This window comes from Homo sapiens, chromosome Y (genome assembly GCF_000001405.40).
Source record: "Homo sapiens chromosome Y, GRCh38.p14 Primary Assembly".
In the NCBI taxonomy this organism is placed as follows: domain Eukaryota; kingdom Metazoa; phylum Chordata; class Mammalia; order Primates; family Hominidae; genus Homo; species Homo sapiens.
Window position 1 is genome coordinate 16,635,720 of NC_000024.10, and position 72,089 is coordinate 16,707,808.

Below are 72,089 nucleotides of genomic sequence, written 5' to 3' on the forward strand. Positions count from 1 at the left end.
TGACTCACAAATTAATTGAACTCCAGATAAAGTTAAAACCTTGATGTGAAAAGAAAATCCTTCAAACATTCAAATAAAACACTGCATAATATCCTTATGATATTGATGTAGAAAAAATGTGTTACAGTTACACTAAATACTAGAGCATTTTCTATGAATGAATACATTGGAAATATGACTATAGAAAAGACAAAGCACTGTGATTACTTGGAAAAACATACAAACTCTGGAATTAAGGCATTGGGCTTTTCTCAGCCTTTGGTTGCTGAGCATTTTACAACCATTTTCACTTGCCCTGGAAAAAATTGATAATTTCTTAGGGTGAGTTATTGTAGCAGGATGAGCCTTGGACAAAACCTCACAGACACCAAGGGAGTGAAGGAAGTAGCTTTAATCAGCTGGAAGCATTGGCAGACTAAGGTCTCAAAATCTGAGCTTCTCGAGTGCACAATTTCTGTCCCTTTAAGGGCCCACAGCACTAAATATTTTACATGGAAAGGCCATGATTGATTGAGCAATCTACGGAGTATGTGACAGGGGCTTCATGCCCCAATATTCAGAGTGAAACAGAACAGAATGGGAAGTTTTACAATATCCTTCCATACAATGTCTGGAATCTATGCATAACATTAGTTGCTAGGTCATGGGTTGAATTTTAACTATCAGGCCAAGGTCAGGCGGCCCAGGCCTCGTTTTGGGTCTGGTTTTCGGTCTGATGCCTGGAGCCACGCTGCCTGCCTTTAGTTTCACTTCCTTGTTCCTTCTTAAAACTGGTACTGAGTATAACACAATATAGAAAAATATGGGGGGGTCTCTTTCTCTCTTCTCTCATTTCCTCCCTTTGAAACACTCACTCATTTTATAAGAAATCCCACTTTCATTTTCACTACTTACATCTTCCTGTGCAAAAGATTTATAGTGATTCATATAATATATTTGTGCTGAAGCATTCTGGTGAACTCAGGTAGTGATGAAGCTTTTTACATTTGAAGAATTACAACTAGCAAACAAGGGAGCAGTAAGCAGGTTCCTATTACTATTATTATTCCTATTATAAGAGTTTTAAATCCTCCTGTTGCTGGGAACCAATTTCCAAACATGGCCTCAGGATTAAATCCATGCCACACTTGCATGGGTACATGCGCCAGTTTTGTTATATCTTTAACTATGTCTTCAACTACTTGCCCCGATCATCTATGTGTAGACAGTAATTAGTACGATTAAATTTTCCACAAACTCCTCCTTCAGCTGCTAGCAAGTAGTCAAGAACTAGTCTATTTTGATAGATAGCATTTCTCATCTGAGTCTATTGCCATACAAGAACAGTCAAGGCTGGACCGGTTTTATCAGTAATAATTTCTAAAACAGCTTGCCACCATATGATTCAGTGGAGCTTGTAGATGGGGGTCCGATATCCCCAAAATCCATCTTGTGTCCAAGTGGCAGGCCCATAGTATTGTATAATTCTTTCAGGGGGCCATTCATCATCTTTCCAGTTATGTATGGCTATGCTTCATTTTTTGCGGGAAGCATAGACGGGAAAGCCTAGGAGTCCACCTGTTTTTATGGGCAGTAAGAAGAAAGATGGTTTAATAGTGCCAATTACACAGCTACCTGTCCACTGATCAGGTAGCTTAGCATAGACTCTATGTCCACATATCCAGTATAACCCGGTGGGGGCAGTCTAGTCCTGGTGGAATTCTGGGGTGGGCCCAAACAGTCTGCAATTTTGGAAATTTACTGAATGGATTTTTTTTCTGTGTAATTGGAACTGCACCATGTAACTGGTTTTGTGGTACCATTATAGTTTTTGTCCAAGACAACTAAGCCATCCTACAGGAGGCGTGAATTCTTTTCCTTCTCTAGTTATGCAATGTTGTCCAATAATTGAGGCTTTTAGAACCCAGAAATTGTCAGGTGGTTCTTTTGGGCTGGGAATTCATCAGGAACTGGGTCTGTAGGAACTAATCATTAGGCTTCCCATGGTCATCGATCTCCTGTTACAGTTCCTCCACAAACATAACATGAAGTTACTTTTAGAGACTGGGCTACATGCTTGGCTAATTGCAAAAACAAATTTCTAGTTTTTCCTGGAATTTCAGGCACTGGTACATTTAGTTCATCATAGAAAGTCTGAAATACTGGCTCTGGAGAGCGTTTTTGAGTCTCTTCTTTTATTAAAATGTTTACCTTAGGGTCTAGTCCTTTTCCATCAATGCCTAGAGATACGTTTTCTCCTTTTTTCCATTTTGGGTCTGAGGGGTTTGTGATTACTAATTCTAAAGGATTGCTGCTTCCAATCATGCAGGAGGGGCTTCCTTTCCCTTTTTGGAGCCAAACAGGATCTGTTTCATCTTTTTTTCCAAGTAGCCCAAATGACACAAGAGCAGTACCCACATTCTTTTCCACACAATACTAATTCATGACAAATGTATTTATTTTCAGTCATGTAGCTATTTTTCCTAATTAAAAGAGCAATATCCTGCTCCTAACTTGTTGCTATTAATGACAGCACAAGGATCAAATTTTAAGATTATGCATTTGGCACCCCTTTTTATTCTGTTTTGGCTAATACTTTACTTGTATCATTTATGAGTCCCCACCAGTCTTCAGTCCTTAATCTTATTTCAAAAACTGTGGAAATGGAACGTTCAGAGGGGTGATAGCACACATCAGGCTCATCACTTCCTGGATTACAGACTTTGTACTGAGTGTTACTATACAAACACATTCCTTTTGGAATTTCTAGGCATTCATAATAACTATAGAACAAAAAGATTGTCTTAACTTACTGTCCTACCTCAGTGACCTGATGTATGCACTGAAAGCATTCCTCTGTGTGGGAAGAAGCAGTGGAAGCTTTTACCACACAAATCCATGTTAAAAGGAAAATAAGTCCCATGACAATTTTCCTCATGCTTTGGCCATGCGTAGACCAGTCCGGTTCTGGGTGTGACTGGAGCAGGGCTTGTCGTCCCCCTCAGGGTTGCTTTGCAGGGGTTGTCTAGGCTTGGTTTGGCCTCCCAGGTTCCAGTGGCTGTGGGCTTTATGCAGCTATGGTGAATCTAGTCTGGAATTCCTTCTATCTTCACAGCTGTGGGAGTGGTCTGGATAATGGTATGGGGTCCCTTCCACCATGGCCACAAAGGAGCTATATTCCAGTCCTTGATCCACACATGGTCACCTGGAGAAAAAGGGTGAACTGGGGAGAATAAGCTGACTGGGCACTTCTCATTTATCCATGTTAAGATTGACAGGGTAATTTTCCCTGAGACCTGTAGCTGTTGCTGCAATTCAATTTCACCCAACTCTTGCAGAGTACCTGGAAGTCCTCACAGTATAGGAGAAGGCCTGTGATATAATATTTCATAAGGGGAGTATCCTATTTTCATAGAGGAGATGCAACTAATTTTAAACAATACTATAGGAAGGGACTGCATCCATTTTAATCCTGTCTCTTGACATACTTTCCCTAACCTATTTTTAATAGTCTGATTAATTCACTCCACCTTTCCGGAACTCTGAGGTCAGTAGGCAGCATGTAACTTCCAAGTGATTCCCAATATCTTTGCCGTCTCTGTACTACATCAGCCTCAAATGCCGGCCTATTATCTGAGCCGATCCGTAGAGGCAGTCCAAACCTAGGGATGAGGTCTCAAAGAAGCACACGGGTTACTACACAAGCTTTTTCAGTTCATGTTGGATAAGCCTCTACCCACCCAGAATAAGTACACATTAGAACCAGTAAATACTTGTTACCTCCACATTTGGGCATCTTTGTGAAGTCCACTTGAAGATCTTCAAAAGGAGCTGCTCTATAGGCTTGTATGCCAGGAGGAACAGAGGGGCCTTGCTTTGCATTATGCTGTCATCAGGTAACCCATCACTGTGCTACTGTCTTAGCAAGAGCTGGCAAGTGTGAGATATAGAAATACCAGCTTAACAGCTTTTCAAGTGAGTCTTGGCCTGAATGGGTAGTTTCATGTACAGCCAGCGTGACTGTGGCTCCTAGCAGCTGTGGTACAGCTATTCTCCCATCTAGTAACTTTATCCATCCTTTTTGTATTGCTTGTCCTCCCTCTGCCTGAAGAAAGTCTTTTTCCTCTTTAGAATAAGTAGACACCAGATCAGGTGTTTGAGGGAGCAGGAAGGCTGTGACTGATGCCCAGTAAGGAGTAGACGCTGCTTTTCGTGCCTCTGTGACTGCTCGGGAGTTTCCCTGGCTTACTGAGGTAGAAGCTTGCTGATGTCCCTTGCAGTGCATGACTGCCACCTTTTGGGCTTTCCCACTGCCTCTAATAATTGCATAATTTTTTGTTGATATTTTATGTCTTTTCCTCCAGAATTTAACAGGGCTTTTTCTTTATATAATGCTCCATGTACTTGAAGGGTTAGAAAGGCATATTGAGAGTCAGGATAAATGTTTACAGTCTTACCTTCACTGAGTTCTAGAGCCCAAGTTTAAGCAATGAGTTCTGCTTTCTAGGCTGAAGTGCCCTGAGCGATGGCTTGGCTTCAATAACATTATTCAAGGTTACCACCACATATCCGGCACATCTTTCTCCTCGTGGATTGATGAAGCTGCTCCCGTCCACGTATAACTCCCAGTCCACTGATGCCCATGGCTGGTATCAAAGATTGGATCTGCTAGAATGGACTCAGTCCAACACCTCCACACAGCTATGTTCAACAGGGCTATCCAATACTGGGAGAAAGGTGGCAGGATTTAGGGTGTTACAGACTTCAATGGTTACGTAGGGGTTTTCACATAGCAAGCTCTGGTACTTGATTAATCTAGCATTTATTAGCCAATGGTGTCCTTTGGTATTCATTAAAATTACCACCGCATGAGGGGCCTTTATACTTAAGTTTTGTCCAAGGATTAGCTTTTCTGCTTCTTGTGCTAACAGGGCTTTAGCTGCCAGGGCTCTCAGACATGGAGGCCTGCCTTTTGAAACTCCGTCTAGCTGTTTTGAGAGGTAGGCCACTGGTCTTGGCCAGGGCCCCAGAGTTTGGATTAAAACTCTAACTGCCATTTTTTCTCTTTCTGACACAGAGTATAAAGGGCTTTGTCAAATATTGTAGTCCTGGAGCTAGGACTGAGATAAGTTTTTCTTTTAACTTACAAAAGGCTTGCTGTTGTTGAGGCCCCCATTTAAAGGGCTCTCAGTCACCCCACTTTGTAATCCCATACAATGGTTGGCTAGCACTGCAAAGTTTGGAATCCATAATCTGCAAAACCCCACAGCTCCTAGAAATTCCCTTACTTGCCTTCTGGTTTCAGGTTCTGGTAAGCTGCAGATGACCTGCTTTCTTTCTGACCCCAGGCTGCACTCCCCTTTCTGAACAGTGAATCCCAGGTAGTGTACCTGCTGTCTGCAGGTCTGAGCTTTCTTCTTGGACACCTTATACCCACAGTCCTCCAGGTGCAGGGCATCCATCCCTTTTGCACAACCGACTGACATGGAGAGTCCTAGCAGAAGGTCATTCACGTACTGGAGCAAGACACAGCCTAGGTCTTTAGCAGGAAACTTCTGGGGGTCTTGAGCCACCACATCCCTGAAGATGGTGGGGGAATTTTTCAACCCCTGGGAAAGCCAAGTCCAAGTGTACTGAGTGGTGACACCTGACCCTGGATCTTCCCACTAAAAGGCAAACAGCTTTTGGCTCTCAGGAGCTAGTCTGATGCTAAAGAAGGCATCTTTCAAGTCCAGGCAAGGAAACCTGCTGTCCTCAGCCAGGAGCAATCCTAACAGTGCGTAAGGGTTAGGAACTGTTGGGTGCAGTCACTGTAGCTTGGTTGATCAACCCTGTACAAGTCGATAGTCCTTGGTCCCTGGCTTGGGGACAGGTAGGAGGGGGGTGTTCCATGGAGACTGGCAAGGAACTATAATCCCAAAAGCTTTTAGGGGTCTGAGATGAACCTGTATTCCTTCAAGAGCTTCCCTGGAAACTGGATACAGCTTTTGTCTGATTGGCTGGGCCCCAGGCTTAACTTCTATGAGTACGGGGGCTTGACTGATCACTAGCCCCAGAGGATTGTCCTCCGCCCATACTTGGGGCCATCAATTAGCTAGAGCCGGTTTTGTCTCCTCACCTGGCTCAGTTAGAAAAAGTCTCCATTCTTCTTCTCAGGGGACTGTAAGGGCCCTGAAAATGCCTGTTCCCAGTAACTTCAGCTGTAAAGAGCCCTGGTTTGTAAAGGAAGTGGTGGCTCTCATCTTGCTAAGCAAGTCTCTCCCTAACAAAGGCAAGGGGCAATCAGGTGTATACAGAAACTGATGAGTCACCTTATGTCTTGCCACCGAAGAGGTCCCTGGTAGGCAGAAAACCTGCCTGGTGGAGACTCCTGTTGCTCCGATTGTATCAATGGTTTTCTTAGATAAGGGGGTGACTGGGGAGGTCACTACTGAGTGTTCAGCCAAGTATTGATCAATCACTTAGTGTCCTTGCCCCCTATTGTCATCATGACCATGAGCTCCTTGGGGGCACTTGAGCCCAGTCCCCTTCAGTCTAGTAGCCCTTTGGCCAAATTGAACAGAGTCCCTTTGTCTTTATCTGTAGTTTTTTGCTCCCATCACCTTGCTTCTCTTTTAGTTGGGGACATTTATCTTTTCAATGTCCTATTCTTTACAGTAGGCACACTTGTTATGCTGCAGACATGAGTGATTGGACTGGCATTTCTCCTGGGACCTCACTTTCCCTGCCCTTTTTGGGGGATCCCTCTAACTGCCACAGCCAGCAAGTCAGCATTCTGCCTGGCCTGGCATTCGCCCTCCTTACGGCTTTCTTGGCAGATTGTTGCATCTCTATTTACAAATACCTGATTAGTTATCTCCAGTAACTTTGAAGTATGCAAAACTAGCCTGTTTTTGCAATTTCCTCTGGATATCTTCTGCGCTTTGACTAACTAAGGCCATTTTAATCATAAGCTGATTTTCAGGACTATCCGGATTGCAAGGAGTGTACATACGACAGGCCTCACACAGTCTTTCATAAAATTGGGCTTGGTGTTCCTCTTTTCCTTGGCTAACTTCAGAAACTTTATTTACACTGGTGGCCTTTTGAGCTTCTTTTTCAGCCCTTCAATTAATGCCTCCTGGTATCATCTTAGCCTCTGCATATCTGGTCTTTCATTCAGATCCCATTGAGGGTCCATTCCTGACAGCTGAATTCTTATGTATTCCTGGGGATTTTGGTAATTGGCTGAGACGTGCTCCTCTAGCCATTTAGTTGCCACCTGGAGCACCCTTCACCTTTCATCTGTGTTAAAGAGGTACATGAGTAGCTGGTGGCAATCAGCCCAAGTAGGATTATGAGTCTGTATAATCATTTGGAGCAAGTCAATTAACGCTTGAGGCTTTTCAGTGTTAAGATGGAGTATTATTTTTCCAATGAAGAGGTCAGCAGAGGTGAAAGGGTGATATACGAAGGCACACCTCTCCACCATGTATCCATCCTCATCTACCCCAGTGTATTGCTGTTCTCTCAGGGGCATTTAGATTCTATTCTTGGGCCATAAATGGGCAGGCAAAGGAGGAGTTTCTCCTGCAGCTTCACTTCCTTTCTTGTCTACTCTGAGTGGCCTAGGGGCTGTGGGCTGAGGAGTAGGGGTCTCTTTGCTGTAAGGCAGGGGGCACTGTTTGTGCCATCTCCTGCCACAAGTCTTCAGGCTCTGGGTCAGACAAAACTTTAGGGGATGGCTTTCCTCTTCAGGTGGAACGAGAACCTTCCTTAACTAACTGTCCCTCTGCTACTAGTACTGCTGCTGCCTGTCCCCTTAACCACTGCAGGGGATCTAAAACTAGCTGTAACCAGAAATCTATATATGGGAACTGATCTTGGTGTCCTGTCTTGCCAGTTACTTTTGCCATACCTTTGAAACAAGAGACCTGTCCAGGCTTCTTTCTGATGGCCAGCATACCTCTAATTCTGGCCAATCTATTTCACACAAAGTTCTAAGTTTTCCTGGAGTCATAGCGACTCCATAGTCTCCCTTGAATCCTTTCTTGAAATTCTTTAACATAGTTCCCAACAGGGTGGGCTTACTTTGCACCTGGCCCAGGTTTTCTCAAGACAAAATACCACGCCCACACCACACACTCACCACATAACAAAGAACAGGTAAAGAGGGCACGCACACACCTTTATCATTCATACCAAACCAAAATCAGAGTATTAGCCCAAGTCAAAACCAAAACCAAGTATCAAGCAATTCAGGTAAAGTCAAAACCAGAACAATAGTGTCAATACAGACACACTGTGGGTGATCAGGCCATGCTTCCACTCAAATAGAGTGGGCAAGTTTCAAAGACTAGTCTTACCAAGTTTCAGATGTCTGCACTCCAAGTGCCAGTTCCTCCCTTGTGTTCAGCCACTGCGTTGATCCTCCATGTGGGCCTGGCACATGCTGCTCTGGCAAGGCATTCCACCAGGGCAATTGCCTACCTGGGATCACTCTTTGGATCACGTCACTAAGGCAGGCCAGAGTCTCCCACAGGGATGCTCCATAGAGCAGGCCTAAGCTGCCTAAGGGGATGCCTCAGCCGTCCGTCAGTTACCTCGCTTCCTGATCAGGGAAACAAGAAATGTAGCAGGATGAGCTGCAGACAAAACCTCACAGACACTGAGGGAGTGGAGGAAGTGGCTTTAGTCAGCTGGAAGCATCAGCAGACTAACATCTCAAAATCCGAGCTTCTTGAGTGCACAAATTCTGTCCCTTTTAAGGGCTCACAATACTAAAGATTTTACATGAAAGTGTCATGATTGATTGAGCCATCTAGGGAGTATGTGACAGGGGTTTCATGCACCGGTTGTCAGAGTGAAACAGAACAGAAAGGGAAGTTTCACAATGTCCTTCCATACAATGTCTGGAATGTACGGATAACATCGGTTGCTAGGTCATGGGTTGAATTTTAACTATCAAGCTAATGTCAGGCAGGCTCAGGCCTGGTTTTGGGTCTGGTGCCTGGCACTGGGCTGCTTGCCTTTAGTTTCACTTCCTTGTTTCTTCTTAAAACAGGTACTGAGTATAAAACAATACATAACAATGTGGGAGGATCTCTTTCATTCTTCTCTCATTATCATGAAATATGCTGTGTGAGACTATTTTTAATGCATTGATTTATATGTTTCCCTCTTTTGCCTTTTTGTAACTGTTTACAAAATCATACCTGATTAAATTACATGTATTTGATGGTTTTTTTTTTTTTTTTTTTGAGACAGTCTCGCTCTGTCTCCAAAGTTGGAGTGTAGTGGCAGGATCTTGGCTCATTGCAAGCTCTCCCTCCAGGGTTCATGCCATTCTCCTGCCTCAGCCTCCCTAGTAGCTGGGACTATAGGTGCCTGCCACCACATCCAGCTAATTTTGCTAATTTTTTGTATTTTTAATAGAGATAGGGTTTAACCATGTTAGCCAGGATGGTCTCGATCTCCTGACCTCATGATCCACCTGCCTAGGCCTCCCAAAGTGCTGGGATTACAGGCATGAGCTGCTGTGCCCAGCTTTGACTGATTTTTTAAAATATACCAAGCAGTGGGTCATGACAGTAAAAAAGTCACCTGTTATGCTCAAATTAATCTGATTAAGGAAACATAGCATAATCTTTGTCAAGAATCATTTCATTTTTCCCTTTCAGTGATTCAGTATAAATACTTCAGATGAGAATCAATATTTATAATTTTCAGAGTACTGCCTATAAAATAGTGAAAAGCAATTTGTCAATGTGATTACATATTAGGTGGTAACATTTAGACCCTGTCAAGTCTGAACATTGAATAATTTGAAGGATTTCTACAAAAGGAAATATAATACTTTAGAAAGAGATTGGCTTTTGGCTCTATATCATAAATTGGTCCATTTTGTAGAATTACGTATTTATAATAACATCTAGTCAGAGCATGGAGGAAAGGAAGCATTCTTGATTACACTGTCACACATTTTTATGACTACTGCACTCAGATAGTAGCAGCAGAAAATGGATGTTTATCTCATTTATCTTTGCTTTCTCAATATGTCACCATTCCCAGTAAATCACTTTTGAATGAAATCTTGCAAAATTATGTTACATACTACTCTGGCTTAGTGAATAGAATCTAAAGCTTCGATATTTATTTCAGGTTCTGAATTGGTCAAATATTCTATGGGATGGAGTGAAATATGTCCAGGGCAGGATCACTTTGGATATTAACTTTCTACACTAAACTACTTTTTATTAAATGGTTGGTTTTAGAATGCTTAATTTATCAAAACATACCCATTTTAAATGTGTAACAAACAAAGCTTTCATGTGTAGTATTTTGACCTAGAAGAAAATTTTTTTCTAGTGCTTCTTTACTACTGATTTTATTTATTTTATTTTTTTGATACAGTGTTTTACTCTGCCACCCAGGCTGGGATATGACGGTGCAATCTTGGCACACTGCAGCCTTTGCCTCCCCAGCTCACGCAACCACAACCCTTCCACCTCAACCTCCTAAGTTGCTGGGACTACAGTCATGCACCACCACACTTGACTAGTTTTTGTGTTTTGTGTAGAGGTGAGATTTTGCCATGCTGCCCAGGCTGGTCTCGAACTCCTGGATTCAAGCAATCTCCCTCCTTGGCCTCCCAAAGTGTTAGTATTACAGCCATGAGCCACTGCAATGGACAACATAAATCCAGTTTTTACCATACGTTAGCTAATGCTAGAAGAGAATAAAACTTTTACATTGCATATTGAATAAGAATTGTGAAAAGAAGAATGCAGTTTTTAAAAATGATTTTCAAGGTAGTTTCCAGTGGAAGATTTAATATACTTAAATGATAACTAATCCATTTGAAGACAGCATTGGCTTGGGCAATTCAGGTTAAGAGAATGACAAGTCCTCTTTAGAAATGTCCAACCTGTCAACACATTAGTATGTGTTCCGGGGAAAGTATTTTCCATGAGAATCTCATTAAGCTTCAAGAAAACTTGTCATAAACAGTGAATAAAAGAACAGTTCAAACATAATCTGTCAAACAAGAATTCTTTGAGTCATCACAAATTATTTTTGGGTAAGAGATACAATGAATGCTTCAAAAAATCAAGGGATATTGAAATGTTTCATAGTGAAAAACCTCTCTCCTACTTGTGAATCCATATCCTGTATCCTATGCCTTGAACCAGCTGCACTGTCAGCTGGTGTCTGGAGATTTTTCTTTTACTTTTTCTTTTCTTTTCTTTTCTTTTTTCTTTTCTTTTCTTTTCTTTTCTGTTCTTTTCCCTCCCTCCCTCCTTCCCTCCCTCACTCCCTCCCTCCCTTCCTCTCTCTTCCTTTCTTTCTTTCTCTTTCTCTTTCTCTTTCTCTTTCTTTCTTTCTTTCTTCTCTTTTTTTTTTTTTGACAGAAACTTGTTCTGTCACTCAGGCTAAAGTACAGTGGCATGATCTCAGTTCATTGCAACCTCTGCCTCTCAGGATCAAGCAATTCTACTGCCTCAGCCTCCAAAGTAGTTGGGATTATAGGCACATGCCACCATGCCCAGCTAATTTTTGTATTTTTAGTAGAGACAGGGTTTCACCATGTTGGCCAGGCAGGTCTTGAACTCCTGACCTCAAGTGATCCTCCTGCTTCCCAAAGTTCTGAGATTATATACATGAGCCTCTGCACCCTGCCTCGTTTCTGGACATTGACTCTTTATCCTTTTCTGTCTGGATCCTGGCCCATCTTTGAGAAACTTCCCCAACCCTCTGTTTTCTGCTTAAGTTTGACCAGTAGATACCAGAAGATTGGGCAGAGTATGAAATTGAGTCATCCATTCCCGGAAGCTGTTTTCTGGGCTTTTATGCAAAGCTAAAATCCCTCTTTTCAAATTTTTTTGACAGCCACAGCCTATGTTCAGAATTTAATAACTGTTTCATGCATTGGCCCCATAGGGGTACCAGGTCTTCCTGCTGTAACTAATCCAGTTTCCCACTCCTCATTTCCTCACATGTATGCACCATGTCCTTTTATCAAGCCATCCTCAATTATCCTTACATGAGAGTGCCATCTGTTTCCCTTAAACCTCAACTCAGACAAGTAGAGCTAAATATATTAATGTCTTATGAATCCATCCCAAAAATTCTCGGTGAAATTTCAAGCAAATACAAATGCCCATGTTCATTTTCCACATTCCACACAAGACATGTCGTATACATTTATTCTGTCCTCTACTTACTAATCCTTTGTTATTTTACTTAGCAGTATATTCTGACCATCTTATCATGACGCTACATAGTAATTCCTAAATACCATATTTTTAGAGCAACAATTTCCTTCATACATATGGAAAATAATTTATGTGTGTATCCAATTATCTATTTAAAAATGCAACTACAAATAACTTTGTGCTTATGTTTCATAAAAGTGTGTATGTATCAGTAGGATAATTTTCTAGTGTAAGATTTCTGGGTCAAGTATAGGCACACTTGTAATATTCTTAGATATTTACCAATTGACCTTGTTAGGAATTGAATCGTAGCTAATTTTGTAGCTCATTATAATCACACACACTTCAGAGCTTACAACAGAGGGTTAAGTAAAAATTTAAGATTGCAAAACTGACAGTTAAAAAATGATCTTAGTGTGCTTTTAAATAATTTCTCTTTTAATTGATTATTAGTGTACTTTTAATTAATTTCTCTCTCTCTCTCTCTCTCTCTCTCTCTCTCTCTCTCTCTCTCTCTCTCTCTCTATTAGTCTTTTGGAGATTAGTCCTTTGCAAAGTGATTGGTAAACATTTTCCAAGATGATTGGTTTGGTTATGTGTCCTTTGCTATAAAAAGCATTACAAAAATGCTTAGTCAAATTTATTGAAACTTGTATAGCTATTAGATTTTGAGTTTTATTTAAAAGGATTTTCCACTCCAAAATTCAAAAGGATGAAAATCACCTGTTTTCTTCTCATGATCTGTGATGTTATTTTTATCACATTGCTTGTAAGCTAAATTCCCATGTATATTTGTCTCTTTATGGGGTTTCTTTTTTTTTCTACTGGTTGTCAGTCTTCTCAAATGATGCAATACCGTATGTTTTAATTTAGAGGCTTTATAAAAATAGTTTACTTTCTGCCATTTCTCATCTCTACTCATTACTCTTGTCTTCACAATTTTTGAACTGTTATTTTGGACAGATCATGTCACAAGAAACTAGTTTTGCAAATATGATGGTTTAATCAATATATTGTCTTATTTCCCATCTTTTCAATCTCTTTCTCAATAAAAATGCTTTCCCTTAATACCTAAGTGGTTGATTGTCACACACAAAAAAACAAGCAAACCAACAAAAACAAACAAGCAAAACCCATCATCCCTGTTCCATGTGTTTGCCATTGGGTTTCTTAAAGCACTTGGAAGAATTTCCCATTTTCTTCTCTCCTCTTGCTTATGTATTTTCTCCTAGCTTTCATCTCATCCACTCCAATGAAGTAGCTCCAACAGTAGTAACCAGCAATTGCTTTTCCTCTTAATCTATTGGACACATTTGCATACCTTACCCACATCTCCACATCATGTGAGGTTACTAAACACAAGTGCTTACTTGACATTGGCTTCTTTCTCGACCTCTGTTATAACACCTTCTCATGGTTCCTTGGCTTCTTATTTTTCCACATTCCCCCTCTACAGTCATTTCAAGGCATCTCTGTGCCTTTTGTTACTTTACTAATGAATATTCTATGCTGCTATTTCTGAAAGCTTGTTGTTGGGATAGATTCATGAAAGTCTCTTGGGGAGCTCAGTAAAAACACACTTCTGGGTGCCATTTTGGCAAAATCACCTGGGAATAAGAAGTGTTAACAAGCTCTGGGGGTGGTGGGATGTGAGATAGAATGTGAAAATCTAAAGCTTTGCTCTAGAGAAACATGATAAGCTGTGTATTTTAAATTTGTAGGTTCAGTTGATATCTTCTGTTCTTCATGGTGGGGGATACCAATGATTTAGATAAGTTCTTCTGCAGAATGTAAGCACTTTTATTTTAATGGGAATTCTGTTTAATAGGAAGAACAAATAGCTCTACCCAAGGGCAAACTTGAAATCCACCTTCAGTTAAAAAAATGCTGAACCTAATTTTGGAATGTTATTTTATCACAATATAATTTTAGCCTTAAATCTATATGATTGTGGTATACACAGATATACATTAGCTATAGATATAGAGATAGCTATACAAATATTGATATGCATATATGTGGTCCTATTTATTTGGTTTAGATAATCATTGATAATATATATAGCATATTTATGTAAATATTCTATAATATATTCCAGAATATTTATATAAATATTTTATTTATTTTCAAAATATATACAGTACATGGGTTGTTTTATATAGATAATCATTGAGAATATATGTTTGTATCATATAGATAAGCATTGAGAATTTCCTATTTAAAGAGATATAGATAATTTATACATGTGTGTGTGCGTGTATATACATATGTGTATATATGAGAAGGTATATATGTATTCTCAATGCTTATAGGTATAAAACAAACCCATATATTCTAATATATAATATATATATTATATATATATATTTCTCTTAATGATAAGAGAAATATTCTAAGACAGGGGTTAGGAAACTACAGACAAATTTATCCTGTCTTTGGTTTTGGTAAATAAAATTTTATGAAAACTCAGCCATGCCTATTTACTTACTTATTGTCTATCCTGACATTTTCAAAGTAGCAGCAGAATTACATACTGCAACTTCAAGAGAAATCATATCACCAACAAATCTAAAAAATATTTACTCTAAGTCTCTCTACAATAAAAAAAATTATTTGCTGACCATTTGCTATAAACTGCAAATTAAAGCTATCTAGAAAACATTTTTATAACCGATGATACTATATCACACCAAGCATGCTGAATTTCTTAGTAATATAATTATATTATAATTAATTAAAATTTTAAAAGTATGTAATTAATTTAACATGTTATACTTTTTACTCCATTGCTATGTTCTCATTAATAAACTTATTACTTTCATTGAAAACTCACATTAGAGGTATCTTTTGTAAAAATGTGCATTGGTCAATTGTTGGATGCATTTCTTTTAAAATAATTAAGATTTTTATTATAAAAGCCATGTTCATCATTAATTCATTCCTTTGTTTAATATTTGTTAAGGACTATATATCACATAAGGAAGTAGGAGTGAGGTTAGAAAATGTATCAGATGAATTCCTGATCACATGTTCTTTTATAATAGTAAAGGGTGTATACACAGAAAAAGTAATTAGTCAATAAAAATAAGTTGTGTCACTTTCGACAGTAATGACTGCCAGAGAGAAAATAAAATAGAGCCAGCCATGGGAGGACTGACAGGAGAAATGTTGTCTTGTGTGGTATAGTCAGGAGAGTAAGCTACAATCTGTCACCTGAAGGTAGAGAATATTCCATATATGTGAATTTTTTGGATGTGGGGTGAAACAGATTTCTTCTACAAGAAGGAAGAGCAAGTATAAAGTCTTCAAGGATAGGACAAGCTTTTTAAGATTCCAAGAAAAGCGAAAAGCTCTAAGACGGAGCTCACTGAACAAAGAAAGGAGTCGGAAGAGGATCAGAGAGCCAGTCATGTGTCTAGGTGTGGATCGCTTCCCACGACAGTGTAAAAAGTCTACGTTTCATTCTGAGTACAATGAACTCTGTTGAGTTGAAGCCAGAGTGTGGTCTGACTAGGATTACAGGCTCAACAGTCATTCTGGATGCTCTCTGGAGAATGTACTCAAGGAACCAAAAACAGAATGGAGTCATCCACAGGGAGGAAACAGGCAGGATTCAGGATATGTGTCGAGGAGGAGCTTAAGGAAGTGAGAGAATTTGGGAAACATTTTAAGAATTACTCATACTGGCATAATTCAAAACACTTCATTATTAACATTTTTTTGTAAATGTAGCTGGTATTATTTTTACATAGTTTTAATTTACTTTTATATGTGTGTGTGTGTGTATGTATGTATGTATGTATGTATTTTTGAGACAGAGTCTCACTTTGTTTCCCAGGCTGGAGTGCAGTGGTGCAATCTCAGCTCATGGCTACCTCCACCAGCTAGGTTCAAGTGATTCTTCAGCCTCAGCCTTGGGAATTACAGGTGTGCCACTCCATCCAGCTAATTTTTGTATTTTTAGTGGAGATGCCATTTTGCCATGTTGCCTAGGCTGGTCTCAAACTCCTGGCCTCAAGTGATCGGCCCACCTCAGCCTCCCATAGTGTTGTGAATACAGGCATGAGCCACTGGGCCCGGCCCATAGTTCTCTTTTTAAATATATGAGTCATGTTGTTTTATGTAAATGCACGTGTGTGTGTGCATGTGTACATGTGTGTATTCCTTTTATCCATATAACTACATACCCTGCTTTTAGCCACTTTATATTAACAAAATGTTTCTATGTTATTATATATCACCTTAATGGTTAAATATTCTTCCATGAGGTAATCATAGCAAAATTACATATAAAATCCCTTATAATTCAACATTCAAATCTTTTTTCTTTTTTTGGATCACTGACATCTACAACACCCACTAAAAGCATTAAACATCTTTTTAATTTTTTTTCAAAATCTATATCAGTTCTTTGATATATATCAAAAGAATTGAAATCATTTGCTGAGACACGTGAGCATTTAACAGGTTTTTGGTACATATTGCAATATTGTTCTTCATGGTAGTATTTGAGAATTCCCATTTCACCTTCCACAAAGGGAGAAAAACACATTTTGTTCAGGAAAATGCTGTAGAAAAATTAATAATTTCATTGACTTGGAAAAGAAAGTTTAACATATGTAGAGGAAAATTCTGTTGGTGAGTGAAATGCTTTTTTCTACTATGCTGAATTTTTCTATATTTATCTGGGTTCAGATAGGAAGACATTTAAGTAAAAATATATGTATAAATAAGCCTTTAAAGAAATGTATATCTTTAAGCAATAGAAGTTTTAAAATCTGTGAGTAAATCAGTTTTATAGTTATAATTCTTGTTTTTCAATAGTCTTACATAAATTTCTGAATAATATATTTCATTCAGTAGACCCTCTTTTAAATTTAATTTTATAAATAGTTTATCCTCAGTTTGTACATGTTCTATAAATAATTAGTGAGCCAAGTAGGCTTACATTTAGGAAAACTCAGGGCGATTTCTGAAAAGTTGGAAATTTTCTTACTTGCCCTTTCTGCCTTAAACAAACATCAATTCTTTTTTTTAATTGCATGTGTATGTGTGTATTTTTTTAAATAGGGTCTTTCTTTGTCTCCTAGGCCTGGGTAAAGTGAAATGATCACAGCTTACTGCAGCCTCAACATCTTAGACTTAAGCAGTCCTCCCACCTCAGCCTCCTAAGTAGCTAGAACCACAGCTGTGCACCACCACACAAGCCAAGTTTTTTTGTTTTTGAACAAAAACTTGTTTAAAACCAAGTGTTGCCCAGGCTGGTCTTAAACACCAGGACTCAAGAAGAACAACTGTGAAATTTATACATCACCTCTCAACAGAACAAGTGGAGCCAAGAAGAAATTGGAATGAAAGAAAGAAGAAAGTAATTTTCAACCTAGAATTCTGTACCCATTTTAAATACTCTTCAGAAAAAACAGTGAGAAAAGACATTTCTAAAGAAAAAACTCAAGGAACTTAATCAACTGTAGATTTTCACTGAAAGTAATAATTCAGGCAGAAAGAAAACTCTCTTAGAGAATAGTTTTTGAGAGGTGGAGGAAAATTATAGGATAAAAATAGTGGTGTGGTGTGTGCATGTGTGTGTGTGTAAAATTGATACATAATTGTTACATATCATAATATGTCATTGATATATAGCAAGCTAAAATGTATCATGGTATAACATTAGTATATGTATAAAATACACACATTTATATGTGTGTATTCATGAATATTTATGTAATAATACTATTGGCTTTTGGGTTTTAAAATGTAGATATAATTGACAAATAAACAAATTTTGTTGATGTGGTGTCAGATCTTTGCATTATGTGGGAAGAAGTAGTGTATTATTACACAAGTTCTTCTTCTCTATGCCAAACCCAAAATAGCCATTTAAGTTTTGTACAGCATAACTTTGAAGAAGATAGCATGAAAAAATAAATCAATAAAATGCAATTTTTCAAAAGCATCAAGAAATGAAGAAATAAAGGAGTTTGAATTGATGGAGGCTAGGGATAAATTAAATGATAATTAAAAACTAATATATCAATAATTAGTTTTAATATGCATAGATTTAATGCTCTAAATACAAGAAAGCAAATGTTAAACTGTGTGGCTAATTGTAGTTTCCATAGAGGTCCTTAACTACATCTTCCATTCCATATTGTCTCCTACAATATGAATTTCTTACATGTTGATCATGAGATGAAATCAGATTCCATTCCCATGAATCTTGGCGAGTTCTTCAGGTTGGAAGTGAGACTGTTATTTTTGAGTCTGAGTCATGTAGGGAAACTTCCCTACGGTCTGTGGGAATTTTGCACTTGAGACCCTGAACCTACTTATAGGAAGAATATCTATTAATGCTGTAGGGAAAACATGTCAAATGGAGAGGACACAGAAAACAGCTCAGGTTGGATGTTCTCATCTTTAACTCATCTCATGACCAAGCCTTCAGCCCAGCTATCACGTGACCCCTGACACCACACTTCCCAACTGAGGCTGCTATATGACAGTGCACACTGCTGTGCCTGAAGTCCTTATCCACAAATCCCATGAGAATTTGAGGTTATCTGCTACAGAGCCATAATATCTCTAACTGACTGTGGATTAAAGTCAACAAAAACTAACAGATGCTGCTTACCAGAGGCATTCCTAAAATACAAACTAATTCAGACTAAAATAATGAAAAGTAGAATGGATTTTCAGCTCTAAATAATATAACTGACTTTGTCACATTAATATCTGTCAAAGCAGACTGTTCTTCTCATTTATTATGCTTTAGGTTCTTGGGTATATGTGGAGAACTTGCACATTTGTTACATGAGTATACACGCTGCAACCAATGACTCGTCATCTACATTAGGTATTTCTCCTAATGCTATCCCTCCCATAGACCCCCAGCCCCTGACAGGACCTGGTGTGTGATGTTCACCTCCATGTGTCCATATGTTTTCATTGTTCAACTCCCACTTTTGACTGAGAACATGTGGTGTTTAGTTTTCTGTTCTTGTGTTAGTTTGATGAGAATGATGGTTTCCAGCTTCATCCATGTCCCTGCAAAGGACATGAAGTCATCTTTTTTATGGCTGCATAGTATTCCATGGAACATATTTGCCACATTTTCTTTATCCTATCTATCATTAATGGGCATTTGGGTTGGTTCCAAGTCTTTGCTATTGTGAATAGTGCCACAATAAACATATACGTGCATGTGTCTTTACAGTAGAATGATTTATAATCCTTTGGTTATATAAACAGTAATGGGATTGCTGGGACAAATGTTATTTCTAGTTCTAGATCCTTGAGGAATTGCCACTCGGTCTTCCATAATGGTTGAATTAATTGGCAATCCCACCAACAGTGTAAAAGTGTTCTTATTTCTCCACATTCTCTCCTACATCTGCTGTTCCCTTTTCTTTCTTTCTTTTTTTTTTTTTTTTGAGACAGAGTCTCACTCTGTTACCCAGGCTGGAGTGCAGTGGCACAATCTCAGCTCACTGTAAGCTCCGCCTCCCAGGTTCAGGCCATTCTTCTGCCTCAGCCTTCCGAGTAGCTGAGACTACAGGCGTCCACCACCATGCCTGGCTAATTTTTGTATTTTTAGTAGAGACGGGGTTTCACCATGTTAGCCAATATGGTCTTGATCTCCTGGCCTCGTGATCCACCCACCTCAGCCTCCCAAAGTGCTGAGATTGCAGGCATGAGTCACTGCGCCCGGCCTGTTATTTCCTAACTTTTTAATGATTATCATTATAACTGATGTGAGATGGTATCTCACTGGGGTTTTGATTTGCATTTCTTTAACAACCAGTGATAATGAGATTTTTAAAATATGTTTATTGGATGCATAAATGTCTTATTTTGAGAATTGTCTGTTGATATCCTTTGTCCACTTTTTTATGTGGTTGTTTTTTTTCTTGTAAATTTGTTAAAGTTCTTTGTAGATTTTGGATATTAGCCCTTTGCCAGATGGATAGATTGCAAAAAGTTTGTCCTATTCTGTAGGTTGCCTGTTGACTTTAATGATAGTTTATTTTGCTGTGCAGAAGCTCTTTAGTTTACTTAGATCCCATTTGTCAACTTTGGCATTGGTTGCATTGCTTTTGGTGTTTTAGTCATGAAGTCTTTGCTCATGCCTATGTCCTGAATGGTGTTGCCTAGGTTTTCTTCTAGGGTTCTTATAGTTTTAGGTATTATATTTAAGTCTTTAATCCATCTTGAGTTAATTTTTGTATAAGGTGTAAGGAAGATACCCAGTTTCAGCTTTCTGCGTATAGCTAACCAGTAAAGCAGACTTTAAGAGAAATATGAGCTGGGTGCGGTGGCTCATGCCTATAATCCCAGCACTTTGGAAGGCCGACGTGGTTGGATCCCCTGAGCCAGGAGTTTAAGACTAGCCCAGTCAATATGGCAAAACCCTGTCTATAGTAAAAAATACAAAAATTCACCTGGCATGGAGGTGCATGCCTGTAATTCCAGCTACTGGCAAGGCTGAGAGAGGAGAATTGCTTGGATCTGGGAGATGGAGGTTGTAGTGAGCAAGCATCATGCCACTCCACTCCAGCCTGGGCAACAGAGTGAAACTCTTTATCAAAAAATAAATAAATAAATAAAATGAAAGGATTACAGAAAGAGAACAAAATATTCACATATCAAAAAGTAGTAGCTGTTCACAAACATTAAGCACATAGATAGTAGACAGCTACTGACCATACAGGACAATATTGAAAATGGCTATGTGCTGTGGTGTACAGATGTTTATTTATGCCCTTGTTTTCAATTCTTTTGGGTGTATTCTGAAAAATGGAATTGCTGGATTATATCGTAATTATATTTTCTATTTATTGAAAAAGCATCTTACTGTTTTCCACAGTGACTGCACCATTTTTTAAATTCCTACTAGTAATATACAAGGTTCCAATTTCTCCACATCTTTACCAACACTTGTTATTTCCTAAGATTTTTATTTGTTGCTTTTGACAATATCCAATTTAATAGTTATCAAGTAATATCTCATGGTGTTTTCAATTTTTACTTCCCTAATGATTAGTGCTACTGAGCTTCTGTTTATGAGCTCTTTGGTTATTTCCATACCTCCTTGGAGAAATGTCTATGGAAGCTACCTAATTGTCTATCAGTGAATGAGTAGTGCTTGTGATCTATACATACAATAATACATTATTCAGCTTTAAAATGGAAGGGAATTCTGGCACATGCTATAACATGGATAAATCTTAAGGACACCATACAAGGTGAAATATGCCATACTAAAACAAACAAATGGACAAACAGAGAAATACCATAGGATTCTACTTATATGAGATACCCAGAGTAGTAAAATTCATAGAGAAATAAAATACAATGGTGGTACTCAGAGGCTGATGTTGGGAGGAGGATCTAAGGAGTTCTCGTTTAATAGATGCAGTGTTTCAGTTTTACAATATGAAAATTGTTCTGTGAATGGATTCTGTTGATGGTTGCCCAAAATTGTGAAGTTACCAAACATTGCTTAGCTATACATTTACAAATTGCTATAATTATAAATGTTATGCATTTTGTATTTTATCTTTTTTTTTGAGACAGAGTCTGGTCTTTTGCCCAAGCTGGGGCATAATGGCTTGCTGCAACCTCCGACCTTGGGGTTCAAGCAATTCTTCTGTCTTAGCTACCTGGGTAGCCGAGACTGCAGGCAAGTGCCACCATGCCCAGCTAATTTTTGTTATTTTTAGTAGAGATGGGATTTCACCATGGTGGCCAGGCTGGTCTTGCACTCCTGACATCAAATGATCTACCTGTCTTGGCCTCCCAAAGTGCTAGGATTACAGGCATAAGCCACTGTGCCTGGTCTATGTTATCTTAATTTTAAAAATAATTTTACAAAATAGCAACAGCTAATAAAAAGTGATTATAGCTATAAATAGGGAGAGCAGATCTGTAACACATGTAACACAGGACTGCTAGGCAATATATATATAAAGAACATCTACAAACAAATGAGAAGAAGACAGACAATTAATCAAGTACAAATATATACATTTTTTTTAATGAGAGGGTGAGAACCCAAACCTCTTCCAAAGAGAAGATAGAAATGGACAATAGAAGGCCCTCAGCTTGTTGAGTAAACATATATAATATATTAATAATAAATTAATAATAAATTAACAATAGAAAGTAATTAACTAAATACTACATAATTATACTCCACTATATTATATTATAATAATTATTATGTTACATAATTATATTGTAACATTAAATTGTAACATTAAATTCATTATAACAATAATTATATTGTTATAATGAATTTCATTATTATTTTAATCAAATAATTAGCAAAGTAAAAATACATTTATTGAATAATGCCCCAGTGGAATATCATTATAAACTCAACAATGCCACATTGAAAAATAAATAGACAATTCTGAGTATGGAGTCGAATGTGATACAATTCTTATGCATTGCTGTGGAAAATATAAATTTCTGTAAGTCAGGAAAACTGGCTTGGCAATAACTCCTAAACTGAACCTGCCCATTCATTGTGAACCATCAATTCCATGCCAAGATCTATCTATACATTACAGACCATCAAGAACATGTGTTCAAGGTGGCACAATATGTATGTATAGCATCATTATCTTAATAGCCAAATATAAGCAGCCTAAGTGTTAATGAGAATTTGATTCTTTCAATGCACTGGGTTACCATACAGAACTGAAGGAGTGAATCATATCTGCATCATACCAAATAGATGCATTTCATGAACACATTGGTGAGTGCCCTAAGACAAATGGTTAATAATATGTCCTCCAGATGTACTTATATAAATATGAAATACAGCTAAATAGATTCACAATAGTAGAATGAAGGCAGTCTACAGAGTAAGAAGCAGTCATTGTAAGGACACAATTTTTAATGTGCTTTAAATACTCTGTTTTTTAATTGGTGGTAGGAGGTATGTTCACTTTGTAATAATTCACTAACCTACACAGTTTGTATTTGTACATTTGGCTGCAGAAGTTTACTTTAATAAAAAAATGTCCAGGCTAGACACAGTGGCTCAGGCCTGTAATCCTAACACTTTGGGAGGCTGAGGCAGGAGGATTGCTTGAGCCTAGGAGTTGAAGACCAGCTTCAGCAACACAGAAGGATCTCATACCTACAATAAAAGAGAAAAATTTAGCCACATGTGGTGGCATGTGTCTGTAGACCCAGCTCCAGAGGCTGAGACAGAAGGATCACTTGAGCCCAGGAATTTGAGGCTGCATTCAGCTATGATCATGCCTCTGCACTCCAGCCTAGATGGTATAGGAAGACCTTGTGTCTAAAAAAAACAAATTCAAAAAGTAGTGTAGGTAATATTACCCTACACTTAATCCTGCATCACACACATATGCATGTGAATATCTACATATTCTTATGATTCTTATGTGTGTGTATGTATACACAGCATGTTAGCAAGAACAAACCAGCAATCCCAAGAGGACCCACAGACCATCTGAAGGAAGTAGACTGCTCCTGCAGGACCCGGAAGACCTCTCCAAAACTCTGAGTGTCGCAACTGCGGAAGTGAGAAAGGGATGTCGACATGGTTATACATTGAGAAAGAAACTTTTTATGTGTATACACATACACACACTCCTCCATATTTTTAAACATGTTACCATCTGTAGCAAGTATGTGTATATAAGTATGCCTAATCAAGTATGTGCATACAAATTGCCTGATTTATCCAGAAATGCATAGTATGTATTTAAATTACTATAAGCCATAAATATGTATTTATGAATCATAACATAAAATACTATTTGAGTCGGTTTTAATTTATTAATACAGATGTAACAAATTACCACATCTTTACTGTCTTAAATAACACAAATTCATTCTCTTACAGCCCTGGAGTCAGAAAGTATAAAATCAAGGTGTTAAAACGTCTGTGTTTCTTCTCGAGGCTCTAGGGAGACATCTGTTCTCATCTTTTTCAGCTGATAGAGTCTGTCCTTTTTTCTTGGCCCATAATGAATTCTTCGCATTCTTCCAAATCGTTTTTCTGTATTCAAATCATCCACTACAAAACTCTGATTCTCATACCTCCCTTTTATATATTAATACCTTCATGATTATATTGTGCCCACCAGGACAATCCAAGATCATCTTTCCATCTCACAATCCTTTACTTAATTATACCTGGAAATTCCTTTTTATCTTGCAAGCTCGTGAATTTACAGCTTCTGGAAATTTTTGTCAGGATGCAGCTTTGGAAAATCATCATTTAGTCTACTATGTGGCTTATGATTTAGGAGTGGCATTATTATGAAAAATTTTCTTTTTTAATCTCATGTTTACAACAGGGTTTCTATCACAATCATGAAAGACTTCTACAACAATTTATTTTGCTGTAGGAATATAACTGATTTTAGAATAACAGTTTCTTTCTCAACATATAACCATGTCAGCATGTCTTTCCCACCTCCACTTTTGGGGCTCACAATTTTGGCTGTGTCTCCTGGGTCCTGCAGGAGCAGTCTGCTTCCTTCAGAGGGTCTGTGGGTGTTATGGGGATTGCTGGTTTGTTCTTGCTGACATGTCATGTTTTAAATTTTGGAAATCTAGACTCCTTCACAATCATTTAATCTCAGTATATTCTAAAAATTATTATATTAAAACCATATAGTACTCATTTTTCTCTATTCATCCATTTTTCCTTTTTTCCTATACTTTTTATGTTTCCCATGTGATTAAAAAATACTTGGATTAAAATATAAGTTGCTTCTGTCTTTATTATTAAATGAAGTTTTGGTGAAAAGAATACCCTTATATTCTTTCTAATTGAAAATTTGAGATGCACATAGACATATGTGTAATTTGAACTAAACTCGTAATGTTTAATCATTTTTCTAATGTTCACCTTCTTTACCATCACATCTTGTTAACTCTCAGGTGTACCTGGCAGATGGTAAGTCCATATGCTATGGATTAAAAATGTGCTATCATAGCTATTCCTTTTAAACATCAGACATTTTCTGGTGTATTTTTAACTTTTGGGGATTCATGATCAAAGATATAACAAGCAATAGAGTCAACACTAAAAGATATGGCTTCTCCAGCCATGCTAAGATCTCATCTGAAGTTCTCAAGACCCATCTAGAAGTCTTCAGACATTATTTTTGCACTAAAGAGGATTTTACTTTAACGCTCTTAGGCACTTACTGTGAAGCACAGACGTTAGAATCTGAAGACATTGCTTGGGATGAATGAATTCCAGGTGGAGAGAACATCCCTCACTGACTGACACATATGGCTGAGAGGACTCTGAATATTGCTGGCCCTATTCTATTTTTCTTATTCAGAAGGACAGATTTGAATGTATTGATGATTTTGCCATGGAGCACTATTAATCCCAGGCATTAGGAAGGAAAGCCTTCTTTTAGCTTACATGTTTAGTTAACAACTAATTTTACATACCTACTCTCTCTGAGGACATAACCCTTGCCTTTAAGGACAAGTTTTATTTATTTGCTTTATTGCATTTCTCTGATACCTATTCATTCTACCACTGTAGATTGTGTACAAGTCCTCCTTGACTTTTACATTGTAAACCAAATAGAAATTTCCCCATCCTTCTTGGCCCTTTGATCAATGTTTCCACACTACTGTCCACTCCCAGTGATTGCAAATAATTTTTTCCCTTGCCTTCAAAGATCTAACTCTTTCCTGATTTTCCTGACTCTCTGATCTTGGCTTCCCTATCAATGTTGATGTCCACCTGTTCTACCTGTCTCTTAGATGCTGTCTGCCATATTGCAGAATCTTACAGTTACTTCTTTTGGCATTGACGTAGTCTTCTTTTTCTATCTTGGGTATTCACTGGCCATCCTTAAGTTCTTATGAAAACACCATGGTGCCTCCACCACTGATGGATGTCAGCCCCTCCCTAGAATTCTTTATCACATTGCTACTGATTTTACTGTGTTTATCTTTCAGGTCACAGATGACATGTATTACCAATATTTTCAGAAGAACATCTCCTGACTGTTTGTATGTGAACAACATTTTCATGTCACCATTCACACTCACAATATTTTATATTCCCTTCAGATTATTGGTAAAAGTTGCAAGGTTATTCTTTATTTGTGGACCAGTGTCTGCCACACTACTAGATTATAAGCTTCATGAAAGCAAAGGAATGTATATAGTACTCATCTTTTAACTCCTATGTCATTGCCTACCAATCCCATAGGCTGATGTGCTGATATATACTCTATTTCTCAGAGCCTCGCATGACTCTGGTCATGCAAGTTTTGCTTTTATTTGTAATTATGGGAAATATTAGAGTTCCCATAATTTCTTTTAGTCTGAATTATGATGGAGGAAAACCTCCAAACAGTGAATAAACCATCATGGTGTAGTGCACAATCGAGGCAGAGTTTATAAGTGTTTCACAAATGATGGTATAGTCAGTTCTACCAGTGACAAGAACGATCAGAAAAAGCCTAATTAATGAGACTTAACTAATAAGACTTGATTTAACTTAGCTGAGTTATAGTCCAAGAAAATGCAGTGCTATGGCAACACAGATGGGCACAGAAATCAACCAGAAGATAAGAAAATAGTTAACAAAAGATTCTTATGAGCAAGTCGGCAAGATTTCTGCCTGGGGATCCCAGATGTATGTGTACTAAGATTGCACCATAAGGTTTTGATGAAACATCTTCAGAAGACTGAGTGTCCTTAGATTGCTGACATTTAAAGAAGAAAGAAACGTACTGAAATATATCATTTAGGAAGACCATTCCATCCACCCTGCCAATGATTATTGGCAGAATTCTGCAATGAAATGCATGGTGTCAACTGTAGTTCAAGAGAATTAACATACAACAAAACTAGGGCTTGCATTTATTGTCTACAGCTTCTGTAAAAAATTGCCACAAACTCAGCATCTGAAACAATTCAAATGTTTTATCTTGCAGTTCTGCAGAAGGTTTGGTGATCAAAATTAAGGTGTCAGCAGGACTGCATTTCCTTCTGCAGCCTCTGGGGGAGAAACTGTTTCCTTGACAGTTCCCAAATTTTAGAGGTCATCCACATTCTTTTGGATATGGTTTTATCCATTTTCAATGCCAGTAGTACTACATGTCTTTTTTATAATTCTTCCACAGTTATTTCTCCCCGGTCACAGCTGGAAAATGATCTCTGATTTTACGGACTCATGGATAAAATTGGGCCCACTTAAATAATCCAGGATCATCTCATCATTACAAAACCTACACACTTGATTACATCTTCCAAACTTGTTTTTCCATGTAAGCTGACACATTCAGAGTTTGCAGAGGATGCAGGCATTTTTGGAGAGACATTATCCTGACTATCACAGGGTTTATATCTGATTATTTGGGTCATAACATGTAAGATAAGAAAGTTGTGTAAATTTTATCCAGGATTTTTGTGTGTGTCTTTTTGTTAAATCCATTTCAGATCATGCTTGCATAGTCTTACTAATTGTCTTGAGGAATACATTGTACCTTAATTGAGCAGCACAATGTGTATACATTCAGCTTGCAATGGGCATTCTGAGGACTGGCATATAAAATAAGATAATAAAGAAAAAACACTTTATGTGTAATTTGAGAAAATATGACTATTAATTGCAGGATATACATTTGCAGCGTTACTGGAATGTGTAGTCTCTGGCTTTACAAGTAAATATTAAGTGTAAATGTAAATCAGATCTGATGAAAGAAACAGAAAAATTCTAGCACACAAATTTTAAATGCAATCAACAATCTCAGTCATTTTTTTTTAAAGAATTGGGTTTATGAGTGAGAGAGAGAGAGACAGAGCCAGGGAAGGAAAAATAAATAGATTGAAATTAATACTGACAAACACTTGTAAAAATTATTATATAAAATTGATAATACTCATAGATTCCTTTGAAACAAAACACATTCTGTTAATAATTTAAAAATATGTGACTTAAAAACAAATTATCTTTCTTCAAATACATCTCCTTACATGAACTTGAAAGATGAAAAACATTAAAATACATAGACTAAGTGTTAGTCTCACTAGTGTGAGCTTCTCATGGTAAACTTTAGTTGCAGAAAGATACTCCAACTGTCTTCAATTATTTAAGAAATTTAAGCAATGTGTTTGATTTTTGCAAGAAGACAGGATATCCAGGAGCCCATTGTATTATATTATGTTTCTCTTGTTAAATAGAACAACAAAACCTGTCACTAAATAGTATTTGATAGGAAATGAATTTCAATAAAATGAGATTGTTTTTCCTTATGAGGAATGTTTAATTGAACTCAAATTGGAAAGTATGTTAATGCAGAAATTACACCTGCTACAATTTCAATAATATATATTAAGAGGAAGAGAGAGGAGCAGCTTCAGGTCAGTGGTATCAGTTCTTCCAGGAATCAAATGACTCAGCTCTGCTTTTCCAACATTGTCATCAAGAAGTGTTCCATCATTTAAAACATTGATGATAGCTGATATTTGTCTGATTCTTCTAAAGGAAATTTAATTTTTGTGTTTTTTTCCTGCTTTAAATTAACGATGACGAAGTTCTCACTGTGATCTATATATGTAATTGTCTTCTCCATAATTAATGTATCAGTATGTTAAGAAATCACTTCAGATTTATAGTCTTCTATTAAAGCCTGAGATATACTTGGCATAAAAGAGCTGTTTCTAGTGTTTTTCAACTTACATCATATTGGTACTAAAGATATTAAAAGGAATAGATTATCTCTTCCTAGAGGTGAGCCAGTAGTATAACCACACCTTAAAAAGGTTGCACTTTTGTACCAAAATAGATAGACATATTTTTCCTTTAATGACAGTAATAAACTACTCCTAATAGAAACTCATGAGATATAAAGCAGTATTCATTCTAAGAAACATACACCAAATTCTATACAGTTCTTTATTTTTTCTTTCTTACTTTGTTATGAAATGTGTTTGCCTGTGTGTGTGAGTGTGTGTGTGTCTGAGTGTGTGTCTGTTTGAAGGAGGGACTACTTTACTAACTGTAGCTTGTGCATTTTAGTCCAACATAAACTGTTGCTCAAACACAGAAAGTTTTCATAAGTAGAGCATTAAAATGTAATTACTACAGAGGCAATACCAAGAGACAATAGAACACATCCTTCTCTTCATATCCAGCGAAAGAAGACCTATGTTAAAGGAGGGGTGATTTTGTTTTACTATGGATTAGGTATAAGTTGCATTCACCTGCAGTCACCCTGAAAGGGGTAGGAAAGAATTGAAGAGAAGACAAGTAGATTTAAAGGAAACTGGGAAAGAAGAGATTCTATCAGGGACCAGTAAACTTTTCTTTATAGGAGTAGAATGTAGAATGTAGTTATTTTAGGCTTTCTAGTGTCTGTTGCAGCTACCTAAGTCTATAATTGTAGCACAAATGCAGCCAGAGACAATAGGTAAACCAATGGGTTTGATTGTGCATTTATGAAATTCCGTCTGCAAAAACAAGCATTCAGACAGACATAATCCACCAGCTGTGGTCTGGAGCCCCCTGGTTTATAGCTAAAGTACAAACATGATTCTGTTGCTTTGTTAGACATTCCAAATTCTCAACCTTGTAATTGATTTTTTTTTCTTGTGTTTTTGAGACAGTATCTCACTCCATTGCCCAGACTGGAGCGCACTGGCACAATCAAAGCTGACTGCAAATTCAAGTTCCCAGGCTCAAGAGATTCTCCTGCCTCAGCCTCCTGAGCACGCAGGACAGGCATGAACTACCAACCCAGCTAATGTGATTTTGTATTTTTTGTAGAAACAGAATCTTACTATCTTTCCCAGGCTGGTCTTAAGCTCCTGGGCTCAAGTAATCCACCCACTTTGGTTTCCAAAAATGCTGGTGTTACAGGCATGAGCCACTGCATCCAGCCTGATTATGCATTTTTTAGTAGACTTTATTTTGTCCATGCTTTAAGACAATGCCTATCCTTAGGTGGAGAAGTTTAGTAGTCATGTCTTTGGAGGCTTGCCCCTAGACCACAAGTCTCACAGCTGGTTACACTAGAAGGTTGCTTGTCTGCATAGATTTCCCATGATTTTATTCTTTCTACAGTTCTCAGATGACTGCAAAACTCAGTCAACGTGTCCCATCAAGGAAAGATCTCAGCCTTTACCCCTGATGCCCGATGTCCAGTCTCCCAAAACCAAGATCCTGATTCTCTGTTCCTTAGTTTAGTATTATTTCATTTGCATGCTAAATGACACCATCCATAGGCAGGCTGCATCAGGTGCCTTTCATAGTGATGTCAATTTGTTTTATAGCCAACAGTATTTGAATGTAATCTCACAATTTCCTCTTCATTTCATTGCAAAGTTATTTCATTGCTATCATTAGGCTCAGTTTCTGTAAAGCTAGGAACCTTCAAAGATACTTGCCCTTGCTCATTCTTATACCTTGGCTTGCTGCTTATTTGTCCTTAGACCCAAGCCATAGCCACTTCTCCAGCAAGAGATACTGGTCATTTCCACACTACTTAAACTCTGCTTTTCCATTAGAGAGCCATCACTTTGACCCACATCATCCTCCTAGACCCTGCTGATGCTATTGGAACATTAAAAAAAAAAAAGACTTCAAAATTTCATGATGTCCATGACTACCAACTATTCAGAAGCCTTTTGAAGATTCCTTCTTCCTCTCTTTATTATTATGCCCTCATTTCACACCCAGTGATTCTATTCACAGCCTTCTGTTCTTGCTTCTCATCTTGTGGTATTAACTGGGTTTTACTAGCCTTTGATGTCCAGCTCAAATTTTTTAAAACTTTAAAATTTTTTGTTTTATTTTAGATTTAGGTGGTACATGCATCGCAGTTTTGTTACGTGGTTATATCGTGTAATTATGGGATTTGGGCTTCCGTTAGTGAGCCCATCACCCAAATAGTGAACTCTGTAGCTAATAGGTACTTTTTTTTTCTTTTTTTGAGGCAAAATCTTCCTCTGTCACCCAGGCTGAAGGGCAGCAGTGAGATCTCAGCTCACTGCAACCTTTGCCTCCCAAACTCAAGCAATTCTCATGTTTCAACCACCTGAGTAGCTGCGGCTATAGGTGTGTACCAAACTACCAGCTAATTTTTGTATTTTCCTTTTAGTAGAAATGGGGTTCTGCCATGTTGACAAGGCTGGTCTTGAACTCCTGACCTCAAGTGATCCACCTGTCTTGGACTCCCAAAGTGCTGGGATGATAGGGCTGAGCCACCGCACACAGCCCCCAAGAGGTAATTTTTCAACCCTCACTATCCTCCCATCATGCCCTCTTTTGGAGTCTCCAGTGTTTATTATTCCTCACTGTATGTCCATGTGTACCCAATTTTTAGTTCCCACCTATCGGAGAGAACATGCAATATTTCACCTTCTGTTTCTGAGTCATTTCACTTAGGATAATGGCCTCCAGATCCAGCCATGTTGCAGCAAAACATTATTTAATACTTTTTTATGGCTTAGTAGTATTCCGTAGTGTATACATACCACATTTCCTTATCTGATCATCTGTTGATAGAAACTTAGGTTGAATCCCTATCTTTGCTATTGTGAATAAGGCTGTGATAAACATGAGTTCTGATGTCATTTTGACAAAACAATGTTTTTGAGACCGTCTTGCTCTGTTCCCCAGGCTGGAGTGCAGTGGCATAATATTGGCTTGCCAGGTCACTACAACCTCCACCTCCCAGATTCAGGCTATTCTTGTGCCTCAGCTTCCCAAGTAGCAGGGATTACAGGTGTGTGCCACCACATCTGGCTAATTTTTTGTATTTTTTGTAGACTCAGAGTTTCGCCCTGTTGGCTCAGCTGGTCTTGAACTCCTGACCTCAAGCAATCCGCCTGCCTTGGCCTCTCCGAGTGCTGGAATACAGTTCTGAGCCACCATGCTTGGCCTCAATTTCATTTTATTTGGTTAGAAACACTGTAGTGAGTTTGCTGGGTGGAATGACAGTTCTGCATTTAGCTCTTTGAGAAATCTCTGTACTGTTTTCCATAGGAGCTGAACTAATTTACATTTCCACCAATGTGTTTCCTTTTCTCTACAACCTGTATCCTTGCTAAATCAAATCAAATTTTTATGTAAAATTTTGATGAATATACTTATCTACTCACCAACCCAGCCCAGTCAATGATTTCATCATCAAACCAAACAATGTATTTTAAAATAACGACAGTTACTTCTCTACTTCTTCTTGCTCAAATCCAGCTGAATCTCCCATTTCAGTCCTTTTCACTTCAATGCTGTCCTCTTTTTTTCTCATGAGTAGAAGGTAATTGCAGTCTTTTTTTTTTTTTCTTTTGTTGAGACAGAGTTTTACTCTCGTTGCCCAGGCTGGAGTGCAGTGGTAATATCTTGGTTCACTGCAACCTCCACCTTCCAAATTCAAGTCATTCTCCTGCCTCAGACTCCTGAGTAGCTGGGATTACAGGAGCCTGCTACCACGCTCAGCTATTATTTGTATTTTTAGTAGAGATGGGGTTTCACCATGTTGGCCAGGCTGCTCTTAAACTTCTGAGCTCAGATGATCTGCCTGCCTTGGCCTCCCAAAGTGTTGGGATTATAAGAGTGAGCCACTGCAAACCAGACTTTTTGCTGTTTTTAAAGAGATGGGATCTCACTCTGTCACCCAGGCTGGAATGCAGAAGTGCAATCCAAGCTCACCGCATCCTCAACCTTCTGGGCTTAAAGCCATTCTTCCAGCTCAGTCTCCTGAGTAGCTGGGTCTACAGGCATGTGCCAGCATGCCTGGCTAACTTTTGTATTTTTTATAGAGATAAGGTCTTGTTATTTTGTGCAGGCTGGTCCCAGACTCCTGGCCTCAAGCTATCTTCCTGCCTCAGCCTCCTGAAATGCTGGAATTACAATTTTCTGACTTCTTGAGTATGTTCTTAAAATGAGCTTTAATTATATTTTGAATAATAATAATAATTAGCTGTAATACAAAATGAATTATGTTAATTGCTTCTTTTGTATTCAAAATAAGTATATCTTCTTACCTGGAGCATGAAAGCTGCTTTCAAACTGGTCTTTCTACTTCTCAACACTTAAGTCCGTACATAGCACCCAAGAGGTTCCTAAAAATATTTGACTTCATGTCACTCCTCTGCTGAAATTATCCAGTGTTTCTACCTTCTACTCAGAATTAAGGTCAAAATGCTGAAAATAACATAAGTTACCATGATCAGATAACCCAGTTGCTTATCTGATATCTGACCCTACCAATTTCCTGCTTATGTAATTCAGCTGCTATTATACTGATCTTATTGCTCTTCCAAAAAATTACCAAACATAGTTTTTCTTTTGCAATTTCATTTTCCTGGTACTCTGTTCTCCCAGATGGTTAGTTTATTCTAATTTTTGTGCTATTATCACATCAACAGTAATTCATTTGTCACCCATGATTTTTTTAATTATCTATCATTTATTTTTATTTATTTTTTATTATTATACTTTAACTTAGAGGGTACATATGCAGCCATAAAAAAGGATGAGTTCGTGTCCTATGTAGCGACATGGATGAAGCTGTCACCTACAATTTTTAAAAAGTGAATCCCACACACATTGTATGAAGTTCCGTCTCCTACCACATACTTTCCCATGAGAACTGCCCACATCTAATGAGCTACACACGTTACTCATTTATTTAATGTCCTGTCAGTTTTCCACAACATAATGTAATCTCTGTCAAGGCAGGAATGCTGACATTTTAATCAGTACTGTACCTCAAATAATCTAAAAACTGTCTAGCTTACTGTTAATAATAAAAAAATGCTAAATTAATGAAACAGTATTTTAAATGTTTATTTCAGAATGTTTTCCCTGTGTTCGCCTCCCCAAAACAAACAACGTATTCTTTAACTTTAGGCAATGTGTTGTATGTATTCTTGTTTGGCACAAAATATATTTTGGGTGATGTGGCAAACAGAGTAATACCACTGTACAAAAATAAGTAAGTAAGTAAATACATAAATAAATAAACCCTAGAAACTATGTCCACAACCCAATCCCTGGAACCTATGGATATGTGACTTTACATGGCAGAAGGTGTTTTGCAAATGGAATTTAAGGATTTTGAGGTGGATGGGTTATTATGGAATTACTGGGGTAAGCCCAGTTATTTTTTTATTTTGTTTATTTATTTTGAGAAGTAGTCTTGGTCTGTCATTCAGGCTGGAGTGCAGTGGCACAATCTCAGCTTACTGCAACCTCCAACTCTCAGGCTCAAGTGCTTCTCCTGCCTCAGCCTCTGAAGTAACTGGGATTACAGGCACATACCACCACACTTAGCTAATTTTTGTATTTTTAGTAGAGACAGAGTTTCATCACGTTGGCCAGGCTGGCATGAACTCCTGACCTCAAGTGATCCAAGGCATCAGCCTCCCAAAATGCTGGGATGGATTACAGGCTTAAGCCGCCACATCCAGAGGTTCCCAGTTTAATCATAAGAGTGCTTGAAAGTAGAAAAGTGAGGCAGAAAACAGTGTTCCGAGAGATGGCATTATAAGAAGAACTCCATGTCACTGTATTAGTCTGTTCTCACACTGATAATAAAGACATACCTGAGAATGGGTAATTTATAAATAAAAGAGGTTTAATTTACTCACAGTCCCTCATGGCTGGGGAGGCCTCAGGAAACTTAACCATCATTGTGGAAGGGGAAGCAAACATGTCCTTCTTCACATGGTGGCAGTGAGAAGTGTTGAGCAAAAGGGGGAAAAGCTCCTTATAAAACCATCAAATCTCATGAAAACTCAGTATCACAAGAACAGCAGCATGGGGGTAATCTTCCCTCTTATTCATTTATCTCCCACAAGGTTCCTCCCACAAAATGTGGGGGTTATGAGAACTATAATTCAAGATGAGATTTGGGTGGTTACATGATGAAATCGTATCAGTCCAAGTACTGATTGTGAGAATAGGAAGCTAGGGCCAAGGACCAGAGGGAATCTGGCCTTTGCAGAAGAAGCTAGGGAATCAACTGACTTACACAGACTCTGGAAGAAAACACAGCCCTACTGCATCTAGATTTTAGTCTAGGGAGACCCATGTGGGACTTGGAACCTCAAGAAATGGAAAATAATACATTTATGTCATCTTAAGCTACCCTATTTACAGTAACTTATTACAGCACTCACAGGAAACTAATAGAGATGGTATTTTTTTTAAAGACAGGGTCTTGTTCTGTTGCCCATGCTGGAGTGAAGTGGTGTAATCACATTTCACTGCAGCCTCAAACTCCTGAGCTCAAGTGATCCTCTTACCTCAGCATCCCAAGTAGCTGGGACTACAGATGATTGCCACCATGCCTGGCTAATTTATTTTTATGTTTGTAGAGATTGAGTCTCTACAAACTTTGCGAGGCTCCCACCTTAGCATCCCAAAGAGCTGGGAATACATGAGTGAGCCACTGTGTACGGTTTTATAAATGGTAATTCTATTGTTGCTAATGGTAGGTTTTTCCTAGTTTTCTATTTTACTAAGAGATGTATAAACACACTCAAAAATATCACAGACATGCCTTTTTTGACATGTGAAAATTGGCTAAAATCTCAAATCTCTCACTGTGGTCAAAATGTCAGAAATTGTTTTTCACTTAATCAATAAAATATAAAGACTGTTGATTGTCAGTGAACACATGCTCTGGAAAACCCTGTGGAGCCTTTCACATGAGTGTGTTGGTCCCAAGAATTATGAGGAAACATTGGACAGTCTGTGGAAAGCCTAGACCAGCAGTTGTAGATTTAATTTGGGTTGTTCTTTGGTGTTATGGTTTTTAACAAAATTCATCACTTCAGATGCAAGTGAATTAAGAGAGTCCAATCAATTTTCCTTGGGGACTGGAACAATGTTGGAAATATGGATAAGCTGTAGAGGGAGGCTCCTCTCATTATAAGCCATATTAAAGCACAACCCTCCACACAGTATTACAATATGGAAAAATATGACAAGACCCAGAGTGAAGATAAGAACTTTTAAATTTTAATTTTAATTTTTTGAGATGGAGTCTTACTCTGTCACCCAAACTGGAGTGCAGAGATGCAATCTTGGCTCACTGATATCTATGCACCCTGGGGTGAAGTGATTCTCCAGCCTCAGAATCCTAAATAGCTGGGACTACCAGCATGTGCCACCATGCCTGGCTAATTTTTGTATTTTTAGTAGAGGCAGGGTTTTACCATGTTGGCCAGGGTGGTCTCGAACTCCTGACCTCAAATGATCTGCCTGCCTTAGCTTCCAAAAGTGCTGGGATTACATGTGTGAGCCACCATGCCCATCCAAGACAAGTAGAACTTAAGCCAATTTTGCTCATCCAGCTTTCGAAATTAGAAAATCTCATTGTATCCTTGTGTTATATTCCATGATGCCTCCAAAGAAACAGAAGTAACAGAATATATAGAGATATATAAGAGGAGATTGGAAATTGGCTGACACGATTATGATGGCCAAGAAGTCCCACAATCTACCATCTGTGAACTGGAAGGAAGCCAGTGATGTTGTTTAGCCCAAGTCTGGAGGCCTGCAAACCAGGTGCTCACATGTCTGTGGTCAGGAGAGGATGAATATACTAGCTCAAGAAAAGAAAGCAAATTCACTGTGTCTCCACCTTTTTCTTCTATTCTGGACCTCAGTGAATTAATTCATACCCACCCACATTGGTGACATTGGATCTTCTCTACTCAGTCTACAGATTCCAATATTAATTTCTTCCTGAAATGCACTCATGGAAACACCAAAATAATGTTTCTCCAGCTACCTGGGTCTCCCCTTGCCCAGTCATGTTGACACATAAAATTAACCATTACAACTTCCCTTAGGCACTTTCAGATTTTCCTTGGAACTGTCAATGCCTTCTTTGTAGAAGGAGAGGCCCTAGAAAATTAGCATTTAGTGAAATAAGATGAACATGCCCGAAAGCCTATAAATGTCACAAAATTGAAGGATAATGAAAAAGTATTATGAAATCAAGTTAAAATGTTCACATGAAGTGATAGAGATTGTATAACTTGTTCTAATCTTTTATTTGGATGAACATTTGTCAATCTTAGCATTGTTGATATTTGGGATGTGATAAATCTTTGTGGTGGGGCTGTATTGTGTATTGCAGGATGTTTTGCAGCATCCCTGGATTCAACCTACCAAATGCCAGAAGCACCTAATTTCCCCTATTGTGACACCCAAAAATGCCTCAAGATATTGTGAAATATCCTCTGAGAGACAGATTTTACACCAGTCGAGATGTGCTGTGTTGCATTAAAATCAGAACAACATTTGTGGTCATTTGTTCAAATTACTAGAGACCTTGAATGTGATTCTCTATTTTAACTATGTCTTTTACAATACCAAGTTTCAGGAACATTTACGTATCAAATGAAGTGTGAAGTGTTGTTACCTATTTCAGGAGGATCATAGCTTCTCCTTTTATGTGCCACTATCTTGCAGCCACTCTGACATAGGAGAGCCACTTAAGGATTTTCAAACAGAGAAGACTTTGAAGGGAGAAATGTTCACAAGTATATTTGACCAAAAATTGAGAAGGGAAGGAATAAATAAAGAGAGAAGCAGAAACACAGAGGAAGAAAGAGAAAGAAGGAGAGAGAAGCAGAAAAAAAAAGAGAGGTACAGAGATAGACTTGCTAAATAAATTGAGCTTTTACTTTCTGTTCAATTTGAAGTAGTTTCTTGTTATTGTTCTGGCTCTGGTGTTAGTGGTTAGAACCAATGCAAATACAACCTTGATTAAATGGGGAGAAACAACTGCTGGCAAAACAAACAAACAAAGAACAAAAACAAAAAATGGAAAAGTCTGAGTAATTTTTTGGCTTTTTCTTTAACTTCCACAGACATTTTTTGAATACTTACATTGAGCTATTCTATTGCTGTGTTGTTTATAATATTTTAATGGCATAAATGCTAAACTTAAATTGAGGAAAACACAGTAGAGATGAGTACAAAAATATTGATAGGTAGGAGAAACTCATGTTAAAATATCAGCTAGGTAAAATTGGAAAAGACATGTAATATTCATAGAAATATGTATTGCTAACTTAAAGCAGACTGAGAATCAACGAATCAATCTGTTTTACAATTTGAAATGATGGATTTACTTTAAAAAAAGTAAAATGTACAACTATCAATGAAAATATGTTTGGAATTATGTTGACTTGTTTAGTTATTCTGGAATCTAAAAATGGTACATTAATTTTCTCATCTTATTGTTAAATACATAATTTATAGCTTTTTTTTAACTTGCTGGATAACAACATGTAGATGAATAAAATCAACTTTTAAATTTTATTTGCTGATGCTGAAATGATTGAAATAACATGATTAATGTTTTCTTGTTCAGTTTGTTTTACAAGGTAATAGGCATTGATTGGGCATTGTGTATTCCACAATTTTACGAACATTTTTCACTTTCACATAACTGATTTTTTTATTTTGAGACAGAGTCAGGCTTTGTTACCTAGGCTGGATTGCAGTGATGTGATCTCAGTTTGCTGCAACCTCTGCCTCCTGGGTTCAAACTATTCTCCTTCCTCAGACTCCCAAGTAACTGGGATTACAGGCACATGCCACCATACCTGGCTAATTTTTGTATTTTTAGTAGAGACAGGATTTCTCCATGTTGACCAGGCCAGTCATGAACTCCTGACCTCAAGTGATCCACTCACCTTGGCCTCCCAAAGTGCTTGGATCACAGGCATAAGCCACCACATCCAGCCACATAACTGAATTTTTGCTTATCAATGTTTTGCTATACTGCCTCCAGTATCAGAGTGATATTCTAGCTTAGACATAGGTATTTGCACACATTTCATGAAATACAAGTGAAGCCTTCATTTTTTCTATTTATTTGGACTGGTAATAGTACAAAAATATAATGGATAGTATTTTCATGCCACAGCTATTTCTCCACAAAATAGAAATTATTTTTTAAGTACAATAGAATGTTTTTCCAAATCTCCTAAGAAGGGCCCTTCCCTTGCAATTTTCAAGCTGGGTCTTATGAGAAAATGAATTCATCTGACGGAAAGAAATGAGGATCTTTTACAAAAAAATAAAAGAAAAGGTAAAAATGACTATTTTCTGGAACAAATGGGGACACACAGTATATACATTTTGGTGCTGTGGAATGTTTATACCTGCAAGAATTTTGAAGATTGTCATTATTTTTTCTCTGTAAGAAATTACAGATTAAAAACAAATGTTTTGCTATTATTGATGATGTGTTTTCTCATAAACATCAACTAGCAGCTGGACAATCTGCTAAAGATTTTTTTTCTGACTGAAGCTTTTGCTTATCTTAGTTATTCATATTTAACCTTGAAATATTTGGCAAAGTGAAGAAGTATTTTTAAATGACTAATTTTGTTTTTATACTAAGTGATTCTTATGTGAACAAAGTAAAGTATCATACAACTATACCTACTTGTAACAACATAATTTCAAGCACTTTTTGAAAAAGGCATATCTATGATGCTGGCTGTATAAAATCAAATAAATAGAAACAAGTTTGAAAATAAAAATAAGTATGTAGAACTTAAAATATAAAATTTATCCACCATGGGCATAAAAAAGTCATATTGAACTGGAAGTCTGCATGATTTCAAGTTGCTCATGCTATTAACCAAATGTAATAAAGGGAAAAATGTTACTGTGTTGGGTCCTGGGATGGCTAGTTTTATGCATCCACTTGACTAGGCTTAATACACACACTATCCCATCAAACACTGATGTACGTTTTCCAGTGAAGCTATTTTGTGTGTGTCATTAGCACCTACAATCAGCTGACATTAAGTCAAGCAAATTATCCTAGGTAATGTGAATGGGCCTTATCTAGTCAGTGAAAATAACTTAAAAGGCAACACTAATGTTTCCCTGAGAATGGAGAAAGAGAATGGAGAAATTATGGCTCAAGACCATAGTAGCAACTCCAGCCTAAGAGCTGCCAGCTTGCCCTGCATATATGAGACTTGCCAGCCACAGAAGTCATATCACATACTCCATGAAATTTTATAAGATATATAAATGACAAATAGATCAATGGATGGATGGATGGAGGGTTGGATGGATGGATGGATGGACGAATAGATGGGCACATACATATAATAGATAGATGTTAGATGACAGAGATAGATAGATAGATAGTGATACATGACAGATGACAGATGCTAGATAGGTAGACAGATAAGAGATACATAGATAAATGATAGGTAGATACATAGATACACAGATCAATGAATGGATAGCTGATGACATGGATAGATGATTGATACATACATACATATATACATATATACATGGATGGATAGATGATAAAGAGACAGAATGTTAGATACATACATACATGAATAGATAGATACATATATAGATGGATGACAGATAGAATGATAGATAGATAGATAAATAGATAGATAAAGATGAATTGGATGGATGGATGATAGATGATAGATACATAATAGATACTGGTGATTGACATAAAGATAGAACAGTAGTGAGATATATGGACAACTACATTTCAGGTAAACACATGATAGATAAAAAGAAATAACTAATACATTAGATAGGTACATAGATGAAATATGTAGATGTAGGTAGATTGATAGATTTGTAATCATTTATAGGTAGAGCTAGATAAATTGACAATGATAGATACAAAGATACATAGAAAAATAGAAAAACAGGTAGATAAATAGATTATAGCTAAACAGGTATAGATAGACTGATAGTAAATGATGATGACAGGTACAAAGTTAGGTAAAGAGACACATGGATAAATATACTAGAGCAGGCTAGATGAGAGATAGATGATAGATATGGAGAGATATGGATAGATCTAGATAGATAGATAGATATGGAGAGATAGATACAGATAGATGACATATCCATAGATATATCCTACTGGTTGTGCTTCTCTCGAGAATCCTGTCTTTTTCAGTGATACAGAACAATCTCCACCACTTATTCCAAATGAAGCACAGCTGCTACTATAGAAACTTCTGATTGTGCCACATCTAGTGAAAAACAAATGAAAACTTATGACAACCCAATGCAAGCAGATCCTCCAGGGCTTTTAATTGCTCAGTTATTCCACCTCAGGTCAGCCCACCAGTGGAAGACCCTGAGGGCAAGTATCCATGACAGCAGTAGTGTCACAGTGTAGGGAAGCTACTGCAAATGTTAGTCCTAGAGGTATTGTGCATGTGTTCTTTCTTGTTTGGTGTTTTATCTGTATGCCTGTGTGTGTGCCTTGCCTTATGTATTTTACAGATAGCATGTTGTACTCAATTCTCAACTTACTACTTGAGTTACAACCCATCATAATGGGGTTCAGAAGACAGAAGGAAGATTCAACCTGTGATGGGTGCAAAGCATTGTTGATGATGGCTCCACAAACCTTTTGTGTTCCTCTTACAGTTCACAGGCTGGTCACTCTTCTTTCCACTTGGGCTTTTCTGTATTGCAGAGGCTGGAAAGCTAGTCATTACATCCACCTGCATGCATCCTTTCCAGATAGGGTGCTGGGTGAAATATGGATCTTTTTTTCACTCCTGTTGAGACCAGCTTGGTCAGGGAGACCCTAACCCAGTGGCACTAGAGTAATTAAAGACACACACATATAAATCTATGGTGTGGAGGCTGGGTGCAGAGGCTCACGCCTATAATCCCAGCACTTTGGGAGGTGAGGCAGGCAGATCACAAGGTCAGATCAAGACCATCTTGCTAACACAGTGAAACCCTGTCTCTACTAAAAATATAAAAAATTATCCAAGCCTGCGCAGATGCCTATAGTCCCAGATACTTGGGGGGCTGAGGCAGGAGAATGGCATGAACTGGGGAGGTGAAGCATGCAGTGAACCAAGATTCTGCCACTGCATTTCAAGAGAGCAAGACTCCATCTCAAAGAAATAAAAAAGAAAGAAATTCAGGGTGTGGAGTGGGAAATCGGGGGTCTCACAGCCTTCAGAGCTGACAGCCCTGAACAGAGATGTACCCACATATTTATTCACAGCAAGCCAAATACTAAGATCAGAAAGCGTGTGTAACTCTGTCATGGAGTGATTACAACCAGGCATTATTGCAGCCAAGATTGATAAATATGCCCAATAAGTACAATTGTTCTCATGTCAGCCCTTGTTGAAGGAATACTCACAGCAATGGTGATCACCGCTATCAAAACTATCACTAAATTACTCATTGTGACTGGTTGTCCTGGTTTCCTCAGGTTTTCTTCTGCCATCTGTGACAGTTTCTTTATCTGTCCCCTGGTGGGTGGCTGTGTTCAACGGGTGTTGCTCATGACAGTCGGGGTCCTCTTCAGCATCAGTCTCAACATGGCTGCAACCAGGGGGTCCTCAGGTTCCTCCTGGAATCTCTTCCTCGGCATCTATCTCATGATAAAGTTTCAGGTGTCTTCATGGTATCAAAATTGGCTGTTGATTCGATCCTGGAGAAACAAGCATAACCTCTACCCCAAGTTATTATTTTACCTATTTCTCAACTTTTTCTTATCAGATCTCTCCATCATACCAGTTGTTCTGCTTCTGTCTTTGCAGCTGGTTTCTGTAGATGCTGTTCAGCTGCTAATATTACCTAGCTTTTAGGCAGGCTCAAAAAATTTAAAGTTAATAATGCTAGATTCATCTGTATGGGCTGTCCCATAATCTGTTTCCCTCTTTCTGTTTTTGCAACTGCTGTTGCCATTTGCAACTGCTGTTTCAGGGAGAGATTCATTCTTTACAGTATGTCTTGTCCTTAAGAATTACATGGGATACCAGTAATGTGTTTAATATTCCACACAAAGAAAAATGTAGCCAGAGCTTGGCTAGTATAACCTGGGGCATTGTCTGTTTTAACAGAAGCTGGAATGCCTATCACTGCAAAACACTGAAAACAGTGCTGTTTAACACAGGCGGAAGACTTTCCTGATTAGCATGTAGCACAGACAAAATGAGAAAAAGTTTCCAGACATACATGTACATAAGCTAGTCTCCCAAACAAGGGAACATGTGTGACATACATTTGCCAAAGAGAATTTGGTTCCAATCCTCAAGGATTAACTCCTCCTGTAAAAGATGAGGAATGTACCATTTGGCAAGTTGGGCATTTCTGAATAATAGCTTTAGCTTCTTTCCAGGTAATGCTGTATCTTTGTTTGAGACCAGAGGCATTAACATGGGTTAAATTGTGAAAGTGTCTAGCATTAGATATTGCAGTAGTGACTAGGCAATCAGCCATTTGATTCCCTGCAGTCAAAGGTCCTGGAAAAGGTGTATGAGCCCTAATGTGAGTGATGAGAAAAGTGTGCATTCTACTCCTAACTGCTGTTTGCAACTGGGTAAATAAATACATCAGTTGTTCAGCTGTATGAAATTGTAACTGAGAATTTTCAATTAATTGTGTGGAATGAACCACATATAAAGAATTGGAAATCACATTAATAGGCATATCAAAAGTACTCAATACCTCAATTACAGCTACAAGCTCCACCTTTTGAGCTGAAGTATAGGGTGTCTGGAAAACTTTACTTTTGATCCAGAATAAGAAGCTTTACCATTACTAGATCCATTTGTAAAAAGACTCTCGGCACCTTCAATTGGTTTAAATTTAGTTATTGTAGGGAGAATCAAATTAGTTAATTTCAAAAATTAAAACAGTTTCAATTTAGGAAAATGATTATTGAGAATTGTTCAGTAACCAAGTCCTCTAAAGCCTCCAGTTTCTCTTTACTTAGAGGCCATTGTTCTATCCAAAGTGGTTACTTGTTAACCACTTTGTATAGTTTCTGGAGTCTTAACAATAGCTGCCTTCAAAAATGATATCCTAAACCTTGATGGGAAATTTGTCTTTCCACTTGAAGTGGTTCCCTCAAAACTCAAAATTTTTTTCCTAGTCCCATACCAGAGACATACCCCATTTCATGCAGCATATGTTGACTTTTTGGTCTGTATAATTGCTCTGGAATTAGAACGTGTGCTCCCCATTGTTATAATAAATCTCTTCCCCATAAATTAATATGTACAGAAGTTATAATTGATTGAATAGTCCCAGGTTGTCCATCAGGCCCTTCAAAATGCAAAATATAACTACTTCAATATACTTCAGGGGTTTTACCAACCCCAGCTACATTAAATTGAGCAGATTGAATTGGCCATGTGGACAGCCAGTGCTGTAGAGAAATGATTAAAATGTTCACTCCTGTATCAACCAAACCTTTAAATTTTTTTCCCTGAATAGTTACTTTACTGGTAGAACATTTATCAGTAATTTGATTCACCCAGTAAGCCGCTTTGTCTTGTTTATTTTTGCTTTCAAATCCTCCTGTTCATTTATTTTCACTTTTCTCCATTTCCCTATACGGCACAATCAGGAGCTGTGCTATATGCTCTCCTGGCTCTCCTTTCCAGGCAACAGAAGTAGATATAACAATCTGAATTTCCCCATTGTAATCTGAATCAATGACTCCTGTTTGTACTTGTACCCCTTTTAAATTTAAACTATACCTTCCTAGAAGTAATCCTGTTGTTCCTGCTGGCAAGAGTCCACAGGGTCCTGTTGGAATTTTTTGTGGGGGATCCCAAGGCAGAAGGCTTACAGCTTTTGGGCAGCATAAATCTACTGCAGCCCAAAATGTACTGTGGCATTGTACAGGAGTGAGGGAATGGCCTGATCCAGAAAAGCCCCAGTTATGAATGGGGCCCAGGGCGGGCCCCTCATGGCATTACCCAAAATCAGGTTCCCATCTTTATCAAACTTAGAGGGACGCTGATTAGCCCATTGTTTTCCTTTTTTGCATTTTGGACATAATTCAGGCTCAACAGTTTTCTTTTTTCCCCCATCTGGCAGCCTGATTCACTGATTTTTTCTACATTCTTTTTTAGTATGACCATGCTTACCACAGTTAAAACAAACTCCAGGAAATGGAGTATTTCCTTTAACCACTCTCAGTTCTGCCATTGCCTGGGCTAGCAAAGTAGCCTTATGCAGATTATCTCCAATACTGTCACAGACCTTGATATAATCAACTAAATGTGCTTTCCCTCAAATAGGTGACAGAGCAGTCTGGCAATCAGGATTAGCATTGTTGAAAGCTAGTAACTGCAATGCTATATTCTGAGAAGCCGAATCTGCAATCACATTTTTAAGAGACTCCTGTAACCAAGCTATAAAATCTGCATATGATTCTTTTGGTCTGTGTTTTACAGCACTAAAGTAAGGGTATTGTTCTCCACCTGAAGTGATTTTTTTTCCCAAGTTCTAATGTGCAATCCTTTAAGATATTCTATATAATCATCCTTCATGACCACTTGTGCATCTAAACCGGCCCAGCCGCCCACCCCCAAAAGTTGGTCTGCAGTTATATTAATTTGAGGTTGGGCCTGGGCATTGTGAGCAGTCTGAATGAAAGTTTAATCTGCCCACTGAGGTTTAAATTGTAAGAATTAAGCAACAGTTACACAAGCTTGAGTAAGAGCATCCCAGTCAGTAGGAATCAGCCAACTGGAGACAGCAACATTCCACAACAGTCCCATTACAAAAAGAGAACCTGGTCCATATTGACTAATACCTTGTTTAAAATCTTTGAGTACCTGGTCCATATTGACTAATAGCTTGTTTAAAATCTTTGAGTAATTCAAAAGGGAAAGGCTCAAATGTAGCTATACTATGTTCCTGTTGATCTAGGGGGTGTATTCTAACAGGGAACTGCCAAGCCTCTAAATCCTCTAAATCACCCTCTCAGCTAGCTTGCTGAATTTCTGCCTGAATAGAACTGAGAGTGGTCACTCAAGGCACTGCTCAAACAGCAATTGAGCAACTACATTTCACCCAGTGTCCTCCAGAAAAGGAAGATCTGGAGGGTCAGGCCACTCTTTTTCTTCAAAATAATGAGGAGGTGCAGAAGGGTAGGGATGAACCTCTTCCTCCTTTGCTACTTTAGCTTCAGCTGGCAAACAAAACTGCTCTGTTGCTTCTGTTACTTCATTATACTCTCCTTCCTCCTCATCATTAGTGTGAAAAGGTTTCAAGGTGGAATGAACCAGAGCCCACCCTTGTCCCATTGTTACCCTTGTGTTTCTGAGCTCCCCTTCTTACTCACTACAGGGATTGCTTTAAGAATACTTGGGTGTCCTCCAGCTTAGTACCACATTCTCCTACCGTTACTCTGGTGACCCTTCAACCTGGGTTCAAGTCCCATGTTGGGTGCCTCTTACTGAGACCAGCTCAGTTGTGCAGACCTTAACTCAGTGGCACTAGAGGAATTAAAGAAACACACACAGTAATATAGGGTGTGGAATGGGAAATCAGAGGTCTCACAGCCTTCAGATCTGAGAGCCCTGAACAGAGATTTACCCACATATTTATTGACAGCAAGTCACTCATAGATTTACTAAAAGTATTCCTTATGGGAAATAAAGGGATGGGCCAAAATAAAGGGATGAGCTCTGGCTACTTATCTGCAGCATGAACATGTCCTTAAGGCACAGATCGCTCATGCTATCGTTAGTAGCTTAGGAATGCCTTTAAGCAATTTTCCACCCTGGGTGGGCCATGTGTTCCTTGTTCTCACCCCAGTAAACCCACAACCTTCAGTGTGGGTGTCATGGCCACCATGAACATGTCACAGTGCTGCAGAGATTTTGCTTATGGCCAGTTTTGGGGCCAGTTTATGGCCAGATTTGGGGGCCTGTTCCCAACACACTCCTTCAGGACTTGGAGTATGAAATATGAGTGACACCCTCTCCAAGCATTTTCTGTGGCTTTTGGCCCTTATACAACTTCCAAGCAGTTGGGTCTGCCATACTAAAGTGTGAGACTCCAGTCCCCACCTCAATGGCTGAGAGTTGGCAGCTAAGAAAAGACAGCCACATTGGCTGATCACCTATCCCCAAATCAAAATTTCAGAGGTTTTAGTCATGACTTCTTGACACCTACTTCCTCTAGTCTCTCTGGTTAAGAACTAAACTTCTTGCATTAAATTTTGTGCTGCTAGCCAGATGCAGTGGCTCATGCCTGTAATCCCAGCACTTTGGAAGGCTGAGGCGGGCAGGTCACTTGAGGTCAGAAGTTGAACACCTTCCTGGCCAACATGGTGAAACGTCATCTCTACTAAAAATAATAAAAAAAAAATTATCCTTGCGTGGTGACACACACCTGTAATCCCAGCTACCAGGAAGTCTGAGGCAGGAGAATCACTTGAACTGGGAGGCAGGAGGTACCAGTGAGCTGAGATTGCACCACTCCACTCCAGCCTGGGTGACAAAAGTGAAACTCAGTCATAAATAAGTAGATAAGGGAGGCGGTTCCAAGATGGCCGAATACGAACAGCTCCAGTCTACAGCTCCCAGCATAAGTGATGCATCAGATGGGTGATTTCTGCATTTCCAGCTGCGGTACCAGGTTCATCTCACTGGGGCTTGTTGGACAAGTGGGTGCAGGACAGTGGGTGCAGTGCACTGAGAGTGAGCCAAAGCAGGGCAAGGCATCGCCTCACCTGGGAAGCAAAACAGGTCAGGGAATTCCCTTCCCTAGCCAAGCAAAGCTGTGACAGATGACACCTGGAAAATCAGATCATTCCCACCCTAATACTGCAAGTTTCCAATGGTCTTAGCAAATGGCACACCAGGAGATTATATCCCTTGCCTGGCTCAGAGGGTCCCAAGCTCCCAGAGCCTTGCTCATTGCTAGGACAGCAGTCTGAGATCGAACGGCAAGGTGGCAGTAAGGCTGAGGGAGGGGTGTCCACCTTTGCTGAGGCTTGAGTAAGTAAACAAAGCAGCCAGGAAGCTCAAACTGGGTGGAGCCCACCCCAGCTCAAGGAGGCCTGCCTGCCTCTGTAGACTCCACCTGTGGGAGCAGGGCATAGCCAAACAATAGGCAGCAGAAACCTCTGTAGACTTAAATGTCCCTGTCTGACAGCTTTGAAGAAAGTGGTGGTTCTCCCAGCATGGAGTTTGAGATCTGAGAATGGACAGACTGCCTCCTCAAGTGGTTCCCTGACCCCCCAAGTAGCCTAACTGGGAGGCACCTCCCAGTAGGGGCAGACTGACACCTCACACGGCTGGGTACACTTCTGAAAGGAAACTTCCAGAGAAACAATCAGACAACAACATTTGCTGTTCAGCAATATTCGCTGATCTGCAGCCTCTGCTGCTGATACCCAGGTAAACAGAGTCTGGAGTGGACCTCCAGCAAACTCCAACAGACCTGCAGCTGAGGATCCTGAGTGTTAGAAGGAAAACTAACAAACAGAAAGGACATCCACACCAAAACCCCATCCATACGTAACCATCATCAAAGACCAAAGATAGATAAAAACACAAAGATGGGGAAAAAACAGAACAGAATAATGAAAATTCTAAAAATCAGAGCACCTCTCCTCCTCCAAAGGAATGCAGCTCCTCACCAGCAATGGAACAAAGCTAGACAGAGAATGACTTTGATGAGTTGAGAGAAGAAGGCTTCAGACGATCAAATTTCTCTGAGCTAAAGGAGGCAGTTTGAACCCATTGCAAACAAGTTAAAAATCTTGGAAAAAGATTAGACGAATGGCTTAACTATAATAACCAATGCAGAGAATTCCTTAAAGGACATGATGGAGTGAAAACCATGGCACGAGAACTACGTGATGAATGCACAAGCTTCAGTAGCTGATTCGATCAACTGGAAGAAAGGTATTAGTGATTGAAGATCAAATGAATGAAATGAAGTGAGAAGAGAAGTTTAGAGAAAAAAAAGAATAAAATGAAATGAACAAAGCCTCCAAGAAATATGGGACTATGTGAAAAGACCAAATCTACATCTCACTGGAGCACCTGAAAGTGATGGGGAGAATGAAACCAGTTGGAAAACACTCTGCAGGATATTATCCAGAACTTCCCCAACTTAGCAAGGCAGGCCAACATTCAAATTCAGGAAATACAGAGAACACCACAAAGATACTCCTCGAGAAGAGCAACTCCAAGACACATACTTGTCAGATTCACCAAAGTTGAAATGAAGGAAAAAGTGTTAAGGGCAGCCAGAGGGAAAGGTCGGGTTACCCACAAAGGGAAGCCCAACAGACTAACAGCTGATCTCTCAGCAGAAACTCTACAAGCCAGAAGAGAGTAGGGGCCAATATTCAATGTTATTAAAGAAAAGAATTTTCAACCCAGATTTTCATATCCAGCAAAACTAGGCTTCATAAGTGAAGGAGAAACAAAATACTTTACAGTTTTTGTTGAGAGATTTTTGTCACCATCAGGCCTGCACTACAAGAGCTCCTGAAGGAAGCACTAAACATGGAAAGGAACAACTGGTACCAGCCACTGAAAAAACATGGCAAAATATAAAGACCATCGATGCTAGGAAAAAACTGCATCAACTAACAAGCAAAATAACCAGCTAACAACATAATGACAGGACAAAATTTACACATAACAATCTTAATCTTAAATATAAATGGGCTAAGTGCTCCAATTAAAAGACACAGACTGGCAAATTGGATAAAGAGTCGAGACCCATCAGTGTGCTGTATTCAGGAAACCCACGTCAAGTGCAGAGACACATATAGGCTCAAAATAAAGGGATGGAAGAAGATCTATCAAGCAAATGGAAAACAAAAAAAAAAGGCAGGGGTTGCAATCCTAGTCTCTGATGAAACAGACTTTAAACTAGCAAAGATCAAAAGAGACAAAGAAGGCCATTATATAATAAAGGGATCAATTCAACAAGAAGAGCTAACTATCCTAAATATATATGCACCCAATACAGGATCAACCAGATTCATAAAACATGCCCTTAGAGACCTAGAAAGACTTAGACTCCCACACAATAATTATGGGAGACTTTAACACCCCATTGTCAACATTAGATGGATCAACGAGACAGAAAGTTAACAAGGATATCCAGGAATTGAATTCAGCTCTGCACCAAGCAGACCTAATAGACATCTACAGAACTCTCCACCACAAATCAACAGAATATAAATTCTTCTCAGCACCACATTGCACCTATTGCAAAATTGACCACATAGTTGGAAGTAAAGCACTCCTCAGCAAATGCAAAAGAACAGAAATTATAACAAACTGTCTCTCAGACCACAGTGCAATCAAGCTAGAACTCAGGATTAAGAAACTCACTCAAAACCACTCAACTACATGGAAACTGAACAATCTGCTCCTGAATGTCTACTCAGTACACAACAAAATGAAGACAGGAATAAAGATGTTCTTTGAAACCAATGTGAACAAAGACGTAACATACCAGAATCTCTGGGACACATTTAAAGCAGTGTGTGGAGGGAAATTTATAGCACTAAATGCCCACAAGACAAAGCAGGAAAGATCCAAAATTGACACCCTAATGTCACAATTTAAAGAACTAGAGAAGCAAGGGCAAACACATTCAAAAGCTAGAAGAAGGCAAGAAATAACTAAGATCAGAGCAGAGCTGAAGGAGATAGAAACACATAAAGCCCTTCAAAAAATCAATGAATCCAGGAGCTGGTTTTTGGAAAAGATCAGCAAAATTGATAAGCTGCTAGCAAGATTAATAAAGAAGAAAAGAGAGAAGAATCAAATAGAAGCAATAAAAAATCTTAAAGGGGATATCACCACCGGTCCCACAGAAATACAAACTACCATCAGAGAATACTATAAACACCTCTATGCAAATAAACTACAAAATCTAGAAGAAATGGAAAAATTCCTTGACACATACACCCTGTGAAGACTAAACCAAGAAGAAGATGAATCTCTGAATAGACCAATAACAGGCTCTGAAATTGAGGCAATAATTAACAGCTTACCAAACAAAAAAAGTCCAGGACCAGATGGATTCACAGCCCAATTCTACCAGAAGTACAAGGAGGAGCTGGTACCATTCCTTCTGAAACTATTCCAATCAATAGAAAAAGAGGGAATCCTCCCTAACTCATTTTATGAGGCCAGCATCATCCTGATACCAAAGCCTGGCAGAGACACAACCAAAAAAGAGAATTTTAGACCAATATCCTTGATGAACATTGATGTAAAAATCCTCAATAAAATACTGGCAAACTGAATCTAGCAGCACATCAAAAAGCTTATCCAGCATAATCAAGTGGGCTTCATCCATGGGATGCAAGGCTGGTTCAACATACACAAATCAATAAACATAATCCACCATATAAACAGAACCAAAGACAAAAACCACATGATTATCTCAACAGAGGCAGAAAAGGCCTTCAACAAAATTCAGCATCCCTTCGTGCTAAAAACTCTCAATAAATTAGGTATTGATGGGGCGTATCTCAAAATAAGAGCTATTTATGACAAACCCACAGCCAATATCATACTGAATGGGCAAGAACTGGAAGCATTCCCTTTGAAAACTGGCACAAGACAGGGATGCCCTCTCTCACCACTCCTATTCAACATAGTGTTGGAGGTTCTGGCCAGGGCAATCAGGCAGGAGAAAGAAATAAAGGGTATTCAATTAGGAAAAGAGGAAGTCAAATTGTCCCTGTTTGCAGATGACATGATTGTATACCTAGAAAACCCCATCGTCTCAGTCCAAAATCCCCTTAAGATGATAAGCAACTTCAGCAAAGTCTCAGGATACAAAATCAACGTGCAAAAATCACAAACATTCTTATACACCAATAACAGACAAACAAACAGCTAAATCATGAGTGAACTCTCATTCACGATTGCTTCAAAGAGAATAAAATACCTAGGAATCCAACTTACAAGGGATGTGAAGGACACTTCAAGGAGAACTACAAGGTTTGTAGTTCTCCTTTTAGCAATATTTCTTTATTGCTCAAATAAATAAAGGGGATACAAACAAATGGAAGAACACTCCATGCTCATGGATAGGAAGAATCAATATCGTGAAAATAGCTATAATGCCCAAGGTAATTTATAGATTCAATGCCATCCCCATCAAGCTACCACAGACTTTCTTCACAGAATTGGAAAAATCTACTTTAAAGTTCATATGGAACCAAAAAAGAGCCCACATTGCCAAGTCAATTCTAAGGCAAAAGAGTAAAGCTAGAGGCATCATACTACCTGACTTCAAACTATACTACAAGGCTACAGTAACCAAAACATCATGGTACTGGCACCAAAACAGAGACATAGACCAATGGAGCAGAACACAGCCCTTGGAAATAATACCACACATCTAGAACTACCTGATCTTTGACAAACCCGACAAAAACAAGAAATAAGGAAAGGATTGCCTATGTAACAAATGGTGCTGGGAAAACTGGCTAGCCATATGTAGAAACCTGAAACTGGATCCTTTCCATACACCTTATACAAAAATTAATTCAAGATGGATTAGAGACTTAAATATTACACCTAAAACCATAAAAACCCCAGAAGAAAACCTAGGCAATACCATTCATGACATAGGCATGGGCAAGGACTTCATGTCTAAAACACCAAAAGCAATGGCAACAAAAGCCAAAATTGACAAATGGGATCTAATTAAACTAAAGAGCTTCTGCACAGCAAAATAAACACCATCAGAGTGAACAGGCAACCTAGAGAATGGGAGAAAATTTTTGCAGTCTACTCAACTGACAAAGGGCCAATATCTAGAATCTACAAAGAACTCCCACAAATTTATGACAAAAAAACAAACAACCCCATCAATAAAGTGGGCCAAGGATATGAACCGACACTTCTCAAAAGAAGATATTTATGCAGCCAACAGAAACATGAAAAATTGCTCATCATCACTGGCCATCAGAGAAATGCAAATCAAAACCACAATGAGATGACATCTCACACCATTTAGAATGGCGATCATTAAAAAGTCAGGAAACAACAGGTGCTGGAGAGGATGTGGAGAAATAAGAACACTTTTACACTGTTGGTGGGACTGTAAACTAGTACAACCATTGTGGAAGATAGTGTGGCGATTTCTCAGGGATCTAGAACTAGAAATACCGTTTGACCCAGCAATCCCATTACTGGGTATATACCGAAAGTAATATAAATCATGCTGCTGTAAAGACACATGCACACCTATGTTATTGCAGCACTATTCACAATAGCAAAGACTTGGAACCAACCCAAATGTCCAACAATGATAGATTGGATTAAGAAAATGTGGCACATATACACCATGGAATACTATGCAGCCATAAAAAATGATGAGTTCATGTCCTTTGTAGGGACACGGATGAAGCTGGAAACCATCATTCTCAGCAAACTATCTCAAGGACTAAAAACCAAACACCACATGCTCTCACTCATAGGTGGGAAATGAACAATGAGAACACTTGGACACAGGAAGGGGAACATCACACACCAGGGTCATTGTAGGGTGAGGGGAAGGGGGTGGGATACCATTAGGAGATATAGATAATGTAAATGATGAGTTACATTTGCATTTACATTAGTTATGAGCACACCAACTTGGCACACGTATACATATGTAACAAACCTGCACGTTGTGCACATTTACCCTAGAACTTGAAAGTATAGTAAAAAAGTATATATATATATATATAAAATAAATAAATAAAATAAATAAGTAGATAAATTAATAAATAAGTAAATCAATCAATCAATCAATAATTGGTGATACTTAAAACATCTAAAAGTGGTTTCTATTTCCTCCACTAAATTTTAGATAATGCATCTTGTGTTTTACTTGGCAATATTTCATCTCTAGTGTTTTCTTTAAACATATCTATTCAACAACATTTAATTTAAATTGTAAAACTCTTATGACTTACATCTTATTTGTTATTGGCTACACAGTGCAGATTCAGGGACAATGGAGGAATGTTTGGCCTTTGCAAAATTATTTTGACAGAGTCCTACTGCAAGAGTGAGCCCTGTATTCTCAAGTAGAAACGAACCATGTTTCAGGACTCTGATAAAACAATATCTGCCTCCCTTAGGAAACTGATGTTCTAATATTAAGAGTATATTTTATGGTATTAATCTGTTTTTTGAAACTATTTTTTGACACTGGGTCCAGTGGCTCATGCCTGTAATCTCAGCACTTTGGGAGGCTGAGGCAGAAGGATCACTTGAGATCAGGAGTTCGAGACCAGCCTGGCAAACACGGTGAAACACTGTCTCTATTAAAAACACAAAAATTAGCTAAGCATGGTGGTGCATGCATGTGACAGCTACTTGGGAGGGTGAGGAAGGAGAATCTCTTGAACATGGGAGGCAGAGGTCACAGTGAGCCAAGACTGTGCCAGTGCACTCCAGCCTGAGTGACAGAGCGAGTGAGACTCTTGTCTCAAAAAAAAAAAAAAAACTTTTTGAGAAAAAAAAGTTTTTAACCTCAATCCTTTTAGCCTCACTCCTTGTGTGTCCACAGGATGATTGATTTCCTTGGCATGAGGCAACAAACCTCAGGTTTTATGCCCAGACAAACGACGATGCTTCAAAGTGATCCTCCCACCCCAGCCTTCTGAGTATCTGTTACTACAAGAGTGTATGCACCACCATGACCAGCTAATTTTTGTTTAAATTTTTGGTAGAAATGAGGTCTTACTCTGTTGCCCAGGCTGTTCTCAAACTCCTGGCCACAAACAAACCTCCCACCTTGGCCTTTCAAAGTGCTGGGTTTACAGGCATAAGCTGCCACACCCAGCTCCCTAAAAATATTCATGTTTACCCTGAACCTCAAATTGTGACCTTAGTTAGAATAGAGTCTGCAGATACAATCAACTCATTAATGTGAAATTGTACTGGCTTGAGATGTACCCTAACCCAATGAGTAGCATTCTCGTCAGAAGAGAGAAATTTGGACATAGAAACAGGCACAGAGGGAAAATAAGCTGAGATGCAGAGAAAAAGTCCATGTGAAAATGGGGCAGAGACAGGAGTGATGCAGCCACAAGCCAAGAGATGCCTGGAGCCACCAGGAGCTGAAAGAGGTTGGAAGGATCCTCCCCTATAGCCTCCTAGTCTCCTTATTGTTATTACGTGGAGTCAGTAGCTGATCTTCCTTTTATAAAGTTATACTATCTCTTATTTGCCATAAATTACAGTTACAGTATAGGTGATCCCAATTAGTTTGTTTTTAAGGAGCTGGTCAACAGAATAAAATATAATACAGCTCACTTCTTTGATATATTCCTTCCTCCAAAAAAGGAGACACTTTTAATTAATTCCTTTTTGTCAGCATTTTTAAGTGGGTTTATAATTTTCATTATAAAAAGTCTTGTAGTTAACATACAACATAATGCTAAGATACTTCTCAGGAATTTGAACATATTTGTCTTTCAAGATTCAAAGTATTGAGTAACAGAAAGTTATCTTAAAGAAAACTGAAGTCTCAGGTACCCAAGATGTGAATGCACTAAACAATATTACATTTCACTAAGTTTTTTTTGGTTTTTTTTTGGTTTGAAGGAGAGTGCTCCAAAAATGAATGCATGGAAAAAATGTAGTCGTAGAGACAAATATTGACAGTTGTCTCCCAGGACAAAGAGATGGTTGAGACCAGCTACCAAGGACATCTTGTCAGGCTATGGGCACACATTCGTAAATGCATACACTATAAGATTAAAATCATCGCACATTTATATCCAATTCTTAAATGCAACTCTCTGTTCTGATTCTAGTATGCCGTTTCACTGATTTTATTTCAAAGAAGTTCAGGAACATGTTTTTATAAACCTAGTATGCATAGCCATCACTTGACAATTAAATGTTTCATTCTAGATTAATAAGTGGGACATTCTATCTTCAAGGCTTTCAGTACTTAACAATTATCATCACTTGGAGACAGTGTAACTGTGAACCATCAACTCTGAGGCTCTATAGAGATCAAATTTCTGGACTTGAAAATTCAAAGTCTGATCTGAGCCCCTGGTTAATTCTCCATGACCAATTCTAAATTTTAATTTTAAGACATTATTCACACTTAACGGCAATGTCTTCCTAATTATCTGTATGAATTTGACTACTCTAAGTATGTCATATAAGTGCAATAAAACAGCATTCATTCTTTTGTGATTGAATTATTTCATTTAGCACAATATCTCCAGGCTTCATCCATGTTGCAGCAGGTGTCAGAATATCTTTTTTTCTTAAGGCTAAATAATATTACATTGTATGAATGTGTCACATTTTCTTTATCCACTTATCTGTAAATGGATATTTACATAGTTTCCATACCGTAGTCATTGTGACTTGGACCCATACCTTACACCACATATAAAAAGTAACTAAAAATAGCCTAAAGTATTAAATATTAAGACCTGAAATTATAAAACTCCTACAAGAAGAACATAGGGCAAAAAGCCCCTTGGTCTTAGCAATGATATCTTGGATATGACACCAAAAGCACAGGCAATGAAAGCAAAAATAGACAAGTGGGGTTTCATGATACATACATTTTTTGGACGAGTCAGGATGTTTCAAAACAAAAAGATAAGTACAATTAATATATGTATCATTTTTCTAATCAAATCCCTCTTTCCTAATCAGTGATTTATGCTGATATTGACCAAAGCAAATCCTGAAATATGAAATCTATTTGGGTTCATTCACTCTTTGTTTCAGGGACCTAGGGAAGGAGATGTGGAAAAGGGTTTATTTAGGGCCATAATGGTGTTAGCTGGGAGAGTGAATGTTTACATGCCTGAGTTTCCTATGCTGGCAGCTGAATCCTCCATAACAGAGGGTCCCAGTTGTGGCATTATTGAGAGAGAGAAAGAGAGACAGAGGAGAGAGAAAGAGAGAGAGAGAGAGAGAGAGAGAGAGAGAGAGAGAGAGAGAGAGAGAGAGCCATCTTATCTGGGACTTTCTCACATCTTATGTGGGACTTTCTGAAACCAAAGAGCTTTCTTGGTTGCCTTTGGGGAAAAGCTGCTCTGTTTTTAACTGATTATCAGGGTTATTTCTTCAAGAGAGAACAGAGCCCCATGTAAGGACTGCAACATAGAACAGGCATCTGTACATCCTAACACTGTTAATGCCATGTAATGTTGAACACACCGAGGGAGACAGCTCCATGCAATAGTTCACCCACATTTCACCTATGCAAGGAGAAAAGTCAGTGTATACACCTCACTGTCATAGACATCTGCTTGAACATGAGGAAGATAAAACAGCCCTGTTCCTGCATTTAGTTCATATGAATAGATCCTCATCTGTTGATAATTCAGCAATCTTGTTCTTTTTATTAGGTTTAAAAATTATATATATATACACACACACACACACACACACACAGACATACATGCACATACACACACATATTTTAATTTTGAAACAGTCTGTCTGTGTTGCCCAGGCTGGAGGGCAGTGGCACAATCTTGGCTCATTGAAACATCCATCTCCCGGGTTGAAGTGATTCTAATTCCTCAGCCTTCTGAGTAGCTGGGATTACAGGTGTGTGCCATCATATCCAGCTAATTTTTTTATTTTTAGTAGAGAAGGAGTTTCACCATGTTGGCCAGGTTGGTCACAAACTCCTGGCCTCTAGTGATCCACCAATCTTGGCACCCCCAAAGGGCTGGAATTACAGGTAAAGGAACTATGTGCCTGGCATAAAAATTATTTCTTATGTATTTTCTCCTTATTCCACATGTTATTTGACCTGTAGGGTGAAAGAGAAAACACTTCCTCTGTGTCCTCCAAAGGTTTCCCGAAAATGAACTGAGAATAGGCAGATTCATAGGAGAAAGGACATACTATGTTTATATAAAATGCAGAAACAGAGAGGAATCCCAGGAGAATGATTACTCAATAAACCAATGAGGCCCATGTGCTTATACACCCTATTACATATGGGAAGGGAGAGATGGGATCTGTGAAAGTAAACGATTTTCAGGGAAAAAGGATAAGCCCAAAGATCAATGGTCTGGAAGGAATTTCCTTTGACCTCTGGTTAGAGGAGCGAAGGTGAGGGGCAGAACTTCACTGTGAACAAAAGTTGTCTTATTATGCAGACAAAGTCTCCCAGGCAATATATTAGGGTTGCACTCAGAAGAATAGATGAAAAGCTTTCCTTTCTCCAGTGATTAAGTATTTCCTGGGTATTTGATAATATTCCTAGGGAAGAAAGTCGGAAACCATCATTCTCAGCAAACTATCACAAGGACAAAAAACCAAACACTGCATTTTTAAATAAAAGTTTTCTAGAGAGTTCCACCTGGAGCTTTGGGAAGAAGGAGAATCAGAGAGATGAGCGTAGCAGAAAGTTAGAGAAAGACTTTGGTCTGCAGGCTTGTTTCTGAAATTGTTCTAATTCCTTTAATCCACAGCACTCAGCATGCCAAAGTGACCTTTTCTCTTTCTTTCTTTTTTTTTTTTTTTTTTTGAGACAGGTTCTTGCTCTATCATCCAGGATAGAGTGCAGTGGCACAGTCTCAGCTCACTGCAACATATTCTTCTCACGCTCAAGTGATTCTCATGTCTCAGCCTCTGGAGCTGCTGCAATTACAGGCAAGGACCACCATGCCTGGCTAATTTTTTTGTAGTTTTTGTAGAGATGGGGATTCTCCATGTTGGCCATGCTGGTCTTGAACTGCTGACCTCAGTTGCTTTGTCCACCTTGGCATCCCAAAGTTCTGGGATTACAGGCATGAGCCACCATGGCTGGCCAAAAGTGCCATATTTGAGGGTATCACTTTTTTCACCACAACAGACCACTTTTAAAAATTGTAGAAATTCAGCTGGAGTTTATTCATTTATACTTCCATAACATAAATTCCACACCATATTTTAACACATGGAAGTGCTGACTCATAGAATCACATGGTGGTTAGCATTTTTACATTTTAGTATTTAGACATTTCTTAAGGTGTATGTAAGGTTCACTTAGCTTTATTTTAATTAATTAAGATTCAAATGAAAGATTGAGGCAGGGCTTTTGGGATATGAAGGCTGGAATCAACAAGCAGGGAGAGATAGCATATAACAAAAAAATAAGAGAAGATTCTGATGTGAGAAGAGTGAAAAATTTAGAGAAAACATGAACCTTTAATCTACAAGTAGTAATGATAGATAATGCAGGATTTTCAAAACTTACAAATGAGATTTTTTTCCGTAAGAATTCAAAGCATAAAACTCAAAGGATAACTATGTCAGTGAACTTTAATGTATTCTTACAGCCATGAGTATAAATTTTCCTTTTCATATTTTTCTTATTTATTTACTTAAATGAAAAGCATTCTTTATAGCTCTTAGTAGGGACTTTATAAATTAATTCCTATTTTAAAAATATTTAACTTATTTTTCCTGCAGGAAAATTAATTTCCTCTTTCTCCTCATGCATATAAAATCATCTGCTTTCCTTAAAAAACATCCATTAATAACTGATTTCATTTTGCGACATCCCAGTCTTTCCTTTATTCTACCTCTAAATAAACCTCCATTTTTCTTTCCTAATGAGAAACCTCCATTTCTTTTCTGTATCTATCAACTCTCTACACCCTATCATATAGCATCCTTTTCCTCTGTGGCCTAATATCAACATTTTTAACACATTTGGCACAAAACACATAACATCTTCTCATCTTTTCTTATATATTTGCCTTTTCATGCCATGAAAACATCACTCTTTATTAGTAAGATCTCACTGTAACATTTACATACTTTTGATGTGCAGACAGACACTTCATATTTTCTGCCACTAGGACAAATTTGAAGAAAATATTCTTCCCTTTTTGGGTGATGTTGCTAATAAAGATTAAGTATCAAAATAAATACACTTTAAACTCCATAAAAATGCATTCATCCACAAATATCGTTCTACTAAAAATTTATATGAAGGAAATGCATCTAGATACTGTTAGTATATGAACAATTAATATCTTTGTTGAAGTGCATACATTGATGGTTCTTTCCAAATGAACCAATGCAAAGTAATACCTCTACACCACATAATTAGCTGTTTCTAAGTAATTACATTATTCATTCATTGATATGGTTTGGCTCTGTGTCCCCACCCAAATCTCACCTCCAGTTGTAATCCCCACATGTAATGGGAGGGAGGCGATTACTTTGTTGCAGTCATTTCCCCCATGCTGTTGTGAGATACTGAGTGAATTTTAATGAGGTCTGATGATTTTATATGGCAATTTTCCCTTCTGTTGCTACTTTCTCCTCCTGCCATGTAAAATGTGCCTGCTTTCCCTTCCACAAGATTGTAAGTTTCTTGTGGCCTCCCCATCCATGTTGCAGAAATGTGATGCAATTAGACCTCTTTCCTTTAAAAATTACCTAGTCCCGGGAAGTATCTTTATAGCAATACAGTCATCAACTTAAACAAAAGATGGTGGTGTAAGTTAACATCTTAATGAGTCTGAAAATAACACAACAATAAAATATTAGAGAATATTAGGGAAATGGTATCCTGAGTTAAAAATTCAATAATAGACATGCATTGCATGTCTGTATCAACATATCTCATGAAACATATAAATATATAAACCTATTATGTTCCCACAAAAAGAAAAAAATTAAGAAAAATTCAATTACCTATCTTTGTCCTTTCTAAACCTCAGCTAATACACCAGTACTAATGTCTGCAATGTGAAATAATACTTTGGGAAAAAGAATTCTGAATCAGGTGGGGTATTTCCTGAGCTCATTTGTACAAATGTGTCATTTCCCCAAATTTTATGTATTCTGGGCATGAAATGAACAGAGAAGCACTCTAGTTTATCCCCCAAATTTGCTTCAATGTATTGCTAATGAAGATCCATTATTCAGCTCTCAATTTAAATAATTATGCACACACACTTACTTTTCCTAGTTAAGAATAATTATTGCTGATTTATATGTAAGGGGGAAAGGATTGTTATCCTGGAATTGTCAGTACCTGAATTTTAACTCAAAAGAATAAAGAACAGGTTGTGAAGAACTGCCACCCCAAGGCCTTTGATGAACACTCTCCATTTCCTAGCTCTGATATCTTGGCCTCATGAATTTCACCATCATTAAATGTTTATTGACATATCTCCATAAGAGAATTTGCAGAGCTTCTAAGGTCTTTAATATTTACATTAATAATTCCAACTATTAATAATTTTCTTTTTCTCATTATTTGGATTACATAGTTAACACTTTTTAAACACTATTACTGGAAGCAAATGGACAAACAAGAAACATTGGATTATTATTTTGGTTTTCTCAAGCATAGCCCCAGGTCTTAGAATGGAGGGCAGAGTGTCTAATCTCTCAAGGATACTAACAGTGAACTAGTCAAGACTGTAAGCTCCAGGATCATTCACATGAAAATTTTCTATGTAACAAAGCCAAGGGGAGGACATGCTAACCAAGCATTGTGATGATTCCCTCTAGAGCTACTCCTCCAAATAGGGACTCTCTTTAGAGTTAGCACATTTGTAGGACAGACCCCTCTAACTTAATGGTAGTGAGAATAAGTCTCATTCAGAAACGTATGGGGCACACCCTGAGAAAGAAGGCTGAGGCAGTAAGAGGACACAGTAGGAAAGGGAGAACTATGGTAGTGTAGAAACCTTTCAACCAGAGAAACCATATGGCCAACAGAAAGCATATGACACTGGAATCCAGATGAAAATTTGAACCGTGGTTCCACCATTTAATGGCCCCATGAGCATGAGATAATTGCATCACCACTGAAAAATAATGAACATTTCTGACTTTATATGCCCCAGGCACTGCTTATTAATCCTTTGTAAAGAAAAAATAAAATTCTGAGCCCCTCCATCATCTGAACAGACCCCTCCTCTCAGCAAGGGCATTCCAAAGTTAGCCTGAAAAACTAGTTCAGATCATGATGGGAAGTAGGGCTCAGAAATGCCTCATTATATCCTCATTCTCTTTGGAATTCTGGAAAAGCTGACCAGCATTAACTTAAACACAGCCCTAAAGTCTGATAAGAAACATTTACAATATGTTCCCTCTGAAGCCTGCTACCTGGAGGCCTCCTCTGCATGGTAAAACCTTGCTCCACAACCCCTTATCATAACCCAGATCTCTGTTGATTCCAGGTCTTTAGATAATAACTGTTTCAACCAACTGCCAATCAGGAAATCTTTAAATCTACCTATGACCTGCTTTGAGACATCCTGACTTTCCAGGTTGAACCAACATACACCTTACATGTATTGATTTGTATATTATGTCACCCTAAAATATATAAAAGGAAGGTGTACTATGATCATCTGAAGCACCCAGCATCCAGACCTCCTGAAGCTATGTCACAGGCATGTGCCTAATATTGGGAAAAGTAAACTTTCTAAATTGATTGAGACCTGTTTCAGATACTTTTGGTTTCAGACCTTTAACTCTCAAGATAATCACCCATGAAATGTGCAGAAAGGAGCAGAGTAAATTCTTCATAAAAAGAAGTGTCTTTGATTTATTACAGGTATACCTTGAAAAATGTATCATGGGGAGAGGAAAAGATGTTCTTCCCCCAGTGGAGGGAAAGAAGTAGTTCAGTTACTGCCATGTAGATAAATATGTTTCCTGTTGCTGCAGTAACAAACAATCACAAATTTGGTAGTTCAAAACAACATTGCTTTATCTTACAGTTATTGAGGCTAGAAGTCTGAAGCCAGTCTTTTTGGGCTAAACTTAAAGATTTGGTAGGGCTTGTTCCTTCTTAGGGTTCCATGAAAGAATCTGTTTTCTTAACTTCTTCAAATTCTAGAGGCCACTGCATTTAAAGCTAGCAGCATAGCAAATTCAGATTTATCTCTGACTCTTCCAAGGGCTTTCATGATTACATAGAGTTTTTCTCAATAATTCAAGATAGTCTCTCCACCTCAACATCTTCAACTTAAACACATCTGCAAGGTACCTTTTACCATATATATATAAAGCATTCTGTTATAAAGATACATGCACATTTGTATTTATTGCACCACAGTTCACAATAGCAAAAGATAGAAGCAAGCTAAATGCCCATCAATTATAGACTAGGTAAAGAAAATGTGGTATATTTACACCATGGAATACTATGCAGCCATAAAAAAATAATGAGCACATGCCCTTTGCTGAAACTTGTTTGGAGTTGGAAACTGTTATCCTTAGCAAACTAAGGCAGAAACAGAAAACCAAATACCACATGTTCTCACTTGTAAGTGGAAACTGAATGATGAGAACACATAGACACATGGTGGGGAACAACACACACTGGGGCCTCTCACAAGGCAGCGGTGGGGAGGGAGAGCACTAGGAAAAATAGCTAATGCATGCTGGGCTTAGTGCCTAAGTGACAGGCTCATAGGTGCAGCAAACCAATGTGGCACACTTTTTTACCTGTATAGCAAACTGCAAATCCTGCACATGTACCCTTTAACTTAAAATAAAAGTAGAAGAAAAAATAAATAAAAATAAATAATAAAGTAATATTAACAGGCTCTGGGATTATGATCTGCTCACTCTCACACTCCATTATTTAGCCTACCAGAAGATTGCTATGAGAAATGTTACTGGGTGTACACATCAGTAAAATTTGTTGATAGAAGAGAATGTGTGAAAACAGTGGTCTTCTACAATAACACATATAATGATCAATTTTGGAGAGGACATCATTTCTCAATGCTCTTTGGCCAATCAATAGAAGTACTGAAATCTCAAGGGTGAGACTGTGCACAGTCAACGCCAGTAAATGCTTTGAGATTCAACCATAGAAGTTTGGATATAGTTTAAGGAACAGAATCTGGAGTTCCACAGTCCTAGGCCTAACCCCTTAATCAAGACTGTGGTACATGTTCATCTGTTGGAAAGGTTTTACAAAGAGAGTCCTTGTCAGAACCACGCTCCTGAATTCCTCAGAATATACAGTCAGGCAAAGATTTAAAGGGAGCCAGCATAGTCTGTTTGGGAACGTGCAGTATGTCTTTTACTTTGCTTTTAAATTCAAACATGGACAGACAGAGCTAACAAAAATATAATCAGAGACACACGTTTTTGGTTTATAGTTGGAGACTGGTGCTCACGCAGTCTTTGTCAAAGGATGTTGCTCCAGACATCCATCAGAACTGAAAGTATTTGAGGTTGTTGGACAAAAGGACCCTAGCAACGTGGTGAGATCTTGGTTGAGCCAGGTTAAATGTTTCCAGAATGCAGTGATTCCTGGAACATCTAAAAAAAACATCAATTTTATTTTGTAATTTATGAAAAATAATTGTATATATTCATGGTATACATAATGATGTTTTGATACATACAATGTCAGGTGATCAGGTTTGGGTAATTAGCATATTCATCATATTAAATATTTATGATTGCTTTGTGCTGGGAACATTCCATATCCTCCTTCTAGCTGTTCTAAACTATGTAATATATTGTTAACTATAGTCATCTTTTAGTGCTATAGAACAATAGAACTTATACTTCCTATGTAGCTGTAATTTTGCATCCTTTAACAAATCTTTCCTTAAGTTCCTTTACCCCCTACCCCTCCCAGCTTCTGGTACCATTTGTTTTACTTTAACTTCTTTGAGATGAGTTTGTTTTTTTTGTTGTTGCTTTTGCTTTCTTTGTTTGTTTGCTTTTTGTTTTTTAGCTTCTATGTATGAGTGAGAACATGTGTGTTTAACTCTCTGTTACTGGATTACTTAATGTCTTCCAGTTCCATCAATGTTGCTGTGAAAGACAAAATTTTAGTCTTTTTTTATGGCTGGATAGTACTCCATTGGTTATGTTAATATACATGAAAAATCCTTAAGCATGAAAATAGGGTTTTTTTATGAGTTTTTTTAATAAACTTATTTGATCCAGAATACCTTTTATTTCAGAAATATCTTGAATAACTAACATTTTCTATGCCAACACTTTACTGGGTATACATAGCACCTGGAGATGTCTTCTTAAGCAAATTTTGACTCCATAGATCTGAAAAAGGGGTCAATATTTTGCTTGTTTAATAAGCTCCCATGTGATGCTGAGGCTGCTGTCCTGAGACCACATTTCCAGTCATGAGCAGACATTCAAAGAAATGCAGCAGTTTTATTCACAGAAATCTCTGGAATAGAGGGGGGCATGATTTATATAATAGTCCACCTTGAGTAAAATCTACACAAAGGTTTTTGAAATGCAGAAAAGGCCTAGTGGAAATTTGCACAAATGCGATTTCATATTACCCAAACATTTGTGGTTGCTCTAAATGGCTGACAATTCTTTTACTTCAAGGCAATTGTTTAAATGGAATAGAGAATTCTAACAATGTATGAGCAAAAATAATTATCAAAATGTAGATGTTTGAGAGTTTGTGGAATGAGAGATAAACTAAAGTGAATATTAATTATAAAATTAACCTCTGATTGGAAGAACTGCAGCTTTACAAATGATTCCCTTTAGGGAGTGAATCATTCTCTACAAACTCTGGTTTGAATTGGACTAAACCCAAACAATGTTGCTTCTTCTTGTGGAGAATAGGGCATTTTTCTCAAGTGATCCATCTCACAAGTTAGGAGATGAGGTGGATAAGAGCAGTTGACCTCTAAATTAATAAAACTAGCATTTTAATGTCATTATTCTAATGAAGCAATGGGAATCAATACTGCAGTTTCAATCACTGAAGTTTTCATAAATGGAATGGCACCCCACCCTATCTTATGAAGACACAGTTTCAGGGCTGGAAATATGAATTTGGAAGAATAGCTTAAGACATAGTTCTCATAATGCCTTTTCTTTTCTCTGGATGTCACCATCTCAGACTAAGAGTATCATCTAGTATGTTCTAGACTTTCACCAGATGGGGAGCTTGTATTCAATTCTGAGGGCTCCATTATCAAATTAGCAGAGGCATTTAAAGCAGAGCGACTCAATCTTGAAAGGGTCTCAGTTAAATAAGGCTGGGACCTACCGGTCTGGATTCCCAGGAGTTAGGCATCCTTAGTCACAGGATGAGATCGTCACAAGATACAGGTCAAAAAGGACCCCCGATAAAACAAAATGTGTAAAGAAGCTGGCCAAAACCCAACAAACCTAGATGGCAACAAAAGGGACCTCTCAGTAATCATTATATAATAATTACAATACATGAGCTTGTTGAAAGACACTGTCACCAGCACCATGACAGTTTACAAATTTCATGGCAATGTCATGAAGATACCCTCTGTGCTCTAAAAGGGGAGGAACCCTCAGTTGTTGGAAATCCCCATGTCTTTCCTAGGAAACTCATAACAATCCACCCTGTGTTTAGTATATGATCAAGAAATAACCATAAAAATAGCCAACCAGAAGCCCTTATGGCTGTTCTTCCTATGAAACACTCATTCTTTTGTTTCTTTACTTCTCTGATACATTTGCTTTCATTTACTCCATGAACTTGTTCCAAATGCTTTGTTATGTGAGGTCTCTTCTTTGGGGTCTTGATGGGGAATGCTTTCTGGTAACAAAAGTACCACAAGCAGGATGGCCTAAAGAACACACGCAGATTGTCTTACAATTCTGGAAGCCAAAAATCTGAGACGTAGATGTTGGCAGTGTTGGTGCCTTCTGGAGGCTCTGGAAGAGAAAATGTTTCATGCCTCACCCATAAGTTCTGGTAGTTTTCTGGCAATTTTTGTGTTCCTTGACTTGTAGAGGCAACACATCAACCTCTGTAGTCACATTATATGGTGTTCTCTGTAGTCACCTTATATGGTGTTCTCTTTCTTTTTAACTTTGTCCAAATTTCCACTTCTTAAAAGGTCACCAACCCGAATGACCCCATATTAATTTGATTATCTTCAATGACTACTATGAAATACAATCATGTACTGAAGTAGTGGGTGTTAGGACACTGTGGGTGGGTCACCCTGAAGGTGGATCTTCCTCTCGCAGTCCTAATCCCCACTACAATATGTAAATTTGGCTGAGACACAATTCAACCCATAACTATACCTGGGGTATTATTCAGTGTTCTATAGAGGGAATAAATCAATGGGATATATGTGTAAAGGAAAGGGAGTTTCTTAGGGAGAACTGACTTTCATGATCACAAGGCAAAGTCCCACAATAGGTCATCAGCAAACTGAGAAGCAAGGAAGCCAGTAGTGGCTCAGTCCAAGTCAAAAAGCCTCCAAAGTATTGAAGCTGACCGTGCAGCCTTCAGTCTATGGCCAAATGACCAACAGCCCCTGGCAAACCACTGGCGTAAGTCCAACAGTCCAAAAGCCAAACTTGGAATCTGATGATTGAAGGCAGGAAGCATCCAGCATGGGAGAAAATTGAAGCCTGAAAGACTCAGCAGGTCACCTTCTTCCACCTTCTTCTGCCTGCTTTTTCAGCCATGCTGGCATCCACTGGATGTTGCCCACCCACATTGTGGGTGGCCCTTCCTGAGGGTGGTTTTCCTTTCCCAGTCCACTGACTCAAATGTTAATCTTTTCTGGCAACACCCAGAAACAACACTTTTCATCCTTCAATCCAATCAAATTGACACTTAATGTTAACCATTACACCTGGCAATGTCTCAGCCTGAGATGAATCTGCACAAAATGGCAGCCCCATAGGAGGCAGCCTGAGCCCAGGATATCTGGGCCCTCGGAGCAACTGAATCTTGAAGCCAACTTTATTTGGAAGTTGGATTTTTCATATTTTATGCCCCACATTTCAGTTAAGTCATATTAGAGGCTGAAGCTTTTTCTCAAGGTCAGTGATGTCAATTAGCCAGTGTGTGTAGGTCAGTGCTCTGAAGTAAAGCCATGCTGATGCACATAATTTTTTTTAAAATTACTTCTTTAAATAAAATTTTACAATCTAAAATATCCACTGGGAGGCAGCTTCCCAGTTACTTATAAAGTAGGATTGGTATTCTATACAGGTGAGTGATGTGGCCCAGAGTCAATTCATTAACTAATAAACATAGAAACAAACTCAAAAGCAAACTAATCAATGAAAGGAAGCAAAAGTAGCAGCTGATTAGGTGGCTGTGAAGTTCAATTTCACAGTCTCACAGAATTCACACTGTAGGATCTGGAGTGCTATTGCTGCTGACAAAAAGTAGTAGGGCTTCAGTAGCTTAAAGAGGTAGAAAATAATACCATTCTTAGGCTGTGTATGTAGCACTACTTAATTGAAATAAAATATTAATTAAAATAAAAGGATACACCCTAAGGATAGGGTTAAGGATAACCCTAAGCTATTTCTTAACTTCCTTCTTCTAGTTCCTTGAGATTCCACTTGCTATGAAATACATCTTGTGGGTTTTGAAGTTAAGGGCAAAGTTTTCATTTCTAATCCTACAATTTATTTGTTGAGTTACCTCTAGCAAATAGTCCAACTCTCTGCACTTCATCTTTCTCATTAGGAGAAAAGGTCATAGTACTCCCAATTCAAATAAATAGATGGAAATCAAATTGATTGCTACATTTGAGACTATTTGTAAGGTGTAAAAATAAATCATTCCATATTATTGCTGCTATTATTATGATTATTTCTAATTTGTTTTGTGGCTTTCACTAATACTAAAATGTGTAGGAGTAGCATGTTTACACTTACCCTGGAGAGGTATGATGCAAGAGAGTTTATTTGCATCAATTCGTTTTTAGTATTTCCGGGTGACCTACACTTAAACATATGGCCTATCCAACAAGAAAATTGGAAATACATAGTGTCTATTTGCCATGGGTAATGTGAAAGTATGTGAAAGAGATAGTCAAAGTTTTTCAGGCTTTGCTGCATAATGCATTCCAGGGATATAAAATCAAGGAAAGTGGGAGTTTAAACAAAGCCAATATTTTTATTGTGAACATAAAGACATGCCAGGAAATTAACAAAAAGGAAAATGATCTTTTGAGAGAGAGAAAATGGAATATGCTATTTGGATAAAAGACAAGTGTTGGAGCTTACATTGGTAAGGAAAATAGTGAAGAAGTTTTAGAAAATTTTTGTTGTTATTGAAACAATGAATAAAGGATTAATTGCTTTATTTTCAATATATTTTCTGATGATGCCCAGGAATCTCAACATACCCTTATATTTGTTCACATAGCTTTGTGATGAGGGACTAAGAAGAGCTGGATATTGTTTGTGAAATAATGACAACAAGAATACTAATTGTGGCTGGACCCAGTAGCTCTCATATCTGTAATCCCAGCACTTAGAGAGGCTGAGGCAGACAGCTCACTTGAGGTCAGAGTTCAAGACCAGCCTGGTCAGCATGGGGAAATCCCATCTCTAAGAAAAATACAAAAAACGCCCAGGCATTGTGGTGTATTCCTGTAATTCCAGCTCCTTGGGAGGCTGAGGCAGGAGAATGACTTGACCTGAGAAGTGGAGGTTGCACTGAGCCAGGATCACATCACTACATGCCAGCCTGGACTACAGAGTGCAACTCTGTCTCTAAATAAATAAATAAATAAATAAATAAATAAATAAATAAATCATAAATAAAACTAGGTATTATCAGTGATCAGTGCTACCTTGTACCAGGAACTTAGCACCTATTATCTCATAGAATATTCACAGCATCCACAGGAGACAAGTACTAATATTATCCCCATTTTACACATGAAAATTTTGAGACTTTATAGGATTAAGTCATTTGTCCAAGTCACATAGCTAGTGTCTGAGCCTAGTTTCAAGCCCAGTTATGTCTTTCTCCAAAACCCCCGCAGTGGATTACTGAGAATAAAGACATGCATTTGAGCCAGAGATAAAAATCACAAATTATAACATCTCTTCTGCTATGTAAAATCCAGCTAAGATGATCCTGTGAAAGGATATTTTTCACAGGATATTTTTATTATCTTATAGTCTGTAAACTTTGTCCTGTGAAACCATAATCAGTCATCTCTTTCAGCTAAAAAGTTAATAGGTGAGCATCTGTTTCTAATTTATTAATGCATGATGTAGGCATATGACCAAAAGGCAAGACCCAGAATTAGTTAACACATCAGCTTCACATTTCTTCTTAAGCAACCAAAATCACACTGCTGCATTCCAGCTAAGGAACTACTGCTAACATTTCATTCTAAGTGAGATTACATATTAATTACTTAAAATATAAATTAATAATTCTAAAATCTCGTTAAGCTGATAAGCAACTTTAGCAAATTCTCAGGATACAAAATCAATGTACAAAAATCAGAAGCATTCCTATACACCAATAATGTACAAACAGAGAGCCATATCATGAGTGAACTCCCATTCACAATTACTACAAAGAGAATAAAATACCTAGAAATACAACTTACAAAGGATGTGAAAGCCTTCTTTAAGGAGAACTACAAACCACTGCTCAAGGAAATCAAAGAGGATACAAACAAATGGAAGAACATTCCACACGCATGTATAGAAAGAATCAATGTCTTGAAAATGGCCATACCTCCCAAAGTAATTTATAGATTCGATGCTATCGCCATCAAGCTACCATTGACTTTCTTCATACAATTAGGAAAAACTATTTTAAATTTCATATGAAACAAACAGACAAACAAAAAGCCTGTATAGCCAAGATAATCCTAAGCAAAAAGAACAAAGCTGGAGGCATCACACTACCTGACTTCAAACTATGCTATGAGACTACAATAATCAAAACAGCATAGTACTAGTACCAAAACAGACATATAGACCAATGGAACAGAACAGAGGCCTCAGAAATATCACCACACATCTACACCATCTGAACTTTGACAAACCTGACAAAAACAAGCAATAGGGAAAGGATTCCCTATTTAATAAATTGTGTTGGGAAAACCGGCTAGCCATATGAAAAAAAAAAAAAAAAACTGAAATTGGACCCCTTCCTTGCAACTTATACAAAAATTAACTCAAGATGGATTAAATGTAAGACCTAAAACCATACAAACCATAGAAGAAAACCTAGGCAATACCATTCAAGACATTGTCATGGGAAAACACTTCATGACTAAAACACCAAAAGCAAAGGCAGCAAAAGCCAAAATTCGCAAATGGGATCTAAGTAAACTAAAGAGCTTCTGCACAGCAAAATAAACTGTCATCAGAGTGAACAGGCAACCTACAGAATGGGAGAAAATCTTTGCAACCTATCCATCTGACAAAGGGCTAATATCCAGAATCTACAAAGAACTTAAACAAATTTACAAGAAAAAAGAAAACAACCCCATCAAAAGGTGAATGAAGGATATGCACAGATACTTCTTGAAAGAAGATATTTATGCAGCCAACAATCATATAAAGAAAAGCTCATCATTACTTGTCATTAGAGAAATGCAAATTAAATCCACAGTGGGATACCATCTCATGCCAGTTATAAAGGGGATCATTAAAAAGTCAGGAAACATCAGATGCTGGAGAGGATGTGGAGAAATAGAATGCTTTTACACTGTTGATGGCAGTGTCAATTAGTTCAACCATTGCAAAAGACAGTATGGCAATTCCTCAAGGATCTAGAACTAGAAATAATATCTGACACAGCAATTCCATTACTGAGTATATACCGAAAAGATTATAAATCATTCTACTATAAAGACACATGCACATACATGTAGGTTTGTTGTGGCACTGTTCACAATAGCAAAGACTTGAAACCAACCCAAATGCCCATCAATGATAGACATGATAAAGAAAATGTGGCATATATATACCATGGAATACTATGCTGCCATAAAAAAGATGTTTTCACATCCTTTGCAGGGACTTGGATGAAGCTAAAAACAATCATTCTCAGTAAACTAACAGAAGAATGGAAAAACAAACACCACATGTTCTCGCTTATAAGTGGGAGTTGAACAATAAGAACACATGGTCATAGGGAGAGGAACATCACAGACCCAGGCCTGTTGGGGTTGAGGGGCTATGGGAGGGATAGCATTAGGAGAAATACCTGATGTAGATGATGGGTTAATGAGTGCAGCAAACCACCATAGCACATGTATACCTATGTAACAAACCTGCATGTTCTGCACATGTACCCCAGAACATAAAGTATAATTTAAAAAACAATTTGCTTACTCAAAAAAATTATAATTCTAATTTTATTATGTTTAAATATAAAAATGTTTGTAAATGTATTCTCAAGTTGAAAAA